This window comes from Balaenoptera musculus, chromosome 13 (assembly GCF_009873245.2).
Source record: "Balaenoptera musculus isolate JJ_BM4_2016_0621 chromosome 13, mBalMus1.pri.v3, whole genome shotgun sequence".
Classification (NCBI taxonomy): domain Eukaryota; kingdom Metazoa; phylum Chordata; class Mammalia; order Artiodactyla; family Balaenopteridae; genus Balaenoptera; species Balaenoptera musculus.
Window position 1 is genome coordinate 12,895,752 of NC_045797.1, and position 60,948 is coordinate 12,956,699.

At 40.3% G+C, this 60,948-nt stretch overlaps 1 protein-coding gene and 1 gene segment (V, D, J or C); one reads left to right on the top strand and one right to left on the bottom strand.

Moving 5' to 3' along the window:
* Positions 1 to 31,174: 31,174 nt before the first annotated feature.
* On the top strand, positions 31,175 to 32,122 carry LOC118906315. The segment is given in 2 exon segments: positions 31,175 to 31,223; positions 31,782 to 32,122. Coding segments are annotated over 2 exon segments (390 nt in total).
* Positions 32,123 to 57,213: 25,091 nt separating this feature from the next.
* Positions 57,214 to 58,967, bottom strand: LOC118906036 (lysine-rich coiled-coil protein 1-like). Its single transcript, XM_036873233.1, has one exon. It carries the CDS (start codon positions 58,693 to 58,695, stop codon positions 57,922 to 57,924), a length of 774 nt encoding a protein of 257 aa, XP_036729128.1. The 5' UTR covers positions 58,696 to 58,967; the 3' UTR covers positions 57,214 to 57,921.
* Between the last annotated feature and the right edge of the window lie 1,981 nt (positions 58,968 to 60,948).

Below are 60,948 nucleotides of genomic sequence, written 5' to 3' on the forward strand. Positions count from 1 at the left end.
TCCTATACACTAATGATGAAAAATCTGAAACAAAAATTATGGAAACACTCCCATTTATCATTGCAACAAAAAGAATAAAATACCTAGGAATAAATCTACCTAGGGAGACAAAAGACCTGTATGCAGAAAACTATAAGACACTGATGAAAGAAATTAAAGATGATACAAACAGATGGAGACATATACCATGTTCTTAGATTGGAAGAATCAATATTGTGAAAATGACTATACTACCCAAAGCAATCTACAGATTCAATGCAATCCCTATCAAATTACCAATGGCATTTTTTACGGAACTAGAACAAATAATCTTAAAATGTGTATGGAGACACAAATGACCCCAAATAGCCAAAGCAGTCTTGAGGGAAAAAAACGGAGCTGGAGGAATCAGACTCCCTGACTTCAGACTATACTACAAAGCTACAGTAATCAAGACAACATGGTACTGGCACAAAAACAGAAACATAGATCAATGGAACAAAATAAAAAGCCCAGAGATAAACCCACGCACTTATGGTCAACTAATCTATGAGAAAGGAAGCAAGGATATACAATGGAGAAAAGACAATCTCTTCAATTAGTGGTGCTGGGAAAACTGGACAGCTACATGTAAAAGAATGAAGTTAGAACACTCCCTAACACCATACACAAAAATAAACTCAAAATGGATTAGAGACCTAAATGTAAGACTGGACACTATAAAACTCTTAGAGGAAAACATAGGAGGAACACTCTTTGACATAAATCACAGCAAGATCTTTTTTGATCTACCTCCTAGAGTAGTGGAAATAAAAACAAAAATAAACAAATGGGACCTAATGAAACTTCAAAGCTTTTGCACAGCAAAGGAAACCATAAACAAGACGAAAACACAACCCTCAGAATGGGAGAAAATATTTGCAAATGAATCAATGGGCAAAGGATTAATCTCCAAAATATATAAACAGCTCATGCAGGTCAGTATTAAAGAAACAAACAACCCAATCCTGAAATGGGCAGAAGACCTAAATAGACATTTCTCCAAAGAAGACATACAGATGGCCAAGAAGCACATGAAAAGCTGCTCAGCATCACTAATTATTAGAGAAATGCAAATCAAAACGACAATGAGGTATCACCTCACACCAGTTAGAATGGGCATCATCAGAAAATCTACAAACAACAAATGCTGGAGAGGGTGTGGAGAAAAGGGAACCCTCTTGCACTGTTGGTGGGAATGTAAATTGATACAGCCACTATGGAGAACAGTATGGAGGTTCCTTAAAAAATTAAAAATAGAATTACCATATGATCCAGCAATCCCACTACTGGGCATATACCCTGAGAAAACCATAATTCAAAAAGACACATGCACCCCAATGTTCATTGCAGCACTATTTACAATAGCCAGGTCATGGAAGCAACCTAAATGCCCATCAACAGAAGAATGGATAAAGAAGAAGTGGTACATATATACAATGGAATATTACTCAGCCATGAAAAGGAATGAAAATTGCATCATTTCTAGAGACGTGAATGGATCTAGAGACTGTCATACAGAGTGAAGTAAGTCAGAAAGAGAAAAACAAATATCGTATATTAACGCATGTATGTGGAACCTAGAAAAATGGTACAGATGAACCGGTTTGCAGGGCAGGTGTTGAGACACAGATGTAGAGAACAAATGTATGGACACCAAGGGGGGAAAACCACGGTGGGGTGGGGATGGTGGTGTGCTGAATTGAGCGATTGGGATTGACATGTATACACCGATGTGTATTAAACTGGTGACTAATAAGACCCTGCAGTATAAAAAACAAACAAAAAAACAACTAATAGTAAACTTTCTTTGGGTTATTTGTATGGAAATATGTTAATATAAATGTTTCAGACATTACATGGAATTTCTAAAAATCTTATATGTTCTGGTATAATGTTATAAGTCATAATTCTAGTTATTACTTTAAAATGTATATCTCAGAAATAACTAAATTTCCTTGTCAATTGCATTATTATGAACTATCATCAAATCTTTAACCGTGGTCATTTTTAAGTCTTTTGTCATTTACAGACAGTTCTGGGTGTACTCTGATGCTTTTGCAAAAATGTTCCTATAAAAGCGTTTCATCGTCAAGGAATTCATGGAAAAGACTCTGACAAGTACAGGTTTCTGGTAACTGACTGTACTGCTGAACTGAATGAATAAGCATTTTCAGAACTCTAATGGAAAACTGATGAATTCATAAAAGTGCTAACAAAAGATCAAGATAAAAAAAATTAATTATATGGGACTGAGAGAACTGATGAGGATGATTATAATTTTTGTGACTTTCTGTTTGAATAAAAAAAAAAATCCCACAAGGACTCAGAGGCAAAAAATATACAAATCAATTTTCACTGCAAAGTAAAGGAGCTGTTACAGTGGAGGATTACTGGACTGAATGTCAATATTATGACGTAGTAAGAGTGTGTTTCGTGTTTGGTAATTGCAATCATTGCTGCTTTTGTTGTGGTCATCCATTTACAATGCTTGGTGTCAGTTTATTTATCTCTTGCAAAAATAAAATACAGTGTGTGTGTGTGAAAAAAAAAACAAAAGAATCTGCCTGGCAATGCAGGGGACACGGGTTTGAGCCCTGGCCCGGGAAGATCCCACATGCCGTGGAGCAACTAAGCCCGTGTGCCACAACTACTGAGCCTGCGTGCTACAACTACATAAGCCCGTGCACCTAGAGCCCGTGCTCTGCAACAGGAGAAGCCGCTGCAATGAGAAGCCCTCGCACCACAACGAAGAGTAGCCCCCGCTCGCCGCAACTAGAGAAAGCCCGCATGCAGCAACGAACACCCAAAACAGCCAAAAATAAATAAAATTAAAAATTTAAAAATCTATTAAAAAAAAAAAATAAATAAATAATAAAAGTGAATGTAAAAAAAAGAAAAAAGACACATATTCAACACCGTGGAAGGGGATGTACATCCCCATCCTGTTTATGAGGCACGCGTGACAGCTCTCTTACCAATGGGGGAAAAATTTTCCGAGTGATTTGGTGCCAGCTGTTTTGTGCCAGAAATATAATCTGGACAGCAACCCCAACAAAGGGAAATCAACCACAGGCAACAACCAGAATGTCACCCGACAGCCCCAAAAGTGTTCCCAACTCATTTCAGATGTCTTGGTTTGACACGGTTTCTGGACTGGTGCTCCAGTCAGGAGGGCTTAAATGGAGATTATTATCTGTACTTGTACCTACTTTCACCTGGTGAAAGAGTGGCATGGACATATATACACTACCAAATGTAAAATAGATAGCTAGTGGGAAGCAGCCACATAGCACAGGGAGATCAGCTCGGTGCTTTGTGACCACCTAGAGGGGTGGGATAGGGAGGGTGGGAGGGAGACGCAAGAGGGAGGAGATATGGGGATATATGTACATGTATAGCTGATGCACTTTGTTATACAGCAGAAACTAACACACCATTGTAAAGCAATTCTACTCCAATAAAGATGTTTAAAAATAAGGACACTAGGGGGCAGTCAAGTCAAATTCTTAATACACATACATGTCAATCTTGTTGAGAGTTCTGGTCCTAAGTTTGTCTTTATTTGCCTCTCACCTTGAAGATTTTGATGGTGGGAGGATGGTAATTCATATTATGGTTCCTCTCTCCCTCTCTCTCTCTCTAAATCTCTCTCTGTTCTCGTTTTTCTCTGCAAATGTTAACAGAGACAAATTTTGTAACCTGTTTTTCATTCTCTCTTCTTTTTTCTACATGTTCTGAGTGTAGCGAACTCCAGTTATGACCAACATTAGAAGTTTAGTTTATATGAAGACAATTTTACTGAATCTTGAAACATTATTATTCAGTCCCAAACAAAAAGGTGTTGTAAGTTGAGGAGTATTCAGGATAATTGTGACCAGCAATTATTTGCTTTATTTTAAAAATAGAATCAAAGAGTTCTCCTCTTTACATTTATAAAATAATAAAATATTTTGGTGCAATTCCCTGGAATAATATATTTCTATGCTTTCTAATAACGGCCTCGTATTTCACGTAAGGCTGTGAGGATTCCAGAATAGAGAGCCAATCTGTGGGTTCAGGATGTTCCCAATTGACCAGTATAAGGATATGTAATGTGAGTAAATGTATTTTTTTAAATAAATTTATTTATTTATTTATTATTTATTTCTGGCTGTGTTGGGTCTTCGTTTCTGTGCGAGGGCTTTCTCTAGTTGCAGCGAGCGGGGCCCACTCTTCATCGCGGTGCGCGGGCCTCTCACTATCGCGGCCTCTCTTGTTGCGGAGCACAGGCTCTACACGCGCAGGCTCAGTAGTTGTGTCTCACGGGCCTAGTTGCTTCGCGGCATGTGAGATCTTCCCAGACCAGGGCTCGAACCCGTGTCCTCTGCATTGGCAGGCAGACTGCCAACCACTGTGCCACCAGGGAAGCCCCATGTATTTATTTTTAATATCTGACCCTTATTCTCTGCTTGGTCTAGTCATTGCTTTAGAAGAGTCAACATGCAAATTTCTGGAAGCACTAAAAGATGGGGGCAGTTGATTCTTCAAAGAGCATTTGCACTTTGGGTGATCCCTGGCTCTTGGTCAACAGTGACTAAATGGACATGAAGTTCACTACCGTGAGGCCAATACTTCCTTAAGGCAGAAAATCACCATTTTCCCTTACTGATGCAGGCAGTGTATTTTTATTCTAAGATAAGGAATAGCCACTAAATACTTCATTCATCCCTTGCGTTTTTCATGTTCTGAGTTTTCCATTTATGTTAACAATAGGTGAAAAGGACTGGTTACAGAGAATTTAGTTGATTTTAGATATCAGTTTAAGTGATTTAATTTGATGTTTTTTCCACAGGATATGGAATATCTCTTTTTCAAAATTATAAGAATTTCTAGAATCCTGAAATTGTTGAATATGTAAGAAAAACATTGAATTTGAGAATTCTCAGCTTATAGTCTCCATTTTTTTCAGTTACACCTCCTTATCTATATAAAAAATTGGAGGAAATTATATCCTTTGAGATCTTGGATTACCATACAAACTCTTATCCAAAGGCAGCTTCAACAAAAATTTAATAGACTAGAATCTTTCATTTGGTGCTCAGAATCTTTTTCTGTTCTCCACTCCCCACTTCTCAAGTGATCTAGATTTTCTTACAAGGTCAAACCAAAATAACCTCACATATAGACAGTGGAAAAAATTATTAAACATCCAGAAAAGCTATGCCTTGTAAGGAGACCATCTTTGGAGTGCAAGGGTGAGCTTTGAGTGAAGATCCCAGAGGAGGTGAAGAACTTATAGGGCAGTGAAAGCTCAGACAGTTAGTCTGTGTGTGAGTGTGATACAGAACACAGTTTAACATTTACAGAGAAAAGTCTTCATCTCCAGCACATGATTTTCCCACTCATCTTATTGATCAGTTATACATAACTATGGGATTTTTATCTTTATTCCAAGAGAAAGGAAACAAAAATGAGTCAAACATTTAGATACAGAGTCTATCATGAACATGGAGAGTAAGGTCTTGAAAATTCAGAAAAGTCAGGCAGGGAATCAAACCTGCTTCTCCAGGGTGTGAGAAAACTTACAAAGTTGGGATAAATACATTCACAGAGCCATTCCTGAGGTCCCTATGAGCCAAAATGCTTTCCCATGGACTTTGCCCACTGGTGGGTGAGAATTTGCTGTTAGTTTTGAAAGGTAACCAGCTCCAATCACAGGTGCCTCAGGGCTCAGGATCCAGTCCAGCCCACCTTCAGCCGGGGAGCTCCCTCTACTGAGTGGGCTGATCTCAACCATCCCTTAAGGGCAAACTCTCTCCTGTTAACACAGAGAACATCCCTTTGGATCCAGGAGGTGAACATGCCTCCGTGTGTCTCTAATCTTGTCCAAAGCACCATATCTTTGGGCTGTTTGGGTGGCAAGGTCTACAGAACACCCTGCATGGAGCGTGTAACAGTATCACAATCTCCATCCCACTGAGAAAGGACAGCAGGAAAACAAACTCAAACACCAACAAGACAGTCTTCCCAGGCCATGAATATCAGACACTGGCTTTCACTTTTAAGGACATCAAACTAATAGTATCTGACAAGAGACAAAAGTACAGTGAAGCTGCCTGACTAAGACCTTCCTCATTCAGTTGACTGTGGTCAAAATTAGAGACTCACAGAGGTCTGCTCCCCACCTGGAAGTCATGGAGGTCACTCATTCAACCCTGAAAAGCTCTTATTATTGGTGGGTGGTGTGCAGTGACTAGTGTTGGCTGCTCGTTAGTTTTGTTTACAGGCCTCAACATGGTTTTGTCACATACATGGGACAGAGAGCCCCTTTTAGAATCAGAAGTCTTATCATTTCTGTCTGAAGGTAGGAAAAGAATATTTCAAAGACTTTCCTGACCAAGAATGAGTTTTTAAGAGATTTTACATTTTCTATATATTTTAGGACAGTTGGTCATAATACAACAAATAATAATTGGAGACTTTTAAAAGTTTTCTGGTAATTTCACAAAAGAGACAAATTCTCTTTGAAATTCATCCATCTTAAAGAATATTTTGTAAAAGGGGTTTCTGGAAAATTGATTTGTAACAAAAGAAAACACAACAGAATTCTCACTTTCACTCTTTTTCCCACAGTTTATGTTTCCATGTTCATTACTGGGTTTATTTGTTTCTTAAGGCTTCTGTAAGAAAGTACTAGGAATTTGGTGGCCTAAAACAGCAGAAATGTATCCTCTCTCAGGACTGCAGACTTGAAGTATGAATTTAACGTGTTGTCCAGGCCAGGCCCTCTCTGAAACCTGTAGGTAAGGACCCTTCCTTGCCTTTTATTCACCTTCTGGTGGCCCCAGGTTTTCCCAAACTAGTGATATCATAAGTCCAATCACTTGTCTTCACGTGGTCTCTTCTGTGTATTGCTGTCTTTGTGTCCTTTCTCCTCTTCTTGTAAGGCCACCTGTCATATTCATTAAAGGCCCACCATACTGCGGTATGACCACATCTTAATTACCTAAGTATATCGACAATGAATATTTTCCAAATAATGTCACATTCTGAGGTCCTAGAGTCTAAAACTTCATTATAATTTTTAGGAGAACAGAATTCATTCAGTAAGAGTGCATAAAAACAATTCTTAATTTAATACTTGCTAAAAGAATCGCATAAAACTAGCTTTAATATTTATAATACCTTCTCCATTTTGCTTCATATTTGTTTGTTTGTTTTTTCAGATGCTCATCTTTTGACTTCTTTCACTGCATGGTTAATTAAAGGGCTGGAATCTTCAGGACAGCAGCCTGCTACCTAGTGGAAACCGCTATTTGTCTTGGTACCTTCAGAAGCCAGAAGTAAGACCCAGAATCTATTTGCTAGCATCATAAAAGAGACCAGGTCAAAGATAGCAAAAACTTAAAGAAATAGAATAAAATAAAAAGGGAAATAATATTTTGACTAGTGAGCTATGGAACATAATGTAGTTCTGCATGTCCTTCTACACCATGATTTTTCTCAGTAAATGATATTATTGCCATAAAGTTCTGAGTTTAAAGGTGAACATAATTTTCGCTCAGTTATCTTTTCAGCATTGCTTCAAAATCTTATTCTTGAGTATTTCCCAGAAAATATGCACACCAAACATTCTTGTGGAATCTTACATAGTATTTTACTAGTTAATTTGTCTTCATGGTCAATTAAGTCTGACTTGGATTGAAATTACCCAAACTTGAATAGGACAACAAAGTCTACTCTTTCAATTTCTCCAAATTCTATTTTCAGGACAAAAGCAATTTGACATTGGCACTATGTTTCAGGAGCCGTTCGATTCACCATGACCTGCACCAGGCTGACACGTGAGAACAGTCACATTGTTTTCCTATTTAATGAAAGCTGGTGTAACAGACTGACCCTCTGAGCAGTGGTGGCCTGGAACCATGTTCCATATGGACCATTCTTAAATAAAGGCTCAGGAACGTGTCAATGATAGACACAGGCTACCCTGAGACATTAAAATAAAGGATCTATCATTGCTCTTCTCACAAACTGCATCTTCTTTTGAACTGTAGACTCACGGCTCTGGCTTCCAACACACAGGCAGTGGGAGCTTAGGTTCTCACACAGAGCTGACAAAAATCGGAAAATCCTGCAGGACCTGGTTCTACTTGATGAGAAAGAGTCAACAGGGGAAGAGTCTTTCTAAGCACCACTCAGAAAAATATATTATAAAATAATTCTTTTTTCATATTGTTCCATCATCCCAAGTGAAGTTTTTCATCAAAAAATCCTTTGATTAGTCTGCCCTATATATTTATATATATATATATATGCCATATAGATATATATAAATATGAAGAGAGACAGAGATAGAGATATAGATAGAATTATGATAGAATATGCACCAGACTGAAAAAACTGGTTTTCAGGTATTTCATTTTACTGTCTTAGGCATAAAATTCTTATACCTTTTCTTATTGTCTTAAACTGAACTATCAACTCTCTGAACGACAGACATATTTTTTCCCTGTCAGGTTCTTTAGTCTTAAGTGCTCTTTGAAATTCCATTCACTAGGTGCCAGAAAAGACCAGTTCTAACACCTGTTTCTAACATTCTTTTTTTTTTTAATTGAAGGGTTTTTCCTTTTTTTTTCTTTTTTTTTAAAGTTTGCTGTTCTTCTTTTTTATTTATTTATTTATTTATTTATTTATATTTATGTCTGTGTTGGGTCTTCGTTTCTGTGCGAGGGCTTTCTCTAATTGTGGCAAGTGGGGGTCACTCTTCATCGCGGTGCGCGGGTCTCCCACTATCGCGGCCTCTCTTGTTGCGGAGCACAGGCTCCAGACGCGCAGGCTCAGTGATTGTGGCTCACGGGCCTAGTTGCTCCGCGGCATGTGGGATCTTCCCGGACCAGGGCTCGAACCAGTGTCCCCTGCATTGGCAGGCAGATTCTCAACCACTGCGCCACCAGGGAAGGCCCCTCTAACATTCTTAAACAGGTAACCTGGGAACTGCACTTACCTGACAGCTCTTGAACCAGCTTAACTCTATGCAGTTATTTGAAGAAAGTTCTGATGGTCCGTACTAGCGGAGAAGGAGCTGTTCTCTTATCTAGATCAGCCTGGAAGAATCAGAGCAAGATGACTGTTCCCCTCCCGGATATTGACCCTGGACACGCATGTCTACACTTCAGGGTCTCGTATGCTTTCTTAGAGCCACAAGCCATATGCAGTGTGTTCTTGCAATCAACCTGGACTTTCACAGTGGGATTCTTCCTCCCACTATTCCAAGCAGTAAGGACTTTAGCTATTGGTTTTCATCTAAACACAGAAGACCTTTATTTCACTTTGTCCAAAGTTGAGCCCCTCCCTCCCTCCCCCTGGCTCTTTCCACACAGCTGCACCCCCCAGGGGATTTGCATGTTGTTCCCCATGGAGGACCTTCCCCTGCAAGTCTCAGATAAAAGCTCAGCTCTAGTCTTGCTCTGACTTATCAGGACTCCTCAGTTCTAACTTCTGAAAATGGGGTTCCCTGCTCAGCTCCTTGGGCTGCTAATACTTTGCATCCCAGGTAAGGATGGAGGGGAGACGAGAAGGAGGATGGGGGGCTGAGCTCTGGGGACAGCACTGCTCACCATGTGTGGTCTGTCTGCGTTTTAGATGTGTATGACTTGTCCTGCAGACTGGCATGGGATGTTTAGATCTGTGAGAGTGAGGAAGTTTCCAAAAGAAACAAGTACCTGGTCTTTGTTCAGGACTGTGACAAGGGAGGTAGGGATGGTGTACGTGATGTTTAGAGGCCTCTTTGCACTTCGCAGATGTCAGGTTCATTATTGTGACTGTACAATTTTGCTGTATAGATGAAAAGCACAGATAATGAGAGTAAAACAAAGTAGCATTTTAGATAAAATAAATAAGAAATTGGAAATGATAAAAATGGCTGCTGATATTTGCATGGAACTTGATACTTTTTGTCATGATTTTAGGATCCAGTGGGGACATTGTGATGACCCAGACTCCACTCTCCCTGTCTGTCGTCCCTGGAGAGACTGCCTCCATCTCCTGCAAGTCTAGTCAGAGCCTCGTACATAGTGATGGAAACACCTATCTGAATTGGTTTCAGCATAAACCAGGCCAATCTCCACAACGACTGATCTATCAGGTTTCTAACCATGACTCTGATGTCTCAGACAGATTCAGTGGCAGTGGGTCAGGGACAGATTTCACACTTAAAATCAGCAGGGTGGAGGCTGAGGACGCTGGAGTTTATTACTGTTGTCAAGGTACACAAACTCCTGCCACAGTGATACAGCCCTGAGCACAAACCTTGCTGCCTGGGGTTGCCCAGCTGCCCCAAGTGCACCTTCCCTGGGGGACTCACAGCAGGTTCTCTGCGTCTGTATAAGAGGAAGATGTTGGAGATCTCAGGGGGACAGTTTGCAGCTGAGCGCTCTGGACCATGAGTGTCTCAGCTATACCTCAGGCACCACATGTTAAGGCACCATCAGCTGCACGGCCTGGTCCTGGCAGAAGCAGCAGGGGAAGGTAGGGGGTCCTGTGTCCTGTAGCAACCAGTTATGTGAAAGGGAGGCTGAGGGAAAGTCAGCCTCATCCTCGTTGCCTTGTCTGCATTTGTCAATTAAATGTATTCGGTCTAATATCCACACAAATGACATTGATATATGAAAATGAAAGTTTAATGCATATTGGAAATGACCAGTTTAGGGTATACTTTTCACTGTAAAACATTTGATAATATTGATAAATTGCCTTTGCCCCACTTTCTCAATTTCCTACATCATTACTACTTGCATTATTCCCTCCATTAATATCTTTGAGGAAGTATTCTACACAGCTGTCCTCAGGGTGACTATGAACAAGAATATTCAGTAAAAATGTTTTATTTTTGAGTATGAATAGACTTTTTGAAATTCATAGCAAATATAAGATTTCAATGACAAAAGGCTTTGATTTGCCTCAATTACATTTTTTTCTGAGTGAAAAGGGGGTTTTCATGATTTCAAAAGTGAAAATAAACAACAAAATAAACAACAAAAACTGAATGATGAGAACATAAAGTTTACCCCATATACCACAGGAAAAGTATAGAATCATATGAGATTTTTCTTTCTCTTTCAAATGGTAAGGATATTAACCTAAATACTGTTTTAGTTATGACAAATTTGATACTATATTACCATAAGAAATGGTTTCAAACAAATAAATGCATTATTTTCACAGGACATGGTCAATACCTGAAATAAAATCTGAATAATATATTTTAGCTGGAAATGTATAGAAAATATATGCATTGAAAAGATTCCATTTAAAGTATTGCTCCAAGTGATATCTGACCTAATAAGGGGTCATGCCATTTACATGTCATAACACAGTATGATAGAAGTGAAAGAATGATTGAATTGACAAAATATCTGATCCTGTTTCTGGATAATAAAATAAAGTATATTAAAGATCATTGGCTATTCTAAGATAATGGATGCCATGGCAAGTGCAATTAAGATTCCAATGTCTCAATTCCATTAAATTAAAAAAAAAAAAAAAATAAATATATATATATATATATATATGTAAACCAAGCAGACCTGAACCCTCAAACTATGAATCTTAAGACACTTAATAATTGTTTCACAATACTAATGCATCATTGAAATTAAAAGAGATTATGGGGCTTCCCTGGTGGCGCAGTGGTTGAGAATCTGCCTGCCAATGCAGGGGACACGGGTTCGAGCCCTGGTCTGGGAAAATCCCACATGCTGCGGAGCAACTAGGCCCGTGAGCCACAACTACTGAGCCTGCGCGTCTGGAGCTTGTGCTGTGCAACAAGAGATGCCGCGACAGTGAGAGGCCCGCACTCCGCGATGAAGAGTGGCCCCCGCTCGCCGCAACTAGAGAAAGCCCACGCACAGAAACGAAGACCCAACACAGCCATAAATAAATAAATAAAATTTAAAAAAAAAAGAGATTATGGATTGTACTGGGAGAAAAACAAAGTGAAATAGGAAGACTAGGAGTTAAGCATTGCCATAGTCATCTTAAACCCTCATGTGATTGACAATACCTAGTGATCCAGAGTTTCCCCTTTGATGTGCAACAGGAGATAAAGCCAAAACATACTCAAAGTGGTGAGAAATGGAAAAGAATGCAACAGGATACTAATATCCCAAAGGGCTACACCCTCAAAACAAAGTGGTGAAAAGAAATGATCTCAAAACCTGAAAGGGGGTACCAAGGAGGGTCAGAGGGCAATGTAATTGGCTGTTACAAAGAAATCTCAAAATACAGTGGATTATATACGACAAGATTTCTCTCTGTCATAACAGTCCAGAAGTTGGCACGTGTCTTGGAAAGGTAAGTGACTCTACTTCTTAAGGCTACTGGGGTTGGCAGGAGACATTATCAACCTCAACACATAGCTTCCCTTCTTGCTTCAAAATCTACAGTTTCAAAGTATTTTGTCTAAGTATGGTTTTATTAATTTTTCACTATATTTTAAAAGGTATATCCTTAATCTTTCCTCTATAGCTTATATATAGGTCTTAACATCATAGGATATAATTCGGATTTATATAGCTTAATTCCACTGAGATATAGAAATGTTATTCTTATTTATGTAGTTCTATTCCTTCTTCCCTCATTTTGTACTTACTACTGTTATACATGTTACATATATGTATGTTTCAAGTCCAACAATATATTATTAAGATTATCACCCTATGTAATTTTATGTCTATTTAAACATCTGAGAAATGAAAAGTAAGTCAGCATATATTTCTGCCATTTATACTAACCTTCTTATTTACCATTTCAGGCTCTCTTCCCTTGCTCACATGGGCTTGAGTTACAATCTGGTGTCACACCCTCACTCCTAATACCACACTACTTTGTGTAAAACCTCCTGGGGGAGACATTTTAAACACAGATGCCCTAGGTCCACTCAAAGATTTTAAATCAGTTAGTCTAGAATAGGCTGAGGCAGCAGTTGTTTTTAAATCTCTCCACTAGATTACATAATAGAACCACATTTATTCTAAAAAGATGAATAATAGTTTATTGGTCTGGAACAAAGAAATAGCACACCCAGCGCATGTTGTTGAGGAAAGGACATTATGGTGAATTCACATGTCTCTTGGTCAGCCCTGAGGTGTCTTCCTTTACAGGCAGTCCTGGAAAACCTGGAGTTATGCCTAGGCCATGCATTAGTACTGGAATTGCTCTAAACAGCTGTTCCCTCTCCTACCTTTCTCTAATTATTTTTCAATTCTTCTTTATGTCAAGTATCAGAAAATCATCACTAGATTTTTACTGTGGTCTCTAGTTCCCTCAGTTCAGATGTACAGACATATTTCTCCCAGTCTCACAACATGTAGTAGAAAACTATCATTTCATGAATGGAAGGGCTAATTTCCTTGATGAAATAGTAAATTCTTTGATTGCCAGCTGGTATCTTGTCATAAATTACCAGCAATTGATATAGAATTTAGAATTAGATGTCATGTCATTTACAAATAGTGACAGTTTTGCTTCTTCCGTTCCAATTTGTATATCTTTTATTTCTTTCTCTTGTCTGTTTGCTGTGGCTAGGACATCCAATACTATGTTAAATACAAGTGGTGAGAATGGGCATCCTGTCTTGTTCCTGATATTAGAGGAAAGGCTTTCAGATTTTCACCATTGGGTATGATATTAGCTGTGTGTTAGTCATAAATGGGCTTTATTATGTTGAGATATGTTCCCTGTATAACATCTTCAATGAGAGGTTTTATTATGAATGGGTGTCGAATTTTTCAAATGCTTTTTCTGCATCTATTGAGATTATCATGTGATTTTTATCCTTCTTTTATTAATGTGTTGTACTACATTGATTGATTGGTAAATATTGAACTATCCTTGTATGCCTGAAATAAATCCCACTTAAGCATCGTGTATGATCACTTTTAGGTATTATTCAATTCAGTTTGCTAATATTTTCTTTTTTGGGGGGTGTGCTTTTAACAACAGAAATTTATCTCTCACAATTCTGGAGGCTAGGAGTCTGAGATTAGGGTGCTGGTGAAGGCTCTATTCCTGGCTTTCAGAGAGCTAGACATCTTTCTGTGTCCTCACATGGCAGAGAGTGAGTTCTAGTATCTCTTCCTCTTTTTATAAGAGTATCTAAACCTAATTATCTCCCAAAGCTCCCATCTCCATATGCCATCACACTGAGATTAAGACTTCAACATATGAATTTTGGGAGTACAGAATTCAGTCCATAGCAGTTGGAATTAATGTGATTTGCTAATGAAAGGTTGTCTTGCATTCCTTTTGAAATGATAGAAGGAGGGAGCATCTGGAGGGAGTATGGTGGTGACGAGTGTTGGAATGACAGCTCTTACAGTTGAGAGAGACCTACAGCACTTCTCTGACATTTCCAGTGAGGTACAACCTCCTCCCTTTTACATGAGGGTAGGTGATCCCTACTCTCATGGAGCTTATACTGTAATGGAGAAGAAACAAAAAACAATTATGATCTCAAATAAACAACCTAAGCTTACAGCTAAAGCAATTAGAGAAAGAAAAACAAAAAAAACCCCAAAGTTAGCAGAAGGAAAGAAATCAAAAAGATCAGATCAGAAATGAAGGAAACAATAGCAAAGATCAATAAAACTAAAAGCTGCTTCTTTGAAAAGATAAACAAAATTGATAAACCATTAGCCAGACTCATCAAGAAAAGAAAGAAGACTTTTTCATTAGACATGAAAAAGGAGAAGTAACAACTGACACTGCAGAAATACAAAGGATCATGAGAGATTATTACAAGGAACTATATGCCAATAAAATGGACAACCTGGAAGAAATGAACAAACTCTTAGAAAAGCACAACCTTCTGAGACTGAACCAGGAAGAAATAGAAAATATAAACAGACCAATCACAAGCACTTAAATTGAGACTGTGATTAAAAATCTTCCAACAAACAAAAGCCCAGGACCAGATGGCTTCACAGGCGAATTCTATCAAACATTTAGAGAAGAGCTAAAACCTATCCTTCTCAAACTCTTCCAAAATAGAGCAGAGGGAGGAACACTCCCAAACTCATTCTACGATGTCACCATCACCCTGATACCAAAACCAAAGATGTCACAAAGAAAGAAAACTACAGGTCAATATCATTGATAAACACAGAGAAAAAATCCTCAACAAAATACTAGCAAACAGAATCCAACAGCACATTAAAAGGATCATACAACATGATAAAGTGGCATTTATCCCAGGAATACAAGGATTCTTCAATATATGCAAATCAATCAATGTGATACACCATATTAACAAATTGAAGGATAAAAATCACATAATCATCTCAATAGATGCACAAAAAGGTTTTGACAAAATTCAACACCCATTTATGATAAAAATCTTCCAGAAAGTAGGCATAGAGGGAAGTTTCCTCAACAATAAAGGCCATATATAACAAACCCACAGCCAACATCGTCCTCAGTGTGAAACACTGAAACCATTTCCACTAAGATCAGGAACAAGACAAGGTTGCCCACTCTCATCACTATTATTCAACATAGTTTTGGAAGTTTTAGCCACAACAATCAGAGAAGAAAAAGAAATAAAGGGAATCCAAATTGGAAAAGAAGAAGTAAAAGTGTCACTGTTTGCAGATGACATGATACTATACATAGAGAATCCTAAAGATGCTACCAGAAAACTACTAGAGCTAATCAATGAATTTGGTAAAGTAGCAGGATACGAAATTAATGCACAGAAGTCTCTTGCATTCCTATACACTGATGAAAAATCTGAAAGTGAAATTAAGAAAACACTCCCATTTACCATTCAACAAAAAGAATAAAATATCTAGGAATAAACCTACCTGAGGAGACAAAAGACCTGTATGCAGAAAATTATAAGACACTGGTGAAAGAAATTCAAGATGATACAAACAGATGGAGAGATATACCATGTTCTTGGATTGGAAGAATAAACATTGTGAAAATGACTATACTACCCAAAGCAATCTACAGATTCAATGCAATCCCTATCAAACTACCACTGGCATTTTTCACAGAACTAGAACAAAAATTTCAGTTTGTAGGGAAACACAGAAGACCCCGAATAGCCAAAGTAATCTTGAGAAAGAAAAACGCAGATGGAGGAATCAGGCTCCCTGACTTCAGACTATACTACAAAGCTACAGTCATCAAGACAGTATGGTACTGGCACAAAAAGAGAAATATAGATCATTAGAACAGTATAGAAAGCCCAGAGATAAACCCATGCACATATGGTCACCTTATCTTTGATAAAGGAGGCAAGAATATACAGTGGAGAAAAGACAGCCTCTTCATTAAGTGGTGCTGGGAAAACTGGACAGCTACATGTAAAAGAATGAAATTAGAACACTCCCTAACACCATACACAAAAATAAGCTCAAAATGGATTAAAGACCTAAATGTAAGGCCAGACACTATCAAACTCTTAGAGGAAAACATAGGCAGAACACTCTATGACATAAATCACAGCAAGATCCTTTTTGACCCGCCTCCTAGAGAAATGGAAATAAAAACAAAAACAAATAAGACCTAATGAAACTTGAAAGCTTTTGCACAGCAAAGGAAACTGTAAACAAGACGAAAAGGCAACCCTCAGAATGGGAGAAAATATTTGCAAACGAAGCAACTGACAAAGGATTAATCTCCAAAATTTACAAGCAGCTCATGCAGCTCAATATCAAAAAAACAAACAACCCAATACAAAAATGGGCAGAAAACATAAATAGACGTTTATCCAAAGAAGATATACAGATTGACAACAAACACATGAAAGAATGCTCAGCATCATTAATCATTAGAGAAATGCAAATCAAGACTACAATGAGATATCATCTCACACCGGTCAGAATGGTCATCATCAAAAAATCTACAAACAATAAATGCTGGGGAGGATGTGGAGAAAAGGGAGCCCTCTTGCACTGTTGGTGGGAATGTAAATTGATACAGCCACTATGGAGAACAGTATGATGGTTCCTTAAAAAACTAAAACTAGAACTACCATGTGACCCAGCAATCCCACTACTGGGCATATACCCTGAGAAAAACATAATTCAAAAAGAGGCATGTACCACAATGTTCATTGCAGCACTATTTACAATAGCCAGGACATGGAAGCAACCTAAGTGTCCATCAACAGATGAATGGATAAAGAAGACGTGGCACATAAATACAATGGAATATTACTCAGCCATAAAAAGAAACGAAATTGAGTTATTTGTAGTGAGGTGGATGGACCTAGAGTCTGTCATACAGGGTGAAGTAAGTCAGAAAGAGAAAAACAGATACCGTATGCTAACTCATATATATGGAATCTAAAAAAAAAAAAAGGTTCTGAAGAACCTAGGGGCAGGGCAGGAATAAAGACACAGACATAGAGAACAGACGTGAGGACACAGGAGGGGAAGAGTAAGCTGGGACAAAGTGAGAGAGTGGCATTGACATATATACACTACCAAATGTAAAATAGATAGCTAGTGGGAAGCAGCCGCATAGCACAGGGAGATCAGCTCGGTGCTTTGTGACCACCTAGAGGGGTGGGATAGGCAGGGTGGGAGGGAGACACAAGAGGGAGGAGATATGGGGATATATGTATATGTAGAGCTGATTCACTTTGTTATAAAGCAGAAAGTAACACACCAGTTTAAAGCAATTATACTCCAATAAAGATGTTTAAAAAAAAAATCTCACAGTCAATAAATATTCTTTGAGACTCAGCAATGAAAATTCTATGAACTGTTGTATCGCAAAACTGCCGTTAGATGGCAGACAAATGCTGAATAAACACAAGACATAATCCTGTTCTCAGAAATACTGAGAAGGTAAGTGACACTGTACCATCTTCAACAGGAGCCCCTAAGGCTTGAATGGCTTCTGGTGTGATGGGGACACCTGGGGAGGAGTTGCCTTCTACTGAGTGGTGGAGAAACCCTCCTATGTGCTCTGTGCTCTGTGGCTGGAAGCCCTGCCTTGTCCCTCCCCTCTGTGATGGCTGTGTCTCCAGTGCCCATCTCTACCCTCTCTGAGCAGGATCCGCCTCAGGAAGCACCTCGGGAAAATGGGGACCCCAGCTTTGCTCCTCTTCCTCCTGCTGTTCTGACTCTGGTGAAGAAGGAGGACTCAGGCTTCATCCTCAGTTTCTTTGCATTGAACATGCACATGCCCTTGAAGATGAAGTTGTTAGTCTGTTATTTCCTGATCAGAAATGCATCCAATTGAATGAGCTACCTGCATGCTTCGTCTTCATATTGGGGATGTCCATGTTTGCTCCCCCACTGTAATGCCACTGGGGACACTGTGGGGACACCATCTCCAGCCTTCCTCCCTGTGTCCCAGGAGAGAGGGGCCCCATCACCTGCAGGGCCAGCCAGAGTATTCACATCGTCATGGCCTCACATCAACAGAAAGCAGGACCAACTGCTGAGCTCCTGCACACTGACACTTACCCCTGGTCATGAGGCAGTGGGTCTGCACAGACATCACTCTCGTCACCAGCAGGAGAACTGCCTTCAGGAGTCCCGGGACACTCCTCCTGTCATCACTCTGAGCCCAAGCCTCACCCAGCTTTCTCTCCTGCCCTGGAGCTCTTAAGCTTTCTTGGGCCATCTCAGGGGAATAAGGCTGGGCCAATCCCCTCTCCTCCTGACCCTCCCTTCCCACCTCCTCTATGGGCACCTCCAGTGCATCTCACCTTCATCACTTCGAGTGAAGCACTTCGGTGTGTTCTGTCGACCTCCTGCTCTGAATTCACTGATTTCAATTCATCTTTACGTCATACACAGGCATCCTCATCTTGAGATTTGAGGTCCTTGTTCCTCACACATCCTGGCCCATTGTTATCCTGTAGTTCTCATTCCACCCCATGAATCCTGGTGGAGGAGTCGTTGTTGGCATGTTGAGGTTATTGGAAACCAGAAAGTAAAATACAAATACTCAGATGCTAGCAATAAGAGACAGGGGAAGACCCGGCCCATTGAGAACAAGAGTCCTGGCAGCCATGAGAAGCAATGAACCCTGGAGGGGGGGCGGGGTACATCCTTCCTCACTCCGAGTCAGACCCAAGGCTGAGAACTGGCTGTGGATTGGTTTTGTCTGCGTGACTACACTTGCACCTGAGGTCACCTGTGCTGTTCTTAGGGAGGGAAGCCACCAGGAGAGGTGCTGCCGATGGGATGACCTCTGGAAAGAAATGCTTCTCCTCTTGAGTCCCTGGCACACTACATATCTCCCCCAGTGCCTACAGCTTCACAGGCTTCCCCAGACCTCCCTCGGATAACTCAGAGTCCTCAGCAATGAGCAGGTCCCTGATGGCCCACCAGGAACATGGGTGTGGGGTCCTGGACTTCATCACCATCAGGCTCTGTAATGGGGAAGTGGCTGTAGAGCAATGAACTCATTGTTGATTTGAAAGGTTCATGCTCATTTTTCAAAATATAAAATCATTTTTATGACCACCTAGAGGGGTGGGATATGGAGGGTGGGAGGGAGATGCAAGAGGGAGGGGATATGGGGATATATGTATATGTATAGCTGACTCACTTTGTTATACAGCAGAAACTAACACACCATTGCAAAGCAATTATACTCCAATGAAGATGTTAAATATATATATATATATATATATCAGTTTTATAATGCAATTTAGGTTATGGTAATTTAGCAAAACAAGGGAAAACAAGAAATGTGTCACACTTATACCAATTTCAGGATGTTGATTTATGTTACTAATGTATGTAGCTTTAATTTGATTTAACAGTCTCTGCCAAAATAAACTTTATTTCCTATAACTTAAAATGTGTATATATGCTGAGAATATAAAACATGGATAAAGGAAATTGAAGATGATTCAAAGAAATAGAAAGATATCCCATGCTCTTGGATTGGAAGAATTGACATTGTTAAAATGGCCATACCACCAAAAGCAATCTACAGATTTAATGCAATCTCTATCAAATTACCCATGATATTTTTCACAGAACTAGAACAAATAATCCTAAAATTTATATGGAACCACAAAAGATCAAGATTACAAAGTAATCCTGAGGAAAAAGAACGTAGCTGGAGGCATAACCCTCCCAGACTTCAGACTATAGTACAAAGTTACAGTAATCAAAACAGCGTAGTATTGGCACAAAAACAGACAGACCAATGGAACAGACTAGAGAGCCCAGAAAAAAACCCACACACCTATTGTCAGCAAAGGAAGCAAGAATATTCAATGGAGAAAAGACAGTCTGTTCAGCAAGTGGTGTTGGGAAAGTTGGACAGCTCATCTAAACCAATGAAGTTAGAACACTCTCTCACAAAACACACAAAAATAAATTCAAAATGACTTAAAGCCCTAAATATAAGACATGGCACCATAAAACTCCTAGAAGAGAACATAAGGAAAACATTCTCTGATGTAAATTGTAGCAGTATTTTTTCAGATTAGTCTCTCAAGACAAAAGAAATAAAAGCAAAAGTAAACAAATGGGACCTAATCAAACTTACAACTTTTGCACAGAAAGGAAACCATAAACAAAATGAAAACACTACCTATAGACTGGGAGAAAATATTTACAAACGATGTGACCAACAAGGGCTTAATTTCCAAATATACAAACAGTCCATGCACCTCAATGTCAAAAAACTAACAATGCAATCAAAAAACTGGCAGAAGACCAAAATAGACATTTCTCCAAAGAAGACATACAAATGGCCAACAGGCACATGATAAGATGCTCAACATTGCTAATTATTAGAGAAATACAAATCAAACCTACAAAGAGATATCACCTCATACCAGTCAAACTGGCCATCATCAGAAAGTCTACAAATAGGAAGGAGCTTCAAGATGGTGGAAGAGTAAGACGTGGAGATCACCTCCATCCCCACAAATACATCACAAATACATCTACATGTGGAACAACTCCTACAGAACACCTACTGAACACTGGGAGAAGGCCTCAGACCTCCCAAAAGGCAAGAAACACCCCACGTACCTGGATAGGGCAAAAGAAAAAAGAAAAAACAGAGACAAAAGAATAGGGACGGGACCTGTACCAGTGGGAGGGAGCTGTGAAGGAGGAAAGGTTTCCACACACTAGGAAGCCCCTTCGTGGGTGGAGACTGCAGGTGGCGGAGGGGGGAAGCTTCGGAGCCATGGAGGAGAACGCAGCCACAGGGGTGTGGAGGGCAAAGCAGAGAGATTCCCGCACAGAGGCTCGGCGCCGAGCAGCACTCACCAGCCTGAGAGGCTTGTCTGCTCACCCGCCGGGGCGGGCAGGGCTGGGAGCTGAGGCTCGGGCTTCGGTTGGATCGCAGGGAGAGGACTGGGGTTGGCAGCGTGAACACAGCCTGAAGGGGTTAGTGCACCACAGCTAGCCGGGAGGGAGTCCGGGAAAAGGTCTGGAGCTGCCGAACCGGCAAGAGACTTTTTCTTGCCTCTTTGCTTTGTGGTGCGCGAGGAGAGGGGATTCAGAGCGCCGCCTAAATGAGCTCCAGAGACGGGCGCGAGCCGCGGCTATCAGCGCGGACCCCAGAGGCGGGCATGAGACGCTAAGGCTGCTGCTGCCGCCACCAAGAAGCCTGTGTGCGAGCACAGGTCACTCTCCACACTGCCCCTCCCGGTAGCCTGTGCAGCCCGCCACTGCCAGGCTCCCGTGATCCGGGGACAACTTCCCTGGGAGAACGCACGGCGCGCCTCAGGCTGGTGCAACGTCACGCCGGCCTCTGATGCCACAGGCTCGCCCCGCCTCCTCTGTACCCCTCCCTCCCCCGGCCTGAGTGAGCCAGAGCCCCCGAAGCAGCTGCTCCTTTAACCCCGTCCTGTCTGAGCGAAGAACAGACGCCCTCAGGTGACCTACACGCAGAGGCGGGTCCAAATCCAAAGCTGAACCCCTGGAGCTGTGCGAACAAAGAAGAGAAAGGGAAATCTCTCCCAGCAGCCTCAGGAGCAGCGGATTAAAGCTCCACAATCAACTTGATGTACCTGCATCTGTGGAATACCTGAATAGACAACGAATCATCCCAAATGCAGGAGGTGGACTTTGAGAGCAACGATATATATTTTTTTTCCCCTTTTCCTCTTTTTGTGAGTGTGTATGTGTATGCTTCTGTGTGTGATTTTGTCTGTATACCTTTGCTTTTACCATATGTCCTACAGTTCTGTCTGTCTGGTTTTTGTTTGTTTGTTTGGGGGTTTTTTGTGTTTTTTTAGTATAGTTTTTAGCGCTTGTTATCATTGGTGGATTTGTTTTTTGGTTTGGTTGCTCTCTTCTTTCTTTCTTTCTTTTTTTTTCCTTTCTTTTATTCTGAGCCGTGTGGATGACAGGCTCTTGGTGCTCCAGCCAGGTGTCAGGGCTATGCCTCTGAGGTGGGAGAGCCAAGTTCAGGGCACTGGTCCACAAGAGACCTCCCAGTTCCATGTAATATCAAATGGCGAAAATCTCCCAGAGATCTCCATCTCAACACCAAGACCCATTTCCACTCAATGACCAGCAAGCTACAGTGCTGGACACCCTACACCAAACAACTAGCAAGACAGGAACACAACCCCACCCATTAGCAGACAGGCTGTGTAAAATCATAATAAGGCCACAGACACCCCAAAACACACCACCAGACGTGGACCTGCCCACCAGAAAGACAAGATCCAGCCTCATCCACCAGAACACAGGCACTAGTCCCCTCCACCAGGAAGCCTACACAACCCACTGAACCAACCTTAGCCACTGGGGGCAGACACCAAAAACGACGGGAACTATGAACCTGCAGCCTGTGAAAGGAGACCTCAAACACCACAAGTTAAGCAAAATGAGAAGACAGAGAAACACACAGCAGAAGAAGGGGCAAGGTAAAAACCCACCAGACCTAACAAATGAAGAGGAAATAGAAGTCTACCTGAAAAAGAATTCAGAATAATGATAGTAAAAATGATCCAAAATCTTGGAAATAGAATGGAGAAAATACAAGAAACATTTAACAAGGACCTAGAAGAACTAAAGAGCAAACAAACAGTGATGAACAACACAATAAATGAAATTAAAAATTCTCTAGAAGGGATCAATAGCAGAATAACTGAGGAAGGGGATTAAGATAAAGTAAAATAGAAGATAAAATGGTGGTAATAACTACTACAGACCAGAATGAAGAAAAAGAATGAAAAGAATTGAGGACAGTCTCAGAGACCTCTGGGACAACATAAAACACACCACCATTCGAATTACAGGGGTCCCAGAAGAAGAAGGGGAAAAGAAAAGGACTGAGAAAATATTTGAAGAGATTATAGTTGAAAACTTCCCTAATATGGGAAAGGAAATACTTAATCAAGTCCAGGAAGCACAGAGAGTCCCATAAAGGGTAAACCCAAAGAAAAACACACCAAGACACATGTTAATCAAACTAACAAAAATTAAATACAAAGAAAAAATATTAAAAGCAGCAAGGGAAAACCAAAACAAACAAAAAAAAAAATACAAAGGAATCCCCATAAGGTTATCACCTGATTTTTCAGCAGAAACTCTGCAGGCCAGAAGGGAGTGGAAGGACATATTTAAAGTGATGAAAGGGAAAAACCTACAACCAAAATTACTCTACCCAACAAGGGTCTCATTCAGATTTGACGGAGAAATTAAAAGCTTTACAGACAAGCAAAAGCTAAGAGAATTCAGCACCACCAAACCAGCTTTACAACAAATGCTAAAGGAACTTCTCTAGGCAGGAAACACAAGGCAAGGAGAAAACCTACAATAACAAACCCAAAACAATTAAGAAAATGGTAAGAGGGACAAACATATCGATAATTACCTTAAATGTAAATGGATTAAATGCTCCAAACAAAAGACATAGACTGGCTGAATGGATACAAAAACCAGACCCGTATACAGGCTGTCTACAAGAGACCCACTTCAGACCTAGGGACACATACAGACTGAAAGTGAGGGGATGTAAAAAGATATTCCATGCAAATGGAAATCAAAAGAAAGCTGGAAAAGCAATTCTCATATCAGACAAAATAGACTTTAAAACAAAGGCTATTACAAGAGACAAAGAAGGACACTACATAATGATCAAGGGATCAATCCAAGAAAAAGATATAACAATTGTAAATATTTATGCACCCAACATAGGAGCACCTCAATACATAAGGCAAATACTAACAGCCATAAAAGGGGAAATCCACAGTAACACAATCATAGTAGGGGACTTTAACACCCCACTTTCACCAATGGACAGATTATTCAAAATGAAAATAAATAAGGAAACACAAACTTTAAATGATACATTAAACAAGGTGGACTTAATTGATATTTATAGGACATTCCATCCAAAAACAAAAGAATACACTTTCTTCTCAAGTGCTCATGGAACATTCTCCAGGATAGACTATATCTTGGGTCACAAATCAAGCCTTGGTAAATTTAAGAAAATTGAAATCGTATCAAGTATCTTCTCCGACCACAACACTGTGAGTCTAGATATCAATTTCAGGAAAAATTCTGTAAAAAATACAAACACATGGAGGCTAAACAATACACTAGTTAATAACCAAGAGATCACGGAAGAAATCAAAGAGGAAATCAAAAAATGCCTAGAAACAAATGACAATGAAAACACGATGATCCAAAACCTATGGGATGCAGCAAAAGCAGTTCTAAAAGGGAAGTTTATAGCAAAACAATCCTACCTTCAGAAACAAGAAACATCTCAAATAAACAACCTAATCTTACACCGAAAGCAATTAGAGAAAGAAGAACAAAAACAAAAACGCAAAGTTAGCAGAAGGAAAGAAATCATAAAGATCAGATCAGAAATAAATGAAAAAGAAATGAAGGAAACGATAGCAAACATCAATAAAATTAAAAGCTGGTTCTTTAAGAAGATAAACAAAATTGATAAACCAGTAGCCAGACTCATCAAGAAAAGAAAGAAGACTTTTTCATTAGAAATGAAAAAGGAGAAGTAACAGCTGACACTGCAGAAATACAAAGGATCATGAGAGATTACTACAAGCAACTATATGCCAATAAAATGGACAACCTGGAAGAAATGGACAAATTCTTAGAAATGCACAACCTTCCAAGGCTGAACCAGGAAGAAACAGAAAATATGAACAGACTAATCACAAGCACTGAAATTGAAACTGTGATTAAAAATCTGCCAACAAACAAAAGTGCAGGACCAGATGGCTTCACAGGCAAATTCTATCAAACATTTAGAGAAGAGCTAAAACCTATCCTTCTCAAACTCTTCCAAAATATAGCAGAGGGAGGAACACTCCCAAACTCATTCTACGACGTCACCATCACCCTGATACCAAAACCAGACAAAGATGTCACAAAGAAAGAAACCTAGAGGCCAATATCACTGATGAACATAGATGCAAAAATCCTCAACAAAATACTAGCAAACAGAATCCAACAGCACATTAAAAGGATCATACACCATGATCAAGTGGGGTTTATCCCAGGAATGCAAGGATTCTTCAATATACGCAAATCAATCAATGTGATACACCATATTAACAAATTGAAGAATAAAAACCATATGATCATCTCAATAGATGCAGAGAAAGCTTTTGACAAAATTCAACACCCATTTATGATAAAAACCCTCCAGAAAGTAGGCACAGAGGGAAATTTCCTCAACATAATAAAGGCCATATATGACAAACCCACAGCCAACATCGTTCTCAATGGCGAAAAACTGAAACCATTTCCACTAAGATCAGGAACAAGACAAGGTTGCCCACTCTCATCACTATTATTCAACATAGTTTTGGAAGCTTTAGCCACAGCAATCAGAGAAGAAAAAGAAATAAAGGGAATCCAAATTGGAAAAGAAGAAGTAAAAGTGTCACTGTTTGCAGATGACATGATACTATACATAGAGAATCCTAAAGATGCTACCAGAAAACTACTAGAGCTAATCAATGAATTTGGTGAAGTAGCAGGATATGAAATTAATTCACAGAAGTCTCTTGCATTCCTATACACTGATGAAAAATCTGAAAGTGAAATTAAGAAAACATTCCCATTTACCATTGCAGTAAAAAGAATAAAATACCTAGGAATAAACCTACCTAAGGAGACAAAAGACCTGTATGCAGAAAATTATAAGACACTGAAGAAAGAAATTAATGATACAAACAGGTGGAGAGATATACCATATTCTTGGATTGGAAGAATCAACATTGTGAAAATGAGTATACTACCCAAAGCAATCTACAGATTCAATGCAATCCCTATCAAATTACCAGTGGCATTTTTCACAGAACGAGAACAAAAAATTTCACAATTTGTATGGAAACACAAAAGACCCCGAATAGCCAAAGCAATCTTGAGAAAGAAAAACGCAGCTGCAGGAATCAGGCTCCCTGACTTCAGACTATAAAGAGATAAACCCACGCACATATGGTCACCTTATCTTTGATAAAGGAGGCAAGAATATACAGTGGAGAAAAGACAGCCTCTTCAATAAGTGATGCTGGGAAAACTGGACAGCTACATGTAAAAGAATGAAATTAGAACACTCCCTAACACCATACACAAAAATAAACTCAAAATGGATTAAAGACCTAAATGTAAGGCCAGAGACTCTCAAACTCTTAGAGGAAAACATAGGCAGAACACTCTGTGACATAAATCGCAGCAAGATCCTTTTTGACCCACCTCCTAGAGAAATGGAAGTAAAAACAAAAATAAACAAATGGGACCTAATGAAGCTTAAAAGCTTTTGCTGTGCACAGGAAACCGTAAACAAGACGAAAAGACAACCCTCAGAATGGGAGAAAATATTTACAAATGAAGCAACTGACAAAGGATTAATCTCCAAAAGTTACAAGCAGCTCATGCAGCTCAATATCAAAAAAACAAACAACCCGATCCGAAAATGGGCAGAAGACATAAATAGACATTTCTCCAAAGAAGATATACAGATTGCCAACAAACACATGAAAGAATGCTCAACATCATTAATCATTAGAGAAATGCAAATCAAAACTACAATGAGATACACCTCACACCAGTCAGAATGGCCATCATCAAAAAATCTACAAACAATAAATGCTGGAGAGGGTATGGAGAAAACGGTACCCTCTTACACTGTTGGTGGGAATGTAAATTGATACAGCCACTATGGAGAACAGTACGGAGGTTCCTTAAAAAACTAAAAATAGAACTACCATACGACCCAGCAATCCCAGTACTGGGCATATACCCTCAAAAAACCAGAATTCAAAAAGAGTCATTTACCACAATGTTCATTGCAGCTCTATTTACAATAGCCAGAACAAGGAAGCAACCAAAGTGTCCATCAACAAATGAATCGATAAAGGAGATGTGGCACATATATACAATGGAATATTACTCAGCCATACAAAGAAACGAAATTGAGTTATTTGTAGTGAGGTGGATGGACCTAGAGTCTGTCATGCAGAGTGAAGTAAGTCAGAAAGAGAAAAATAAATACCGTATGCTATCACATATATATGGAATCTAAAAAACAACAAAAAAAATAGTCATGAAGAACCTAGGGGCAAGACTGGAATAAAGATGCAGACCTACTAGAGAATGGACTTGAGGATACGGGGAGGGGGAAGGGTAAGGTGGGACGAAGTGAGAGAGTGGCATGGACATATATACACTACCAAATGTAAAATAGATAGCTAGTGGGAAGCAGCCGCATAGCACAGGGACATCAGGTCGGTGCTTTGTGACCACTTAGAGGGGTGGGATAGGGAGGGTGGGAGGGAGACGCAAGAGGGAGGAGATATGGGGATATATGTATATGTATAACTGATTCACTTTGTTATAAAGCAGAAACTAACACACCATTGTTAAGCAATTATATTCTAATAAAGATGTTAAAAAAAAAGTCTACAAATAATAACTTCTGGAGGGGGTGTGGAGAAAATGGAACCCTCCCACACTGTCGATGGGAATGTAAATTGGTGCAACCACTATGGAAAAGAGTATAAAGTTCCTTAAAATAAAAAATACAGTTACCATACGATCCAGCAATCAGACTCCTGGGCATATATCCAGAAAAGATGAAAACTCGAATTTGAAAAGATACATGCACCCCAATGCTCACTGCAGCACTATTTATAATAGCCAAGACATGGAAGCATCCTAAGTGTCTATCAACAGATGAATGGATAAAGATGATGTGAGATATATATAGATAGATAGATAGAGATATAGATAGAGATAAACGAATATTACTCAGCCATGAAAAAGAACAAAATATTGCAATTTGCAGCAACACGGGTGGACCTAGAGATTATAATAGTAAATGAAGTAAGTCAGACAGAGAAATACAAATGTTATATGATGCCACTTTTATGTGGAATCTAAAAAATAACACAAATGAACTTATTTGCAAAACAGAAACAGACTCCCAGAAATAGAAAATGAACTAATGGTTACCAAAGGGGAAAGGGGTGGGGGAGGGATAAATTAGGACTATGGGATAAAGAGATACATCAGGATCTTAAAACAGGGAAATTATCCTGGATTATCTCTGGTTTACCCCTGCTGGTGAGTCCTTGTTCACTCAGGCTGGGGCTATTGGCATTTGATAGGTCCTATAGATAAAAATATTGAAAACTTTGGCCCTTGCTTTCAGGGAAGACACTGCCTTTTGGGGAAGATGATCCCTTAGATATACAAATGATTACAGCATAACTGATTTAGGCTGTGGTTATAGGTAAAGACAAAAGGGACTGTAGTGGAGAAAGGGTGGAACACTGCAAAAAAGAGATACTGCATGAAGAAAGTTTTTACAGAGGAAAAGGGATTTTCATGGGTACAAGATGGGGAAGAATATTTCTTTTCCCTGGGAAGAGGTTGGGGCAGCATCTCACTGCCGTTATGAAGTCTCACTTTAGGGATGTCCCTTCCCTAGGGCATCACAGAAATATTCTTCACTCTTGCAAGGAAGCAAAGTAGAGGGAGGCCCTACCCTTCTTTCCAAGAACCTCAGTGCCCTCGAAGGGTCAGACTGAGTTCTTCTTCTCGTGTCTCTGTTTTCTAGACTATGACCTACTTTAGGGAAAGGCTGACTCAACTTTGGATGCTGAGCAGTTCCAAAATTTAAATGGTTGAGAATCTGTGTTTCCAGTGGGCATGCCATCTCTCACATGGGCAATGACCATGGTGGGGGGTGGGAATCAAGGAAGGGAAAATGTTTAATTAAAAAATGCAGTATATATATATATATATATATATATATATATATATATATATTCCATTTTATATATAAGATATTCCATTTTATATATTTATATATAATATATAAAAGGAGGTGTGAAAGGAGGAAAACCTGCCATTTGCAACAACATGGATGGACCTTGAGCACATTATGCTCAATGAGGTAAGTCAAAAAGAGAAAGACAAGTATTGTATGATATCACTTATATGTGGCATCTAAAACAGTTGAACTTGTAAGAAAGGGATGATCAATGAGGAGTTTTCACCAGGCCACATATACTCGTGCAAACCCAGCCTGTGTCCTCTGCTCCTGTCTCCCACAGAGCTCGTCCCATTTTCCTGCAGAGCAGCGAGGTTGCTTCCATCACACATAACACAACACTCAGGTCCTGGTCCTGCCCCAGCAGGATCACCAGGGTTGGGTATGGAGCTGATTTTCCGCTGACCACTAGCAGGTCTGCCGCAGAGAAGGCTACTGGATCTGTCTGCAGCTTGATGCTGACTCTCTCTGCTCCAAGGCTCTGGCACTCGCATGGACTATTCCGTGGAGGTCAGGGTGACATCAGTGAGCTGTCACCTCCATGACCACACAGGGCCACACAGAACTCCTCCCACTCTCAGACCCCAGGCTCATTTTTTCCATTAAAATCAATCTCAACCTGCTGATTCCTTTCTTTGGTCATTAAAGATGCTTTTGTAGAATCAGCAAAAGTCCCTACCTACAGGGAGGAAAGAATATTCCAGTTCAAAATGCTTCCTTCAATTCCTGAGGATTCTACATGCAGCAGTAATGGGATTCTTCGCCTGCTTGTTTGCCCAGGTCTCATGTTCTCTGGGAACATGTAGTTCTAAAGTCAAAACAGTCAGAGTGACCACAGGACTGTGTCCTGTCCCTGGGGAACTGCCTACCACCTCATTTCCCTGCTGTGTTCGGTTCACCCCTTGGGGTAACTGACAGAGTCCTCCTAAGGAAGGTTGCCAACAGACAGATGGACCCACAGAAAGAAAGAAGGGGACCAGACTAAACCAGACAGACAGGCACGCTCCACGAAGGTGCCAGAAGACTAAAGGAGATTCCTGACATCCCAGGAGGTCCTCACAAAACTCACTCCCATAATCATCACTCAGTCTTGTCCATGGGAACCCCAGAGCTACAAACTTGTCCCAAAGACCTGAAAATAGTACAGAGGACCTGATCTGAGACCCTGAGACTCCCCAACTTACAACACACAGGAAAGAACCCAAGGGCCCCACTGTGGTCTCTGAGGGCAGCAGACCCTCATCCCTTCCCTGGAGACGTGTGCTGGACAGGCTACCGCATTGTTACGTCAGCAACATGTACCCATATTCTCTCTGTCAGTATGTGGCTTCCCATATTAAGTTTTTCCTTCAGCAACAACTTAATTTTAATTGCCAGTCTTTGTTGGTAGTGGTTGTGTATGTTTGGAAATACATTCTCTGTGATGAAGGCTGGCTGACTTGCCTTTCCTGTGATATCTGATTGGCTGGTTTGGTCTTCAATCAAGGGTAAATTTGGAAACTGGTTAGAGCAGAAAGTAAAACAAGCCCCCATCTCTGTAAGAATAGACCCTTGAGTGACCACTCTGCAGGCATCTGGCTGGCTCTGGAGTGACCTCTGTCCCAGCCTCTGGAGAGGAGCCTGGGAAGGGGGCAGCCTCACTGGTACCGCTCAGTCCAGCCTAAGAGTCTTTGGGACCAGAGGCACCTCCCTCACCTCCAAGTCCTCCTCCAGCTGTAGGTGCAGTAAGCCTGCTGCCCTTAGAGGGCTCTAGAGAAGAGCTCTGGTCAGGCCATCAGACATGCAAATCAACTCCAAGGAAGCCTGTGTTTATTTAGCCCCAGGGCTCAGCCTCAATTCCAAAGCAGTACTATCTCCTGCCCTTTGGTACAGAAGCAACGGATTCCAGGGACACTCCAAGATGAGCTCCCAGACCCAGCTCCTTTGTCTCCTGGTGATGGGCTTTCAGGGTAAGCATGTTTCCCACTGCAGATTCTGAGCTAGAACTTTAGCCTTTGACAAAGAGATCATGTGCTCATAGGGGCTTTAGAAATTACAATGCAATATGTAGAGTTGTTTTGACTTAACTCTTATTAGCATCCAAGGCAGAGTCCAAGGCTGACAATGAGGCAGAGGCACAAAGAAGCTTGAACCTGTCCTCTTCCCCTGAGGACGTTGGAGCCCTCTGTCCATGCCCCCACCCCATGTCCACCCTCTCCTTAGAGGTGCACCAGGGACCCATTTAGACCAGAATGAATGGACTCATCCCTCAGCCCCGAAGGATGGGACTGTTCCATGTTCTGTCACCTTTCACAGCTTGCCCTTGTCCTGAGGACATATCAATAGCCATTTCGATGTGGATTCTTGGTCACAGGCAAAGGTAGAGTTGCCCAGGGGCACTTAATTTTTGGTCATGTTTAAGCATGACATGGTTGTCCTAAGGAGCATGGTTCTTCTAAAGAAAATGTTTTCTCTGAGCCTTTGAGAAAAGTAATACTTTGTGTTGCCTTGGTGGGGTGTCCTTACAGGCTGCTGGGGACAGATCGCACTGACCCAGTCTCCAGAGACCCTGGCAGCATCTCAAGGAAGCTTTGTCTCCATAACATGTAAAAGCAGCATGGAGGTAGGTACTTCCATGGCCTGGTACCAACAGAAACCCAAGGAGGCTCCCAGGCTGCTCATCTTCGGAGCTTCTGCCCGGGCCTCAGGAACCCCATCCAGGTTCCAAGGAAGTGGCTCTGGCTTTGACTTCTCCCTCGCCATCCATGGAGTACAAGCTGAAGATGTCGGGGTGTATTACTGTCAGCAGCACATCAGCCCTCCTCTCACAGTGACAGGCCCTCAAATAAAAATATCCTTTCTGGTCTAATGATGCCCACTTGGTGAAAAGACACCTGCTTCCTGCAAGAAGCCACAATGTGAGATGTAAAATGTCCATATTTTAGATGCCCATATTCTCAGAGTCTGAGTTTCTGTGCTGGGTGAAGCAGGGGCAGGCTGAAGAGGTATTGCCTCACATTTAAACTGGATCTACGTAGGGGAAAAGGTGGAGGAGATTAGAGCCAAGCTGTGATCCAGACAGAAGCTTTAAATTGATTTTTTTGTTGTTGTTATTTCCATTATCAACTGCAGCATAAAAGAACACCCCCAAATCACAGCTTTAAAAAGCAACAATTTATTATGTCTCGTGATTCTGTGGGCTGGCTGGGTGCTTTCTCTGCTGCTTTGCCAGGGGCTCACCCATGCTGCTGCAGTCAGCTGAAGGTCACCTGGGCTCAAAGATCCAAGCTGTTCTCAGCCACAAGTCTGCCTATTGGTTCTGGTTGATGAGTGGGGAGTCTTGGCTTTTCTCTTAGGCACATGTAAGGGAAGTGGAGGTTGGTGAGCAACCTGCACCTCAGGTGCAGGCTCTAAAGAGTGAATTGAATATAGAGAATTTTAAATTAATAATAATGCTACTTTTTATGATCACTGTGCACAGAAAATTCTGAACAATTCTCCTGCCTGCAGGAAGGACCACTCCCACTCCTCTAGCCATCCTTGTCATGACACTGGATGGCCTGCTCACATGTCTGGTGGTCAGTGCCGACTGTTGGCCCGGAGCCTCAGTTTTCCTCCATGTGACCTCTCATCCTCTAATAGGCTACATCTGCTTTCTTACATTCAAGAGGGGAGATGGAAGCTGCAGCACTATTTGAGACCCGCTATCCAAAACTGGCACAGGGTTCTTTTAACCACATTCTGTTTGTCAAAGTAAGACCCAAACCCAACTTGATTCAAGACTTGATGAAATAGACTGCAGTCTTGATTAGAGGAACATGCAGCAATGTTTTTCTGATCTACCATAACTGTCTGAGTTATAAATTTAAGGGTGACAAAGAAGAATGGCTGCAATATTTATCAAATACTTATTATGTTCCATGAATTGAGCTAAGTCTTGGTATGAGAAGGGTGTTTTATTCTCATCTTCCAGTAGGAAACCCGGTGGCAGAGAGAGGTTATAAAATGTGTTCAAGGTCATCCAGATAGTAAAGCCAGATTCTAATCAGAAAATCCAACTCATAGAAGGGAGTGAGTATTATGAGAATACAGCAGGATTCTGTGTAGGTAGCTGATTGGAAAGATCCTGTGAGAGGCAAGGACACTGGTACTAGACAAGGTTCTACATGTAACTTGCTGAGGACAGAGTTTTGGATCTCTTTTTTTTTTTTTTTTTAATTTATTTACTTTTGGCTGTGTTGGGTCTTCGTTTCTGTGCGAGGGCTTTCTCTAGTTGCGGCAAGCGGGGGCCACTCCTCATCGCGGTGCGCGGGCCTCTCACTATCGCGGCCTCTCTTGTTGCGGAGCACAGGCTCCAGACGCGCAGGCTCAGTAGTGGTGGCTCACGGGCCTAGTTGCTCCGCGGCATGTGGGATCTTCCCAGACCAGGGCTCGAACCCGTGTCCCCTGCATTGGCAGGCAGATTCTCAACCACTGCGCCACCAGGGAAGCCCTTTGGATCTCTTAATACCTTTTTTTTTTACACCTTTGTTGGAGTATAATTGCTTTACAATGGTGTGTTAGTTTCTGCTGTGCAACAGTGAATCAGCTGTATGTATACATATATCCCCATATCCCCTCCCTCTTGAGCCTCCCTCCCACTCTCCCTATCCCACCCCTCTAGGTGGTCACAAAGCACCGAGCTGATCTCCCTGTGCTATGCGGCTGCTTCCCACTAGCTATCTATTTTACATTTGGTAGTGTATATATGTCAGTTCTACTCTCTCACTTCGTCCCAGCTTCCCCTTCCCCTCCTGTGTCCTCAAGTCTGTTCTCTAGATCTGCGTCTTTATTCCTGCCTTGCCACTAGGTCACTAGGTACATCAGTACTCTTTTCTTTAGATTCCATATATATGCATTAGCATACAGTTCTTAATACCTTTTTGTACCTTCATTGACAGTTCTGAAGCTAATCAGTGTGACTAACTAAGATGACATTTGTAATCACTTAGAACCAGAGGGAAAATGTGATATTTCATTTTATTAAGATGATGACAAAAAAAAAAAAAAACCACAAGAAAATAACACACAAGCCATAGAGAAAACACTAGACTGAGGCCTTTTGATCAGAGATTAAGACTCTTAGTAGGGAGTAAATTGACCTTCTCCTTGCAGAAGACAGGGAAAGCCAGGAAAGGAGATGTGAAATAAAGGCACAATCTTGGTTACTCAAAGGAAACCTAAGAGGAAATGATGATTCTTTTTCCTGAGTGCCAACAGGCAGAAGGAATATTCTCATTCAAAAATAAATAATTAAGAGTGATTATAGTTACAGCATACTCAACACAGTGCGCTGGGAATCCTGGAGCAAAGAGAAGTGGACAAATAATCCCAGATCTCCAATATATCCCAAATCTGACCACCCCTGATCACCTCCCCCTTCACTGCCCATCCTGGTGCAAGCTTCCATCATCTTTTACCTGGACCAGGGCCACACCCTCCCCAAAGATCAACATGTCTATTCTCAAGTCAGCAGCCAGGGGAATCTTTTAAAATGTGAGTTAAGCTTGTCCTCTGTTCAAAATCTTGCACTAGATTCTACTTCACACAGAGGAAAAGCTCAAATCCTTACAATGCCTATCAAGCCCCAACTGACCAGGACCCTCCCTGTTACTTCTCAGACCCCATCTCCTATGGCTCTGTCCACTGACTCACTGGGCTTCAGCCTCACTGGCCACCTGGCTCTGCCTTGAACAAGCCACACACAGTCCTGCCCTTGGACCTCTGGTCTTACTGGTCCCTCTGACAGCAAAACTTTTCCTCCAAACATGCATTGTGTTAACTCCTCATCCATCAGTTCAGCCCAAAGCTTCCCTTCTCAATGATCACCCCAATCCCGCATGAATAGTACATCCTGCTCTACACTTTTGTTCAAAGCACTTCTCAAGTTTACTTATTTCTTTTTTAAAATTTTTGGTCACACCCTGTGACTTGCAGGACCTTAGTTCCCCAACCAGGGATTGCACCCTTGCCCTTGGCAGTGAAAACTTGGAGTCCTAACCACTGGACTGCCAGGGAATTCCCAAGTTCATTTATCTCTTTATGATGTTTACCCTTTAGAGTCTGATTCTCTCTAGTAGAATTTCAGCTCCATAGGATCAGGGACATTTGTTTCCTGTGAGCACTGACGTATCTCAGTGTTACACAAGAGCACCTGGCATATTCAAGGTGCTCAATAAACATCGCTGCATGAAGGTTGTACATTCTCATTAAGAAGAAAAATGACCACAAAGAAAGTAAAAGCATCCCCTCTAAGACAGTGTATCATTAAGGTATTAAATTTGTGCTGTGCTATTGCACTAAAGTAAGCAAGAAACAGAGTAGCTAAGGAAAAGCTCATGCATCTGATAGCAGGAAACCTGGTAAGTCCAGAGTAAGCTAGAGTGAGGATTTCAGAGGTGATATAAAAGTACATGAAAGGGCTAAATTCACAACCTGTTTTTAAAAGTCATTTTGATTAATTAATTTTCTTTCCAAATTTTTAAAATTACTCTGCTCCTCTGATGTATTCAGCTTTCATTTTTGTATGCACTGATGATGTGCTAGGCACTGATCTAAGGATTGCAGTTTTAGCAGATCAAGGTTACATTGTATTGGGTAGGGGTGGGCAGTACACAAACATTTTAATTTCTAATACTTTCTTTTTTCTATGGTAGAAACTTAGATAACTGATTTTAAATCTATTTTGTTAATAAAGAAACCTCTTAAAACTCTATATTACTCTCTAAACACTGCTTTTGCAACATCTGACAAATGTTGACATTTTGTGTTTTTATTATCCTTCAGTTTAAAATATTTTCTAATTTTCTCTATCTGATCCACTTGGTATTTATAATTCCGTTGCTTGATTTCAAATATTTGGGGATTGTTTTCAGATTCTTTTTATATCTGGTTTGATTGTGTTGTTGTCAAGTAAAATATACTTAAGAAATTTAGTAAACTTTATAGCCCAGCATATTGTCCATTTTGGTAAATGCTCTATTGGCACTTTAAAAAAGATATACTTTATTTGTGGGAGTATTGTTTCTCAAAGTCTATTTGTTCAAGATATTTAATAGTACTATTCAGATCACTTATGGCATTACTGCTTCACTGAGTGTTTTTTAGGTTTACACTTTATCTCTCAATTGACTCTTTGGCTACACCTTGATTGACTGATTGACTGATTTTTTTCCTAGAAGTTATTGTAGTGTAGTCATTTTCATCTAGGGAAATTTTTACCCCTTCTAACCTGGGAACATTTGGAAATCTCCGGAGACAATTTTATTGTCACAACTGGAAGGCAAGGGGGTGGGCTGTGGCCTTGGCCTCCAATGGGTAGAGGCCAGGATGTTGCTAAACATCCCGTGAGGCACAAAACATCTCCCCACCACACACACACAAATTATCATGGTCCAAAATGTCAATAGACCCACACTGAGAAATCTTGTTCTATGGGTTATTTGTATCCATAACTATACCAATCTCCAATAAATTAATATTTTTCCACGACACGGTCTAATGTGACTCACTTACAGCTGTCTACTGTCATTTAGCCCCTGCCATTCTTTGTGCTATTTTTACCATGAATTTTAAAACATGCAGATGTTTTAAAACCGACAATATGTTTTTATTTGCTTTTTTTAAAATAATCGGGAGTCTCTAAGGAAATTTTTTTTTTTTTTTAAATATTTGAACATCTCAGACCTTCCTGTTTGGTCTATTTTCACTAAACTGTCTGACTTTAATCCCTTTACTTTTTTAAAAAAAATAAATTTATTTATTTATTTATTTTTGGCTGTGTTGGGTCTTTGTTTCTGTGCGAGGGCTTTCTCTAGTTGCGGCGAGCGGGGGCCACTCTTCATCGCGGTGCGCGGGCCTCTCACTATCGCGGCCTCTCTTGTTGCGGAGCACAGGCTCCAGACGCGCAGGCTCAGTAGTTGTGGCTCATGGGCCCAGTTGCTCCGCGGCATGTGGGATCTTCCCAGACCAGGGCTCGAACCTGTGTCCCCTGCACTGGCAGGCGGATTCTCAACCACTGCACCACCAGGGAAGCCTCTAAGGAAATTTTAACCAGAGAAAAACTCTTTTACATTTACCTGTGTGTTTGCCATTTGCAGTGCTCCACACTTCTGTTGTGTCTCTAACTGGTAAAATTTCTCTTCAGCCTGAAGAATTTTCCTTGGTGTTTCTTATTCAGATCTGATGGAGACAAATTTTCTCAGTCTCTTTTTTTGATATTTAAATGTCTTTATTTCACCTTTATTTTTAAAATTATTTTATTTTATTATTATTATTATTTTAATTTATTGTTTGCTGCATTGGGTCTTCATTGCTGCGTGTGGACTTTCTCTAGTTGCGGTGAGCAGGGGCTACTCTTCGTTGTGGTGCTTAGTCTTCTCACTGCGATGGCTCCAACAAGAGTCGCAGAGCACAAGCTCTAGGTGCGTGGGCTTCAGTAGTTGTGGCACGTGGGCTCAGTAGTTGTGGCTCACGGGCTTAGTTGCTCCACAGCATGTGGGATCTTCCTGGACAAGGGATGCAACCCGTGTCCCCTGCATTGGCATGTGGGTTCTTAACGACTGCACCACCAGGGAAGTCCCCCTCACCTTTATTTTTGAAGGACATATATTCTGGATATGGATCTAAGTTAATGTATTTTTTCTTCAATGTTTGAAGATGCTGTCTCGTATTCTGCTTTGCATTTTGTGTGTGTGCACAAGATGTGTGCAGTCACTTTTTGTGGACTGCAAAATGAAAATTCAGTTTGTTGTTTTTCAGTAACTTGTTCCTGAATCTGATTGTTTTTAAAGTTTTCTCCTTATGATGTTTCCTCAGTTTGTCTAAGATGTACCTAAGTGTAATTTTCTTTGTGTTTTTCCTACTTGGGGTTTGTTGAGCTTCTTGGATATGTGGGTTAACATGTTTCATCAGCTTTGGGAAATGTTCAGTCATCATTTCTTCAGCTTGTTTTTCTCTCACTATTCTATGCACTGTCAATTTAAGCTGCATTCTGCTAGGTAGTTCTTCATCTTGGTTGGGATTCCTTATACTTTGTGCTCAGCTGCAGGCTAGGGAGAGAGAGAGAGGAAGACGGAGGGAGAGAGGAGGAGAGAGAGAGAGATCTGCAATTCTAGCCTGGGCTCCCTCAGAGGTTGCCTGGCCTGTAGGCTCCCCTAGAATAGCTTTACCTTTGATAACTGGACTCTCTTCCACATGGTCTTTAATCTTCCATGGTCTTCAGATATGACTCGATAGCATGTGAGCTATAGGAGGCCAAGAAACTAAGGAGAAATTATGCAAGGTCTTTTCTGGTCTACATTTGGAGCTGACACAACATCTTGTCTGCCACATTCTATTGACCAAAGCAAGTCACAGGCAGCCCAGAATCAAGGGTGGGCAGATAGACTCCACCTCCTGATGAAGGAGCTGCAGAGTCACATTGCAAGGGATGTGCCACAGGGAGGGAAGTCACTGGAGGAAGGAGTCCTTGAGGGACCGGCGAGCACAGCACCCACACTGCAGTGTAAGGATCCAGGTTCACTCTGCTGAGAAGACGGTGGTTCAATCTGGAGAACACTGGAGACATGTGGGTCATGTTTACTCTCTGGGGCCAGAAGGGATACCATGCTGACTGTTTCCAGCCTCCATGACTCCATGAGAGAAACTCACCACTGGCTGCAGGCCAGTGACTTCAGCCTAGAAATTTCAAAGATTAGGAGAGACTCCTAAGCTCTGTTTTGTAAAGTGACTGATCAATGTTCTGTGACCTCAGGTAAGTTCTGTGACATTCTCAGATTCTGGGGATAGTCAGCAACTTGGGGGCTCTTGTAATACTGGAAAGATTTCTGTCAATATATAACTTTCCCTTTACAACTTCACCTGTCTGAACATAAATCTTAACACACGCAAGCTTATCTCTCAGCGGAGCCTTGTGGTTCCTCGCAAACAAGGAAATTGCTTTGTGTCTCAAATCCTGTTGGGCAGAAAGGTTTGCAGGGCTCCTAGCAAAGTTGATTAGTTCCCATCTTGATAAAATAAACACCTACAAACTTCAAGAGTAATTTCTCAACAGGATAGTGAGCATATGAGTTCTTTCCTTCATTCTTCCCCTCCTTCTTTCTCTTCTTTCCTTTCTTTCTTTTCTCATTCTTCCACTTGTACTTTTTCCTCTCTCTATATATATTTGATAACATTATTTTGTATATTTAAATATTCTCAAAACAAATCCCCTGTGATATTTCACAATTTATATATCCAATTTCATGTACCATATTGCTAAGTTTGCAGTTGAAAATTGTACCTTAAATGCGTCAATTAATTTTAATGTGAATTTTTGAATTAATTTATTTCCATTAAACCAAGATATTTATTGCATATATTAAACATTCAGAAAATATTTTAAAATTAAAATTGTATACATTTTACAATGATGCAGGGTTTTCCAGTAATAGCAGGTAATCATAGGAGACCAGGACTCCTGCTCCCCTTTAAGACTACAATGAGAGAAAGATAATTTGAATGCCTGCCTTTATGAGGAGGAAAGCAGTGGGATGGAGAAAGCAGCTAATACATCTCATAAGCTTTTAATTAATTGGATATGATTCAAATTCATCAAATTAATTGGATATGATTCTTCCCTTACTATCCTTAAAGTGGGTTTTAAGGCTATAAAAATCTACTTTGAAAGGATGAAAGCATTCTGCATAAATTCGATCTGAATTCTTTCCTTTCTTAATCAGTTTGCTAAAAGGAATCCACATAAGGCTATAGGTATAGCATGAGGAAAAGGGGGGGAATTCAGCAAGTATAGGTGTCAAGAGAGTTTGAACAACTTACATGTATAAATCGTATGTGTTTTGGAGACACAATCAAGCCCGAGCCTGTATATCCTGCTTCTACCTGATGATAGAATGCTCTTGTGCATGCATATATTTATAAACGGGTGGATCAGTTACCACTCAATTCATAAAGAGCAACTCAGGTCACATGGCTCCTTTTCGGCCTATAGACAGCTAGGGATTAATGGCAAATCAGGACCCATATCTCAAAAAGGGAATCGATATCTTCAGAATGGATTATGGCATTATTCCACTACTCTAGAGGTCTGAACTGTGGTTCTCCTGCTGGAGCTTTCTGCAGCCTCCATACACTGTCGTGATCTACCCCAGGCACTTTAGCATCATTGGTCCACTAGGTCATAGTGTCCACTGCAGGTTGTACTTAGTGCAGAGTCCTCTTCTGGGGATCACTCAGAACTAGCAACCTTACAAGTTATTAAGAAATGAATCAGAACACCTGACTCCAAGATGTATATGTTACCTTCAGAATCCAAAGAGGACCAACGAATGTTGACTCTACTTTTTAGTTATGAGGGTTGTGTTTTCATTTCGAAGATAATTTCTTGATATTTCCCCAGCCATTACAAATGCTAGAAACTTATTTGCAACTACAGCCAGGACTACAGAGGGAGTTATAGGTAAGTTGCGTGATTTTTCTTGGGCTTCTCTATTCAGCCACTGAATTCTTGGTTTTTAGCTGACTGTGGTTATTTAATTTTGAAAACCTTTGGAATGATTTCTTAAACCCTGGAAAACTGTAGAAGATACATTCAAATATTTTTTGTACTTCTCCTCCTTACCTCTTCCTCTTCAGGACTTCAATTATACACACAATAGAGTGCTTGAAGTTGTCGTATCTCACTAATGCTCAGCTCATTTTATTGTATTTTTTCAATATTTTTCCCCATTGTGCTCAATTTTGGATATTTACTATTGTTAAAATCACTAATCTTTTCTTCTGCAGTACCTAGTCTTGTCACTTGAAACTGTTGGACTCTATTGGTCTTGTTTTTAAACTTTATTAGGACAGACCAAAATGGCATTTGGTATAGGGATAATTTTGCCCCACTACTGAAACAAAGCCTTTCAGAGTACACAATATGACACCTCATGAATTTTGAGATTTTCTTCTCTGGCTTATGGAAACAACCAATCTTGGCTCTGTGTGAGCTCTGCAGGTTTTTCCTCTAATAAGTTCAGAGAAATTTTTCTATGACATCAGTAGATTCTTCACATGTCTCTATCCATCTGTACATTGTTGAATATGGAGGGGAAACTCTGTAGTTATCCTGGGTTATCTCTCTGTGCTGATAATTTATCACTCCAAGGGCATCAGGGAGTCAGATGTATCATTTAAAGAAATTATAGAACCTATCTTAATTGAAAAGTAGCAAGAAAAACATTGTATGAACATTGAAAATAGCAAAAGATCACTGTACTGAAAGGACACTAGACTGATTCAATCCCTCGGCCTCCAGGAAGAAACGCACTGTCTTTAGTCAAATTCGAGCTGCTCCAATCAGACTTGGGCATCTGGAAGACACTGCACCTGTGCTGTGTTATTGAGATTGGCCAGCCCTGCAGCGGTGCCTAACTCTGCCCCATCCCTTGCTAATTTGCATATTGCTGGAGAACAACCCATTGCCCTGAAGATTTATTAATAGTCTGGTTATATCTTGTGAGAGAATCAGTCCTTGTCAGGACATAGAGTGAACATGGGGGCCCCCACTCAGCTCCTCTGTCTCCTGCTGCTCTGGATTCCCAGGTAAGGAAGGAGAACACTGGGAATTTGCTCAGCCCAGTGTGGTCAGTACTGCCTGGCCCTTCAGGGAAGTCCTCTTATAATATTAGTAATAACATGGATTTTTTTTTTTTTTTATGTTTCCAATCACAGGTGCCAACTGTGAAACCCAGATGACCCAGTCTCCATCTTCCCTGTCTGCATCTCTAGGAGACAGTCACCATCACTTTCTGGGCCAGTCAGAGCACTGGCACTTTGTTAGCCTAGTATCAGCAGAAACCAGGGGAAGCTCCTAAGCTCCTGATCTATATTGCATCCAAGTTGGAAACTGGGGTCCCATCCAGGTTCAGTGGCAGTGGATCTGGGACAGATTTCATCCTCACCATCAACAGCCTGGAGGCTGAAGATGCCGTAACTTATTACTGTCCGCAGTTTGGTGGTATACATCCCACAGTGTTACACACCAGAACATAAACCACTCAGAGACGCAGATGTGTGAGGCTGGGCTGCCCCAACTGCTCCTGGAGCCCTCATCTGCTGAGAGTGTTTCTCAGATACACCCACACTTTGAATGTGACTGGAAGGTTTGGTAGGAGTAGCAGGGAGCATCCTCAGCACACTAACTCCCTTTGCCCCTCCTCAGCCCCAGCAGCATGACACTTCATCATCTGATTTAATAAAGGACAGGTGATTACACCTGAAGGGTCTTGTTCATGGTACCAGTCAGGGGTCATTCAGCAAAAGCCAGTCTACATACTCCAAGCAGGGATTTTTTTAAATACACGGAGTGTGAATCTAAACTATAACCTTTTAAAGTCTGGGGAGTATGATATTAAGTGAAGCAGTGGAAGAAATAAGTGATTCCCTGGTGCTCCAGGTGTGGGTATTATGCCCCCTGCTGTGGGAATTGTAAGATTCAGCACCGTCCATGATGGGACCCAGAAGGATACTTACCCCCCTGGAAACTGGGTGAGAATAAGCGGACTTATTACCCACTATAACCTGTGGACCAGCAGAGCCAGTGAACCTACTCTAACCCCACTCAGTTGTAGTCTGGGAACACCTGAAGAGTGCTTACCTAGGTAGATATCCATACACACTCACATTCTGATCCAGCAAAAGCCCTCCTTGGTATTTACCAAAATTAGTTTAAAACATATATCCACGTAAAAACCTACACAGGGATGTTAATAGCAGTTTTCTTCATTGTTGCTCAAATATGGAAGCAAACAAGATGTTCTTCAGTAAGGGAAGGGGTAAATAAACTGTTGTATGTTCAGACTGTGGAATATTATTCAGCTCTAAAAAGAAATAGCTATGAAGCCATGAAAAGACATGGAGCAAACTTAAATGCATATTACTAAGTGAAAGAAGTCAATCTGAAAAGGCTACATATTGTATGATTCCAACTATATGACATTCTTAATGGAAAGACTATGGAGATAATAAAAAGGTCAGTGGTTGCCAGAGACTGGGTGCAGTGGGGGACATAAATGAATAGGCAGAACACAGAGATTTTTCAGGGCTATGAAAATACTCTGTATAATATTAAAATGATGTAAAACATTTCATTATACATTTGTCGAAACCCACAGAATGAACAACACCAAGAGTGAACTCTAAGGTAAATTATACACTTTCAATGATCTTGATGTGTCAGTGTAGGTCCATCAATTGTAAGATGTACCACATTAGTGAGTGATGTTGATAATGGGGGCGGCTGTACATGTGTTGGGCTGGGGGCATATGCGGAATCTCCTTACCTTCCGGTCAATTATTTGACCAATGTATTTTAAGCGTCATTTATGTTGGTGGTGTGGCAGTAATTTGTTCCTTTTCATTGCAGAATATCTTGTATATGAGTATATCAAAATTAATTTATTCATTCTTTAATTAAGGAGTTGTTTTTAGCTTTTATGAATATAGTTGTTTTTGGAATATTCTTGCAATGTCTTTTGTGGACTTATGTACTCATTTCCCTTGGGTACATTCCTAAGAGTGGAAGTGCCAAGTCATAGGATTGGGATGGGTTTGGTAAAATTGCAAAATCATTTTCCAAAATGGTGAACATATTAAAATCCACCAACCATGTATAAAAGTTCCAGTTGCTGCAGTCTTTTCCAATATGAGGTATTGTCAGACTTTTTAAAAAAATCTGTATTGGTAAACCTGAAATGATGTTGTATTTAAAATTTATATTTCCCTGATGACCAATTGTGTTGAATGACTCTTTATATGTCTACCTATACATGTTTATGCATATTTATGTAATATGAATCACATATAATACATAAATTATATATCATTTGAAATTCTTAATTATAAAGCACTCTATTATCTCTTTTGTTCTTTTGTATTTGCTTCATGTGTTTATGTGTGTGTTCTGTTCAATAAATTTTTGCCTACCTTTAGGGCCTAAAGATATTTTCCTATACTTTCTTCTAGAAGCATCAGTATTTTACCTCTCACATGAAAGACTATACTCTAATTCATATTTTTGCCTGGTATTAGATGGGTCAAAATTTCATTCAAATTTCTCATGTTATTTACATTTCCATATCTAATAGCTCCTCGCCACTTATTGTGAAACAAAAACAAACAAGCAGCTCAATATCAAAAAAAAAAAAGAATAACCCAATCAAAACATGGGCTAAAGATCTAAATAGACATTTCTCCAAAGAAGACATACAGATGACCAAAAAGCACATGAAAAGATGCTCAACATCACTTATTATTAGAGAAATGCCAATCAAAACAACAGTGAGGTATCACCTCACACTGCTTAGAATGGCCATCATCAAAAAATCTACAAACGACGGATAAGAGTGTTACCAGAGGAGGAGGAACCAAGATGGCGGAGTAGAAGGACGTGCTCTCACTCCCTCTTGCGAGAACACCAGAATCACAACTAGTTGCTGGACAATCATCGACAGGAAGACACTGGAACTCACCAGAAAAGATACCCCACATCCAAAGACAAAGGAGAAGCCACGATGAGACGGTAGGAGGGGTGCAAACACAGTAAAATCAAATCCCATAACTGGTGGGTGGGTGGGTGACTCACAGACCAGCGAACACTTATACCACAGAAGTCCACCCACTGGGGTGAAGGTTCTGAGCCCCACGTCAGCCTTCCCAACCTGGGGGTCCAGCAACGGGAGGAGGAATTCCTAGAGAATCAGACTTTGAAGGCTAGTGGGGATTGCAGGACTTCGACAGGACTGGGGGGAACAGAGACTCCACTCTTGGAGGGCACACACAAAATGGTGTGCGCATCAGGACCCAGGGGAAGGAGCAGTGACCCCGGGGAGACTGAACCAGGCCTACCTGCTAATGTTGGAGAGTCTCCTGCAGAGGCAGAGGGTGGCTCTGTTTCACCGTGGGGACAAGGAAACTGGCAGCAGAAGTTCTGGGAAGTACTCCTTGGCATAAGCCCTCCCGGAGTCTGTCATTAGCCCCACCAAAGAGCCCAGGTAGGATCCAGTGTTGGGTTGCCTCAGGCCAAACAACCAACAGGGAGTTAACCCAGACCCACCCATCAACAGTCAAGTGGATTAAACTTTTACTGAGCTGCGCCCACCAGAGCAAGGGTCAGCTCTACCCACCACCAGTCCCTCCCATCAAGCCTCTTAGATAGCCTCATCCACCAGAGGGCATATAGCAGAAGCAAGAAGAACTACAATCCTGCAGCCTGTGGAACAAAAACCACATTCATAGAAAGATAGACAAGATGAAAAGGCAGAGGGCTATGTACCAGATGAAGGAACAAGATAAAACCCCAGAAAAACAACTAAATGAAGTGGAGATAGGCAACCTTCCAGAAAAAGAATTCAGAATAATGATAATGAAGATGATCCAGGACCTCGGAATAAGAATGGAGGCAAAGATCGAGAAGATGCAAGAAATGTTTAACAAAGACCTAGAAGAATTAAAGAACAAACAAACAGAGATGACCAATACAATAACTGAAATGAAAACTACACTAGAAGGAATCAATAGCAGAATAACTGAGGCAGAAGAATGGATAAGTGACCTGAAAGACAGAATGGTGGAATTCACTGCTGTGGAACAGAATAAAGAATAAAGAATGAAAAGAAATGAAGACAGCCTAAGAGACCTCTGGGACAACATTAAACACAACAACATTCGCATTATAGGGGTCCCAGAAGGAGAAGAGAGAGAGAAAGGACCCGAGAAAATATTTGAAGAGATTATAGATGAAAATTTCCCTAACATGGGAAAGGAAATAGCCACCCAAGTCCAGGAAGTGCAGCGAGTCCCAGGCAGGATAAACCCAAGGAGAAACACGCTGAAACACACAGTAATCAAATTGGCAAAAATTAAAGACAAAGAAAAATTATTGAAAGCAGCAAGGGAAAAACGACAAATAACATACAAGGGAACTCCCATAAGGTTAACAGCTGATTTCTCAGCAGAAACTCTACAAGCCAGAAGGAAGTGGCATGATATACTGAAAGGGATGAAAGGGAAGAACCTACAACCAAGATTACTCTACCTGGCAAGGATCTCATTCAGATTTGATGGAGAAATCAAAAGCTTTACAGACAAGCAAAAGCTAAGAGAATTCAGCACCACCAAACCAGCTCTACAACAAATTGTAAAGGAACTTCTCTAAGTGGGAAAAACAAGAGAAGAAAAGGATCTACAAAAACAAACCCAAAACAATTAAGAAAACGGTCATAGGAACATACATATCGATAATTACCTTAAACGTGAATGGATTAAATGCTCCAACCAAAAGACACAGGCTTGCTGAATGGATACAAAAACAAGACCCATATATATGCTATCTACAAGAGACCCACTTCAGACCTAGGGAAACATACAGATTGAAAGTGAGGGGATGGAAAAAGATATTCCATGCAAATGGAAATCAAAAGAAAGCTGGAGTAGCAATACTCATATCAGATAAAATAGACTTTAAAATAAAGAATGTTACAAGAGACAAGGAAAGACACTACATAATGATCAAGGGATCAATCCAAGAAGAAGACATAACAATTATAAATATATATGCACCCAACATAGGAGCACCTCAATACATAAGGCAACTGCTAACAGCTATAAAAGAGGAAATTGACAGTAACACAGTAATAGTGGGGGACTTTAACACCCCACTTACACCAACGGACAGATCATCCAAAATGAAAATAAATAAGGAAACAGAAGCTTTAAATGACACAATAGACCAGGTAGATTTAAATTGATATTTTATAGGATATTCCATCCAAAAACCAGCAGATTACACTTTCTTCTCAAGTGCGCACGGATCATTCTCCAGGAGAGATCACATCTTGGGTCACAAATCAAGCCTCAGTAAATTTAAGAAAATTGAAATCATATCAAGCATCTTTTCTGACCACAACGCTATGAGATTAGAAATCAATTACAGGGAAAAAAACGTAAAAAACACAAACACATGGAGGCTAAACAATACGTTACTAATAACCAAGAGATCACTGAAGAAATCAAAGAGGAAATCAAAAACTACTAGAGACAAATGACAATGAAAACATGACGATCCAAAACCTATGGAATGCAGCAAAAGCAGTTCTAAGAGGGAAGTTTATAGCAATACAAGCCTACCTCAAGAAACAACAAAAATCTCAAATAAACAATCTAAACTTACACCTAAAGGAGCTAGAGAAAGAAGAACAAACAAAACCCGAAGTTAGTAGAGGAAAGAAATCATAAAGATCAGAGCAGAAATGAATGAAATAGAAACAAAGAAAACAATAGCAAAGATCAATAAAACGAAAAGCTGGTTCTTTCAGAAGATAAACAAAATTGATAAGCCATTAGCCAAAATCATCAAGAAAAAGAGGGAGAGGACTCAAATCAATAAATTAGAAATGAAAAAGAAAGTTACAGCCGACACCGGAGAAATACAAAGCATCCTAAAAGACTACTACAAGCAACTCTATGCCAATAAAATGGACAACCTGGAAGAAATGGACACATTCTTAGAAAGGTATAACCTTCCAAGACTGAACCAGGAAGAAACAAAAATAATGGAAAGACAAATCACAAGTAATGAAATTGAAACTGTGATTTAAAATCTTCCAACAAACAAAAGTCCAGGACCAGATGGCTTCACAGGTGAATTCTATCAAACATTTAGAGAAGAGCTAATGCCCATCCTTCTCAAACTCTTCCAAAAAATTGCAGAGGCAGAGGAAGGAACACTCCCAAACGCATTCTATGAGGCCACCATCACCCTGATAGCAAAACCAGACAAAGATACTACAAAAAAAGAAAATTACAGACCAATATCACTGATGACTATAGATGCAAAAGTCCTCAACATAATACTAGAAAACAGAATCCAAGAACACATTAAAAGGATCATACACCATGATCAAGTGGGATTTATCCCAGAGATGCAAGGATTCTTCAATATACGCAAATCAATCAATGTGATACACCATATTAACAAATTGAAGAATAAAAACCATATGATCATCTCAATAGATGCAGAGAAAGCTTTTGACAAAATTCAACACCAATTTATGATAAAAACTCTCCAGAAAGTGGGCATAGAGGGAACCTACCTCAACCTAATAAAGACCATATATGACAAACCCACAGCAAACATCATTCTCAATGGTGAAAACTGAAACCATTTCCTCTAAGATCAGGAACGAGACAAGGATGTCCACTCTCACCACTATTATTCAACATAGTTTTGGAAGTCCTAGCCATGGCAATCAGAGAAGAAAAAGAAGTAAAAGGAATACAAATTGCAAAAGAAGAAGTAAAACTGTCACTGCCTGCAGATGACATGACACTATACATAGAGCATCCTAAAGATGCCACCAAAAAACTACTAGAGCTAATCAATGAATTTGGTAAAGTTGTAGGATACAAAATTAATGCACAGAAATCTCTTGCATTCCTATACACTAACAATGAAAGATCAGAAAGAGAAATTAAGGAAACACCCCCATTTACCACTGCAACAAAAAGAATAAAATATCTAGGAATAAACCTACCTAGGGAGACAAAAGACCTGTATGCAGAAAAGTATAAGACACTGATGAAAGAAATTCAAGATGATACCAACAGATGGAGAGATATACCATGTTCTTGGATTGGAAGAATCAATATTGTGAAAATGACTATACTACCCAAAGCAATCTACAGATTCAATGCAATCCCTATCAAATTACCAATGGCACTTTTTACAAAACTAGAACAAAAAATCTTAAAATTTGTATGGAGACACAAAAGACCCTGAATAGCCAAAGCAGTCTTGAGGGAGAAAAACGGAGCTGGAGGAATCAAACTCCCTGACTTCAGACTATACTACAAAGCTACAGTAATCAAGACAATACTGGTACTGGCACAAAAACAGAAATATAGATCATGGAACAGGATAGAAAGCCCAGAGATAAACCCACGCACCTATGGTCAAGTAATCTATGAGAAAGGAGGCAAGGATATACAATGGAGAAAAGAGAGTCTCTTCAGTAAGTGGTGCTGCGAAAACTGGATAGCTAGCTACATGTAAAAGAATGAGATTAGAACACTCCCTAACACCATACACAAAAATAAACTCAAAATGGATTAGAGACCTAAATGTAAGACCGGACAGTATAAAACTCTAAGAGGAAAACATAGGAAGAACACTCTTTGACATCAATCACAGCAGGATCTTTTTTGATCCACCTCCTAGAGTAATAGAAATAAAAACAAAAATAAACAAATGGGACCTAATGAAACTTAAAAGCTTTTGCAAAGCAAACGAAACTACAAACAAGACGAAAAGACTACCCTCAGAATGGGAGGAAATATTTGCCAACGAATCAACGGACAAAGGATTAATCTCCAAAATATATAAACAGCTCATGCAGCTCAATATTAAAAAAAACAAACAACCCAATCAAAAAATGGGCAGAAGACCTAAATAGACATTTCTCCAAAGAAGACATACAGGTGGCCAAGAAGCACATGAAAAGCTGCTCAACATCACTAATTATTAGAGAAATGCAAATCAAAACTACAATGAGGTATCACCTCACACCAGTTAGAATGGGCATCATAAGAACATCTACAAACAACAAATGCTGGAGAGGGTGTGGAGAAAAGGAAACCCTCTTGCACTGTTGGTGGGAATGTAAATTGATACAGCCACTATGGAGAACAGTATGGAGGTTCCTTAAAAAACTAAAAACAGAATTACCATATGATCCAGCAATCCCACTACTGGGCATATACCCAGAGAAAATCATAATTCAAAAAGACACATGCACCCCAATGTTCATTGCAGCACTATTTAAAATAGCCAGGTCACAGAAGCAACCTAAATGCCCATCGACAGATGAATGGATAAAGAAGATGTGGTACATATATACAATGGAGTATTACTCAGCCATAAAAAGGAACTAAATTGGGTCATTTGCAGAGACATGGATGGATCTAGAGACTGTCATATAGAATGAAGTAAGTCAGAAAGAGAAAAACAAATATCGTATATTAACGCATGTATGTGGAGCCTAGAAAAATGGTACAGATGAACCTGTTTGCAGGGCAGAAATACAGATGCAGATGTAGAGAACAAACGTATGGACACCAAGGGGGGAAAGTGGTGGTGGGGTGTGGTGTGAGGAATTGGGAGATTGGGATTGACATATATACACTAATATGTATAAAATGGATAACTCATAAGAACCTGCTGTATAAAAAAATACAAAAAAAAGACATAATAGTAAGTGTTGACAAAAAGGAGGAAAAACTGGAAACTTCATTCATTCTTGGTGCGAATATAAAATGTGCAGCTACTTTGGAAAACAGTTTGGCAGTTCCTCAAAGTGTCAAGCATAGAGTTACCACATAACCCCAGCAATTTCACTCTTAGGTTTCAACGCAAGAGGACTGAAAATCTATGTCCACACAAAAACTTGTACAAAAATGTTCACAGCAGCACTATTCCTAACAGCTAAATGCAGAAATGACTCAGTGATCATCAACTGATGAATGGATAAATAAAATGTGGCAATTCACACTATGGAATATTATTCAGCAATAAAAAGGAATGAAATACTAATAAATGGTACAACGTGGATGAACGTTGAAGACATGCAGAGTGGAAGAAGCCAATCCCAAAAGATCACAGATGGTGCAGAGATCAATGAAGAGGTGAATGGAACCTTACCCTTATCTGGTTGAGAACTTGGTGGAGAAATTTGATCATATTCACCCATTAATTGCTTCAGATTTTTAGCATGAACTTTCCCCAAATAGTGAGACTGTGCAACAACTGAGGAGCTAAAAACCATGATGCAGAGATTAAAAAATCTATTTTTTGTCCAATACTCCACTCCCATTCACCTGAAACCAAGCACAAGCTTGTTATAACAATTAAATAATTCAAAGTTTAGAATTACATCAACATAGATCAATCATCTGAAAACTCATAAAATGTATCTTCAATTTCTTATTTTGCTTCCTGTAAATCTGAAAGTAAAGCTAACTTTTTGAGTATGTAGTTTACCCTTTAAAAATAAATAATATTGTTTATTTTAGAGAAAGTGATCCAAAATTTACACCTCTGAATTTGAAGATAGCACTCATGAGTTTTAATATATTTAGTCTGAACTAACACTTTTAGAGTTTTGCTTGCTTTCAAGTCAAAGTATCAGCTTCAGTATAAAAAATACTAACAATTTAGAAGCCCTTTATTTTCAACCTACCTCATAACGTGAAACCCACTGCAATTCAAATTATGGCACTATTCCTTATAAGCCTTTTACAAAAGGTATCTGTAAAAAGTTCAGTCTTTGCTCATTCAACGTGGTATCTATGAATAAAATAAAGGGAGGTAAGACATTTAGGGTAATATTTTTAATCTTCACCTGGATATCATTTTATATACCATCTCAAATCTTAATTTCCTAAGTGCTTGCAAGGCTAAAGTACTGGCTTTTTGCTTATTAGAATGACAATTTTAGTATAAAAACATTTAGTAAGCCTCTGATATTTACTATGGTAATATATTTTTTAGTCCAGAAAATACCATTCTGAAGGAGAAGTTATTAGGGCACCAGTAGAACTCTGGACTTTATGGAAATGATCTGGGGCATCCAGCCTTAGTACTTCGTGTCTTATAGCAGACATGTTACTGACTTCTACTGACCTTTGTAATTGCTAAAATCCCAGAGGTAGCATATCTCTCCCCACATTGGCTGTCTTCTCACATCTGGTACTTAATGTAAGTACCAGAGCGAGCAGGGGCTACTCTACCTTGCAGTGCGCAGGCTTCTCTTGTTGCAGAGCACGGGCTCTAGGCACGCGGGTTCAGTAGTTGTGGCACGCGGGCTCTCTAGTTGTGGCTCGTGAGCTCTAGAGCGCAGGCTCAGTAGTTGTGGCGCAGGGGCTTAGTTGCTCCGCGACATGTGGGATCTTCCCGGACCAGGGATCAAACCCGTGTCCCCTGCATTGGCAGGCGGATTCTTAACCACTGCGCCACCAGGAAAGCCCTTTGGCTTGTTTCTGGTCCGCAGAGGTCCATACTTTACGTTCCCGGAGGAGCCAGCTAAGTCACTGAGTGCCCCTGCATCCATCGCTGGGGGGGGGCGCCGGGATGGGGTGGCGGGCGGTGATAGTGGCAGGGAAAGCCTAGAGTGCACTCCCCCCCACCCCCAGTGGCTAGTGCTGTGGCCTGGGGCATGCACCTGGTAGCTTGGCCTCTGCTGCCCCATCCTTCCAGTGCTTTCACAGCCTCCCTCTGGCATTCTAGATTTGAGGACTGCTTACAAAGCACTAAAACTGTGTACCCCAGCCTGAGGACGGCCACCATTCCAGCCTGCAGAGGTTGGTTCTTTTTATTATTGAGTATTTATGCTGTGCCAGGAACTTCACATATATTTCCTCATTTAATCCTCAAAAGAGCCCTCCAAGGGTAATTGTTTTATCTGCACATCACAGGTGAAAAAACTGAGACTCAGATTAAGAAACTCACCTAAAGTCACGCAGTATATAGTTTTTGCTGCATTATAAACCACCACAAAACTTACGATTTAAAACAGCAAACATTTATTTCTCACAAGTTTGTGAGTTGGCTGGGCTGGCTCAGTGCGGGCTGGGTGGCCACGGTGCCTTGTATCTGGTGAGGAGGAAGAGAGCTCAATGGCAGCTGGGTGGTGCAGACGTAGCCACAGGTCCCTCGTTATTCAGTAGGGCTTGTGCGAGGTGGCTGGTTCCAAAAGCGGCATGAAGGCAAACACAGGCACTTTCTAAATCCAGCGCGCATCTCATTTGCTGTTCTCCCATCGGCCAAAGCAGGTCACGTGGCCAAGCCCAGCCTTATTGGATGGGAAACAAGGGGTGGCTACAGGGAGGGGAAATTATCGCTGACATTTTCCCCGACAAAGAACCTACCACGCACAGCTTGTGAGTGCACAACTGAAGTTCAAAGCCAAAGTTGTCAGAGTTGAAAGTTCAGCTGCCTTGGAGTCTGAGAATTCCGAACACCCCATGCATCGCCCAAACGCAGCAGCCTATTGCCTGCGCACATGCAACTGTTTTGCAAATGTGTATACATATTGTTGTCATTAATAAACACAAATTATAGAGTTTTAAATGTTTGTGCTGCTTCATTCATTCTTCTTCTTTAGAGACTCCCAGTATATTTGGATCTCCTTTGCTCATCTTTTATCTTTACCACCTTCTTGCAAGGTGTAAATTTACTTTTGTTGGATTATCTTCATTACTCTTTCTTACCGTTTATTTCCCTGTTCTTTCTATGGTGTCTATACTCTCTTGTATTCCTTTTATTTCTGAAATGATTTTTTTTCTTTTACTAATTTTTTCCTGTGTCTGTCAAGGTCATTGTTTAGTAACCATGTCTGGCTCAAATTTGATGCTCAATGAATATTTTTGACTAAAAAATACAATTACTTTTTCTTTACTGCATTATGTTTTATTTTTCTTGGAATTAATTGTTGTCTTTTTCAGTTGCATAGTTGTCTGGCCATTTTATTTCAGAGTTCTTTTTCCACTTTATGCGCTTTTCTTAAAGCTTTAATTGCTTTCTTGATCTCTTGCAGCCTTGTTTGAAGAGTCAGATTAGAGTTTTCATCTGCTTTGTGTCTGCATTTTTCTGGTGTCTTGTCCAAGTAGTTTAGTCCAATTTTCTTTTGTAACACTTTGTGTGGCTAGATCATATTCTCCTCCTCCTTTCCAAAGTTTAAATGAAATGTGGTGACCTGAACTACTGTGAACGCATTTTTGTGGAGAGGGAATGGCCTAGGGTACCTTTCCCAGCATCATGGCTTGAGGACTCCCTCTTGTTACAGTGAAGGGCTCAAAATATGGCTACTTCTCTGCCTTTCAGAGCTAAGCTCGGTTCAGAAAAGCGTTTCTGCTCTATTTCCTACAGGCCTACGGGTCTTGCTTGGCAAGGTGGTATTCTCACCTCAGATGTATTTTGCTGTTGCAGAATTTTCTGGGTTCTTCACTTGGGACCGTCCCCTGCTCCCTACTATTGGTACCTTCCCTTTCCCTTAGCCCTGGTGTTACTTCCCTGATCTATTAGGTTTCTTAGCCTAGCAGTTTTCTTTTCAGGTAAGGCTTTGTCTTTCTGGAAGGAAATATTTGCTGGATATTTCTGAAATCCTCAGTGCTAGATGACCATGATACTATTTGGTCTCTCAGTACTCCTGTTGCTGGCTTTGCGCTCACCAACTCAGAGCCTCTGATGACTTCTCCCAGTTTTCAGCTTCTCTCAGACCTATTAGTCCTGTTTGGTACAAATAAAAGCAAAATAATACCAGAGATAAATGATGGTTTGGGTCAGGGTGGTGCCAATGAAGATGGGGAGAATTGGACAATAGGAGAGAGAATTGGGTGATATAACCAGGAGGAATCACTGATGGCTCTGATGTAGGAGAGAGTCAAGTGTGATTTTAGTGATTTTTGGCTGGAACAATCAAGATGGTGTTGTTATTTGCAGAGATGAGGAAGACTGAGGGAAGAATGACTGGTGACGAGGGATGTAAGTGCCCTTTTGGTGTTCTAGGTGGAAATAACAACAAATGCAGTTGGTTATGAGTCTAGAACTCGGGGGGAAAATCTAGTCTAGAAATAGAAACTTAGAGGTCATCAACTGTCTTAGTCAGTTTGGGCTGCTGTAACACGTTACCATAGACTGGGTGGCTCAGCTAGCTCTCTGACCTCTTCTTATAAGGGCACTAAGCCCATTCATGAGGGCTCCACCCTCATGACCTAATTACTTCCCAAAGGTAGGGAGGTACCTGCTCCATATACCATTACATTGGGGATTAGATGTCAACATATGAATCTGGGGGATGACACATTCAGTCCACAAATCAACATACAGGTAAATTTAAAGCCATGAGCCTGGATGAGATCACTTAGGATGTGCGATTAGAAAGAGTGGTGGTCTAGGATTGGCTCCTGATGCAATGTACCTGATGCATTCAGAGGTGGGTGGAAGAGGAACCAGTACATGAGACCATAAGGAGCAGTAGCTATGGAGGTAGGGAAAATCAGGAGAATGTGGTGCTATGGAAGCTGAGAGAGGAATGTTTCAAGGAAGAGGGACTGATTAACCAAATGGAAGCTGCTGAGAGGCTGGATTTGACCACATGGAAGTCATTGGAGACTTTGATCAGAGCAGCCTCAGAGGAATGGTAGGAACAGAAACTAGAATAGGTGGAGGGGAGAATGAGAGGTGTGAGTATAGACAGCTGTTGTAGACAAGTTTGATGTGAAAGAGAAAGGAGACAGCTGAAAGAGGATGTAGGGTGTCAAGGGAGTTTTGTTTTTTTTGTTTGTTTGCTTTGTTTTTTGAAGAGGGGAAACAGAAGCTTGTTTGCATATAAAGGAATAATCCAGTAGAGGAGAGATTCAAGGTGCAGGAGAGAGATGAAGTCCTTGAAAAGGTAAAAGGGTGTAGGATTCAGTGCATGAGGGGAGGGATTTGTCTTTATTAAGAGCAGGGACACTATTATTGTAGAGAAGACAGAGAACAGAACACTTGAGGGAAGCTTATAGATCCAGTGGTAGGACAGTGAATAAGTCTCCCTCTGAAGGCTTCTGTTTTTCTCACTGGAGTGTGAGGTGAGGTCATCAGCTGAGAGAAAGGGGGCCCTGTATGGCAGGTACCAGGGAGGGGAAGGTTTGAGGAGAGAGGGGAGACTATAAGACATCTCTGAGGGTGGGAAATTTACTAGGGAAAACTGATGGGTTGGAGGTTTGTGGTCATTAGTTTAAAATAAAATGGGTCACCTACCCTCTCTCCCTCCTCCCCTTCCTTCCTTTTTTTTAAATGTATTTTATTTATTTAAATTTATTTATTTATTTATTGGCTGCGTTGGGTCTTTGTTGCTGCGCACAGGCTTTCTCTAGTTGCAGTGAGCAGGGGCTACTCTTCGTTGCAGTGCGCAGGCTTCTCATTGCGGTGGCTTCTCTTATTGCAGAGCACGGGCTCTAGGCACGCAGCCTTCAGTAGTTGTGTCACGCGGGCTCAGTAGTTGTGGCTCACGGGCGCTAGAGCACAGGCTCAGTAGTTGCGGCGCACGGATTTAGTTGCTCCATGGCATGTGGGATCTTCCCGGACCAGGGTTTGAATCCGTGTCCCCTGCATTGGCAGGCGGATTCTCAACCACTGCGCCACCGGGGAAGCCCTCCTTCCTTTCTTCTTTGCTATTTGGGACCCACTGAGGTAGGAGGCTAGGCAAGGTGGGGACCCAGAGAGGGGTCAGAGCTGAGTAAGGCAGCAGCTTAGCAAGGGTGGGGAGACTGGGTACATGCAGAGGGTTGAGTAGGGGAAGGGAATATATATAATTAAAAATAATTTAAGCAAAATAATTTTAAAGTTAATATTACAATAAACATGTAAGCATAACATTGTAGGATGCAAAGAGAGTTTTCATATCCCAGCATCTTTTTGTTATCCAAGGCATTTTAGAGGCCAGTCCTCCTAGGTATATTTGATAATGAGGAAAATAAAGTGAATTCCCCAAAGTCACATAACAACTTGATGGCATAGTTGAGTCTAGAATCCTGGGATTCAGATTCCCAGGTCACCACTCTTTCTACAACAAAATAGCAGTGCTCAAACACTTGATATGCTTATAGTAAAAAAGGGGATTATCAGAATGAAAACACTGGTCAGGAAAGAATATTCCAATGGCTTTTATTTTTTTTTTTTGCCACATCACGCACCATGGGGGATCTTAGTTCCCTGACCAGGGATGGAACCTGTGCCCCCTGCAGGGGAAGCTCGGATTCTTAACCATGGGACTGCCAGGGAAGTCCCTCTAATGGCATTTTCTTATAAATTCCCCAATTTCAAATATTTGGAAAAATTGAGGTCGTTCATATTTCTGCTCTAAAAAGTGGGTTGATATATGCTCAGTTATTGCTCTTCCAGAAGAAAATCTTCATTGAATAGGAAAACATCACTGTGTGTTCAGAAATGTAGAAATCAGATAACAAGAAAAATTGTAGAAATTAGAACTTTATTATATTATAAACATTTCCAAAATATAAACTGATTTTGTATCAAGACTTCTTGAAACGTTTAAAACTATATGTAACTTAAGCTTATTATAATGTATGTCATTTTCCACTTTCCAATCTAGAAAATATACTGCAAGTTAGATCTAACGAAGGAAAAAAATAATCAATCTAAACTGCTTCACAGAGAAAACTAATATAAAAACACCCACCCCAAACTAAAACCCAATCAAGAAATAGATTTTGTAAAGCCTATTAATCCCCCAATTTAAAATAAATGACCTCCCAAGGGAAAAATACTTCCACCATCATAGCAATTTGATGAATAAAAGCAAAGCCACCCTCATTAAGGGAAATTACGTTATGTATAAGAAAAATGTAGTAATGATTTTAGAAGAGAGGAAAAGTAATTCCCATGTTGGAGAGCAAGTACACTAAATGTTTTCTGTGCACTTAGCCTTTGTACCTGTTCACATGAAAAGAGCGATATGAACTTGGACATTGTAAAACCAAGCTCCTCAACTATTTTTTCAGTTTAACCTCAGGAGAACCAATGCAAGAGCTTTAAAATCCAAGGATAGACTGGTCCCAAAGGATCTCCTCTTCTGTCCTTTCTTTCCCTTGTTCCTTTTTCTCTTTTCTATGCTTACGTTCCTCTTTCTTAGAGGCTGTATCTCGGCTTTTTTTGTCCTTTCGGTTCTTAAGCTTTTCTGTACTGACTCTGACTGTTTCCACCTCTGTTTTGTTTCTTCGGATGCTCTTGTATTTGTCTAAATCTATCTCCTCAAAAGCTTTCTTCCTCTTATGCTTAGGCCGCTCCTCTCCTGGTTTTTCCCGGCCTTCCTCTGGGTGTCTTTTTCTCTTCTGGTGTATCTGTTTATAACTAGCTTGATGGGCACTGGTACTGTTTTCTAAGGAGAGGTGCCTGTAAACTCCAGATTCTACACTGTATGAGCTACAGCTATACTCTTGTTGACTAAAGTTCAGGGCTACTGGTTTTCCTGAGAAACAGTCCCTGGTGAATTGACAGTAGCTCAGGGAGTCTAGTCTCAGCCTGCTGTCATGAGCTGGTAGCCACTGAGGTAACCGCTTCTCCACTGCTGGTGAAATATTGCATGATCTTCGGTAGGTCTGGACGGGTTCATAAGGGAGTCTTTGATCAAACATTCTACACCTGGGTCTAGAATCAATCTCTTCTTTGTATCCACAGGTTTCCAAATAATCCTCTCTCCTCTTTCTGAAACAAGTCTTTGGCTCTAAGCCTCTGGCTTTCTGCACTTTGATATAATCTTCAAGTTCATCTTGAAAAGAGTCAGATGTCTTCTTTGAATGCTTCATTAGGTTGACAAGGGATTCTCTGTAGAGAAGATGGGAGAAAATTCTTCTTACTACATTATTTTATGCTGAATATTTCCTTTACTCTTGAAAAGAGTCTCAAAAAACAAAAGAAAGAAGCCCAAACAAATTAAAACCTACTTTGGCATGAAAGTTAAACATCATGACATTAAATGCCAAAAAGGAGCATCAGAAAGGTCAAATATTGTCTAGGCCACTCACAAATAATTTTATCTTTCTCAGAAGTGGGATGAAGAGGGTAGAAAGGAGCTGACATATAGAATTCTTTTGTAGGGCTAAAAACGTAAGGAATGTAGGGATACATTCATGTATCCCTACATGAATGTAGGGATTAACGACTTACACATCCATGGTGACTGGCCTGATCTGAATGTTCAAACAATTTCTAAAGTTCAGATTAGTCAATTTTTTGTATACTGTTGTCTAAGAAAAGTAATAAACCATAGAGAAGTAATTTGATCTTTAAAATCTTCTGTTCACTCAAACAAAATAAAATGAACACATATACTCACCTGAATAGAGTATTGTAAGATTTAATAATAAAAGGATGTTTGTAAAATGGTTTGGGAATGCTGGAAATTAGAAATTCAGTTATGAGACAAAACTAATCGTAGGTATAGGGCATGAGGAAAGATGAGGGAAAAGAGTTCCGTATCTTCTGAACAGGGTCATGGATTTCATTCCATTACTTCTGATTAGTGAAAAAAGCATTATAGAATGCCTTCTGGTTTGTTCTCTATTAAAGCACTGGTGGGAGGGTTAAGGAAGGAAATGGAGGTGACAGCTGAGAGGGGCTAGGACTTATGTAGAGAAAAGTTTCAAAAGAAATGTAAAGCAGATAATGCTAGTCTTTGTTTACTTGTTTAAATTTCTTTTGGGGGATGGGGGCAGTACAACTACTATTCCTCTTTCTCTCACCCCACCTCAAATCCTGTGTTACAAATCTAGCAGAAAAGTTACTCACTATGAGATGATAATGTGCTAGATATTTTTGTGTTATACTTTATTTTCAAAAATTAGGAGGAAGCGTAACCCATGTAGAATCAAACATTTCTTTCCATTAACGGAACAAGTCTGAGAGCAATCTAGAGTCACTAATGATCACCTAGCTTTACTGGCAATTTGAGATTAAAAAGAAAGTCTAAATGAAGCCTAATTTGGTGAGTCAGAAAATTTAGCTTTTATTCAACTCAAACAGTACAAAAATTCTGACTAGAGCAAAATAATGTAACAAATAATTGATTAAATATGGGTAAAAAGATTTGAACAGACACTTCAGAAAAGAATATATACAAATGGACAATAAACAAATGAAAGATGCTCAATGTCATTCGTCATCAAGTAAATGTCAATTAAAACCACAAAAAGGTACTACCTCACCCTCACTAGAATGACTGAAATTAAAGAGACTGATGAGGATATGGAACAATTGGAATTCTCATACATTGCTTGTAGGGATGTAAAATGATACAACTACTTGGAAAACAGTCTGGTAGTTTCTGAGGAAGTTAAACATACACCTAACATACGATCCAGTTATTCCACTCCTAGATATTTATCCAAAAGAAAAGGAAGTATATGTCCACATAAAGACTTATACATGAATGTTCATAGCAGTGTTATTTGTAATAGCCCTGGAAAGGAAAAAAAAAAAAAACCCAAATATTGATCAACAGGTGAATGCATAAATCAAATAGTGGTATATCTACAGAATGGAATCAATGATAAAAAGGAATAAATTACTGATACACTTGAAATAGATGAATCTCAAAATAATCATGCTGAATGAAAGAAGCCTGACAAAAGAGTACATATGACTCCATATATATAAAACTCTTGAAAATGCAAACTAAGCTGTAGTAACACAGTGGTTGCTTGGGGATGAGGCAGGAAAAAGTATGAGGGAGCGATTATAAATGGCACTTTTGTGGGTATGGATATGTTTACTATCTTAATTGTGGTGATCATTTCATGGGTATATACACCTTTCAAGACCTATCAAATTGTATACCTGGAATACATACAGTTTACTGTATGTCAACTATACCTCAATAAAACTGTAAAAAGTCACTAATAAGATTAAAAAGATGTTGATAATTGTTAAAACTGGATGGTGGGTACATGAGCGTTCATAATACTGTTTTCTCTCCTTATATGTTTAAATATGTTTTATAATAAAAAGATTTCACTTCATAGCCACTAGGATGGCTATAATCAGAAAGACAGATAGGTGCC

Bases quoted from the DNA above. Each gene is read 5' to 3' on its own strand.
- LOC118906036 (XM_036873233.1), bottom strand. From the start codon at position 58,695: ATGAAGCATTCAAAGAAGACATCTGACTCTTTTCAAGATGAACTTGAA.